We start from the raw sequence: 71,889 nt of genomic DNA, 5'->3' as shown, positions 1-71,889 counted from the left end.
TGATTTGGTTTTGCACATGTGACCATTTTGGGTCACAGGACTATAGACGGGAAGAACACTATAAAAGGAGGCAATTGCGGCTGAGGAGTATAGGTTCTTCACACTTTGTTCTAAGTACTTTTCCTCGTTCTTGCTGTCGCTTTGCCCCATGTGATTCTTTCACACCCATGGTGGGCCTTAATGCCTTGCATTCTGGAGGAGATATCTGAGTTCACTCAGTAGTTCCTGGGGGCTTTGGTGTTGAGGTCTGTTAGGTGTTGCGTGGCGGATTCCTTGTTTGCTTCTCGTTTTGTTGCCTGCTGGCTATCTCATGATGCTGGCACTTTGAGCTATTTATCACAGTCACTTATGAGCCCCTTTCGGTAAAATATCTTGTGCTTCCTGTCTATCGCCTACTCGCAGGTTTCACGTTCGATTGGGGGGATTGAACATTGTATTTGGGGGGATCACCCATGTCGTTCTCTTAGCCAGCTCATGTTTCTTGTTGGGTTTTGACGGAGTCCTTAGTTCTTACAATACAAAACGCCCTTGGGTTAGACTGATGACCTTCCCAAGTTTCAACTCATTGTACTGGCCGCATCATTCCTCAGGCGGCAGTGCAGTGCCCACCCTGCCCCTCCTCGTTACGTTTTTGTTTCTATGGTCGGAATCCTACAATGTTGTTTATCACTATTCCCTTGGAGCTTTCTGTCCTTGTGGCATTTAGAGTGATTTAGTCAGGTATCTACTCCTCGCCTCCGTGGGGATGGCTTTGACCCTGAAAAAACCTACCCCCTGGTTTGGTTTTTCATTGCTGCCTGGGGTTGTGTAGGATGCTTGGCTGCCAGACACTCGGGTTGTCTGTACGTTTGGGTAGTTCAGTTGTGGATCATAGTTGGCGGCTTCACCCGTTGCAAGTGGGGCTTACCTTCTATGTGTCTGCTTCTGTTTGTTTTCCCACCCCCTCAATGTCGCGTCAGTTGGGGGCGCCTCTTGCCCGTCATTTGGTCTGAGCTTCCGGACCTGTGGGGCTGGCTTAAGCTGGCTCTGCTTAACTCTTTCCTGACTTGGTTGTACTTTGGTTCGGCTGGGTTGGATGGTGTGGCTGGTGCCGGTGCCTTTGGGTACTAGTGCCGCATGCTTTGTAGCTCTCGGCTATGGCTGGTAGGCCTCCCTCGGCTATATAAGGCTGGGGGATGGGGCTCTATTGGGTGGCCAAGACTAGGGGCTGCTTGATGGGGCTAGATATCAGCTGTCCGATGACTATCAGATGGTTGATCTGTCTGAGGGACTGGGGGGCTGGACGGGCTCTGTAGCGCCTGGTCTGTGGGGCTTGGAGGGGGCTGATTGAGAGGGGAGAGGCACTTGTGAGCACCTGTTTGGCCTGCGCCAGGTTGGGTGAGGTCCAATTAAGTGTTTCCAGTCCGGCTATGGCTATTGGGCGAAGCTGCTGAGTGCTGTAAAGCTCCCTGATAAACCTGTTGGCTGATGGCTACCTGTGCAGATAGTGGGTTGCGACCACCTAGTTGGACTTGTTTGGGTCTTGCATGCTGGATTTTGTGGGGTTTGTTTGGTTTCTTTGGTTTGGTTTTGGGTAGAGCAGGAGGAGACAAGGTACCACAGGTGGGAGATAGGCACTACGGGTGGGAGATAGGCCCCACTGACCTTTACGGTCTGTCACCACCTCTATGTATTTCCTTTATTTATTGTGTTTTTTATTTGTGGGACAGGCAGCAAGTACAGGTCCTCCTCACTGGTACGCTCCTTGGAGGTAACTGGCAAAGTGGATGCATTGGGTCGACGGCCTAGCATGTGGGTACGAGAGGTGGACATGTTGGTTACCTCCTCCCTGCTATTGTGTCACTAGTTGATTTAGTTTGTGTAGTTTTGTTTTGTTTTCTACTGTGGTGGAGGTATTACGGGACGGTGTTTAGACCAGGTGGTAGAGATCTTTTGATTGTTGGATGAGAAACCTGGTCGGGTTGGTCTTTTGCTCGGCTTCGGCTATGCTTAGTGCTGGTTGGCTTCATACCAAAGGGGCTACGGACTTGGACCCGGGTGGGCACTGGGTTGTTTGATGGTCTTGAAATTAGTTCTTATGTGGGCATGACTCGGGGATGGCAGGTGCGGGGCCGTAGACTTAATTAGCTTAGGATTAGTAGTATACTGGTTAGCAGTATCCCTGTGCCGGTGGGGGCTCATCATATGCCAGTGTTGGCGGTACAAATTTAAATAAAATTAGATTGAATTCTAAGTACTTTTCCTCTTCATTGCCGTCGCTTCGCCTCGCATGATTCTTTCATATGCATGATGGGCCTTGATGCCTTGGATTCTGGGAGAGTTATCTGACTTCGCTCAGTAGTTCCTGTGGTCTTTAGTGTTGAGGTCTATTGGCGTTGCATAGTGGATTACTTGTTTGCCTCTCTTTTCGTTGCTTGCTGGTTATCTTACGATGCAGGCGCTTCGAGCACTTCATCACAGTCGCTTATGAGACTCTTTCAGTAAAATGTCTTCGGCTTCCTGTCTATCGTCTACTTGCATGTTTCACGTTCAATTAGGGAGGATGGAACCTTGTGTTTGGGGTGATTACCTGTGTCATTCTTTGGGCAAGCTTATGTTCTTGTTAGGTTTTAACGGAGTCCTTAGTTCTCATGATATGAAATGCCCATGGGTTCCCTGGATGACCATCCCATGTCTTCAACTCATCGTACCGGCTGCATCACTTCTCTGATGGCAGGACTGTACCTGCCCTGCCCCTCCTCATTATGTTAAGTTTCTATAGTCAGAATTCTACGTTGTTGTTTATCCCTGTTCCCTTGGAGCTTTTGTCCTTGCGGCATTTATGGTGGTTCAGTCAGGTATCTCCTCTCTGTCTTGGTGGGGATGGCTTTGACCCTGAAAACTCTTACCTCCTGGTGTGGTTATTGTTGCTGCCTAGAGTGGTGTGGGACGATTGGCTGCCAAACACTTGAGTTGTCTGTATACTTGGGTGGTTCGGTTACAGATTGTGGTTGGCAGCTTCACCCATTGCAAGTGGGGCCTACCTTCTGTTTATCTGCTCCTGTTCTTATGCCCTCTCCCTTCATGTTGTGTCAGTTGAGGGTGCCTGATACCCATTATTCGGTCTGTACCTGTCTCTGGACCTGTGGGACTGGCTTTAGCTTGCTCTGCTTACTCTTTCCCAGCTCGGTTGGACTTTGGTTTGACTAGGTTAGATGGTGTGGCTGGTGCCAATGCCTTCAGGTGTTGGTGCTGCCTGCTTTCATGCAGCCTTCTTTGTGGCTCCTGGCTGTGGCTCGTGGGTCCCCCTCGGCTGTAAGGGGCTGGGGGTTGGGACTTTGTTGGTGTGGCCAAGACAAGTGGCTGCCTGATAGGACTAGGTATGGGCTGTCCTGTGGCTGTCAGATGGTTGATCTGTCTGAGGGGCTAGGGGGCTGGATGGGCTTGGTAGTGTCTAGTATATGGTGCTTGAGAGGGGATGATTGGGGGGGGAAAGGCACCTGTGAGCACTGGTTGGGCCTGCACCAGGCTGGGCAAGGTCTAATTAAGTGTTTCCAGTCTGGCCTAGGCTGTTGGGTGAAGCTGCTGAGTGCTGTAAAGCTCCCTGATGGACCGGCTGGCTGATGGCCACCTGTGCGGATAGTGGGTTGCGATCGCCTGATTGGACTTGTTTTGGTCTTGTGCGTTGGGCTTTGTGGGCTTTGTTTGGTTTCTTTGGTTTGGCTATGGGTTTGGCGGGAGGAGGCATGGCACTACGGGTGGGAGATAGGCCCCACTAACCTTTACGGTCTGTCACCGCCTCTATGTATTTCCTTTATTTATGGTATTTTTATTTGGGGGACAGGCAGCGGGTACAGGTCCTCATCAGAACAAAAAGCATACGATGCCATCTGGACACATCTGATATCAGCACCAATACTGATACCCTTCGACCCAAACCGAAGAACAATGATTGAAATGGATGTCTCGAAATATGTATATTCAGGCATACTATCGCAACAATGCGAAGACGGAAAATGGAGGCCAGTGTCTTACCGATCCAAGACAATGACCCCCGCAGAGTGCAACTACGATGTTGCAAACAAAGAACTAATAACAATTGTTCAAGCATGAAAAGAATGGAGGAGATACATTCTGAACAATGACCATCCGGTCCGTGTTCTAACCAACCACAAGAATCTGGTCCTGTTCATGACTACGGAGGAATTAAACGACTGCTAGATAAGGTGGATGGAACACCTCAGCAAATACAACTACATAATCGAATACCAACCAGGCAAAGAGAGTGGAAAGCCAGATGCTCTCATAAGGATTGTAAGCGACAAACCACAAACAAAAGAAGATGAAAGAATCAAATAAAAAATACGAACACTATTACCAAAAACCTACTGTAACGCAAGGGAGGTTATCCAATTCACATTAATGGAAGAAAGGGAAATCGAGAAGGCAAACGAAAAAGACAAAACAATTCAGGCAATAAGAGAAGCATTAGAGAAAGGAAAAAAGGAGATGAAAGGAATTGCTCTGGGTTTATGTGAATGGGAGGATGGAAATATGTAGTACGATGGAAAATAATGGATTCCTGAAGAAGAAAAGATAAGAACAGACATCATATGACAACACCACCATATCCGAAAAGCAGGACATGGAGGAACCGCTAAAACCACAGAATTCGTCATGAGATTATTCTATTGGCCAGGACTGCGCGAAGATGTCAAAAGATATATCATGAATTGTGACATATGCTAAAGGATGAAAATGGCTAAACACACACTATACGGATTACTGAAATCGAACAAAGTTTCCAAACAACTATAGGAAACAATTACTATGGATTTCATCATGGACCTACCGTTATCGGAAAACTGCGATAGTATCCTTGTCATGGTGGATTGTCTCACTAAAATGAGTCATTTCATTCTGGTCAGAAAAGATATGGACATGAGAGATTTTATACAAACATTCTTCTGACAAGTCTTCCAACTTCACAGCCTGAGAAAGAATATGATTACCAACCGAGGAATATTATGCACATCAGAACTGTGGAAACATGTAACAAGAGAAATAGCAATACAAAACAGGCTGAGCACAGCATTTCACCCACAAATGGATGGACAAACGGCGTGGGTAAATGCAATTCTCAAAAAATATTTACGGGCCTACATCAATTTTCCAACAAGATGATTGGTACAAACTGCTATTAATGGCCAAATTCAGATACAACAATAGTAAACAAGAGACAATTGGCATGACACCCTTCTTCGCGAATTACGGATAACATCTACAAAGTTGGGCAACATTTCATATAATTAATGGTATGATACCGGATATAACAGACATGGGAAAACTACACGAGACATTACAATACAAAATGTGTCAAGTACAGCAATGGCAAAAAGAACAATACAATAAGCACCAAAGACCAGATCCAGACATACAACCGCGAGATATGGTATGGCTAATATCACGCAATATCTATACGACGCGACCATCAAAGAAATTTGACTACAAGAAAATTGGACTATTTCAAATACTGGAAAGAGTGGACAACTGAGCTTATAAACTCGACCTTCCACCCTCAATGCGAATACACAACACATTCCACATCTGACTCCTCGAATTACACAAGGACAACAAGTCTCCCTTGCAAACAATTATTCCCCCTCCACCAATCGAACGTGACAGAAAACCAGAATACGAACTAGATGAAAGAGTTAATTCCCGCTTCTTCTACGGAAATCTACAATACTGAGCCAAGTGGACCGATTACTTACCAGAATACTATAAAACTTGGTACTCCGTACACAACTTTGAGCATGTACAAGATGCCCTCTCAACCTTCCACCAGCAATACCCAGACAAGCTCGGCCAAGGTAACAATCACGTTCAAGCAAAACAAAAATGAGGAAAAGCCTCCCGCACCATTGCAACCACACGAGGGCTGGGGCAATAGCCCTGGACAAACCACACCAACCAGCTCTGAATACTCTTTCATAGGGCCAATAGACGAAGAACTCAAGGAAAGGGAAAAACAAGCATAGCATAACGCCGTGTCATGGATGGTATGCTATGATGATGGATGTCCCACATATTATGGAGATAAGGAAGGTTCGGGGTGGTTCCCGAGAGAATACAAAAAGTATGGTCTGCACCCAGACCATGCCCTAAAGCACTGGAAACAGTGCTTCAACAACAGGTGTAAAATGCACTGGATGAAGAAAATCACTGCGGGATACTACCCGCAGAAGGATGGAATAAAGGAAGAGTTGGACAGAAAGGATACCACAATATAAGAGAGGGCTAGGGCCTCGAGGATGAGGCCTAGGGAGGGGGGAGCCCAAAATTCATCTATGGAAATAGAACCGGATACCAGAAGTCTATACAGATAAATCAGAGGACTCCGGGAACAACTTGGCCAGGCCAAGACCACAATCTCGGCAAACAAAAAAACCATCGCAGAGCGAAGACAACTAAACGACAGTCAATGACACATGATCAAGATGGTGAACCTCATCTTGGAAATGGTGAGAATAAGATGGCAGTAAGCAGATGACAAGTTCAATAGGCTTTGGAGGTTCATGCGTTCGGCAGGATGGGAACTATTAAAACTTGGGGATAAAGCCTGATGGGACTCAGGCTTAGGGGGACAGGAGCTAATATCACGAATGTAGCTTGGTACAGAAAAAGGTTTTCATATGACTCATGATTATGAGTCATAGTTATGTTATTGTTTCATGCATATGACTCATTTGGGTCATATGACTTTTTATGTTATGATTTGTTATGTTTCACATATGACTTGATTAGGAGTCATGACATGTGCACCTTGCGAGTATACCTTGTGAGTGTGCCTTGCGGGTATGCCTTGTGCATATGATTTATGTTGCGCACATGACCTCATTATGAGGTCATGGGTTTCATACATGTGACCACTTGGGGTCATATGACTTGTTTATTGCGTTATGATTGGTTTATGAGTTTTCGCACATGATCTCACTATGAGGTCATGGGTTTTGGACATGTGACCACTTTGGTCACATGATTAGTTTGTTAGGATTTACTTTCGTGCATGTGACTACTTTAGGTAACATGACTTAGAGCAGGAAGAGTACTATATAAGGAGGCCAGTACAGCCGAGGAGGATAGGCTCTTCACGCTTTGTTCTAAGTACTTTTCCTACTTCTTGCACTCCATGTTGGAAGTGAGCATAACCAATCCTTTACCTTATCTCACTCGCGATAAATACTTCATCTGCTGTTACTTGTTTGTGTAACGTGTTCGCAAGGTGCTAATCACGTTATCGATAAATAGATGCGATAGCTGGCAGGTGGCCTGCTCTTCCAGAGAGGAGGCGAGAGCTGAGAGCTAAAGGAGGCTTCGAGGACGTACTGAGGAACAAAGAAGTAACCGTTCAACCAAGTATATTGAAATACTGTCTGTCGAAGTCTGCCTTTTCTATCGTAGAAACAGGCGGTGTTTAAATACACAAATCTGTTCATGTCTAGCATGAACAAAACTAATCAAGGGTATCAATTGATACTCTTTGGTAAAACTCTTTAAGTATCAAAGCGATACTTAAAACAAAATATAAAACAAAACCAAGTATCAAACGATACTTAAAACAAACCAAGTATCAAAGCGATACTTAAAACAAAACATAAAACAAAACCAAGTATCAAACGATACTTAAAACAAACCAAGTATCAAAGCGATACTTAAAACAAAACAGAAAACAAAAGCAAGAACCAAGTACCCGTACCGGTTACATTCCCCAAAACAAAACAACTGTTTAAACAAACAAAACCTAATAATCATCAAAGGCGGATTCCGAGAAACTCATGGCTTCAGTTTCCGCCAAAAACTCTTCATCATAGGTATCACACCAAGGACAAACGGAAACTCTAAGGAAACACTTAGACTCAAAGAAATCTAAATCACAGTAGTCCCGAATACCAGATTCGTGCTGTACATCAACCCAAGCATGATCGCAATCAGGACAGTAGTCAATCCAGAGGATTTCGAAGTAGTCCTCAAGTTAGATAACATCGCAGTTCAACAACAGTCCAACAACCTGTTGTCGCTGCCTCACATTGAGCTCCACATAGTTTGACATCGTTATGGTATTCGGATGGTGATTGGTGACTAGATAAAGTTGTCGAGAGCCTGCTCCATAGCTTGATTCTCCTCATCGCTACTTTCGAACTCTGACTTAAAGTGTGGTGCCCAAAATCCATCTCTAGTTTCGAGTTCTGCGTGCCATTGCTCAGTTTCTGGCATTGTAGGTGTCCAGCACATGGTGATATAATTGATTGTTGGGGGGAGGGATTCGTTTGGCATGTTGTCTTTCCACCATCCGTTCACCATATCCATAGCGTGCTCAAGTCCTTCCAGTGGTTCCCAACTGTTTTCGCTCGTCGGATATCCTTTCCATTTGACTAGGAATTGATCATTTCCATGCCAAAGGCGGTGGTCTCTGATTTCTTCAACTTCCTATTCATCCTTCTTCTCGATGATGATAGGTGCAGGCCGAGAGTGGGTCCTTCCAGGAAACTTGGAGTCGTCATTGGGATGGAATCGTTTGACAGCTGAGGCGTGGAAGACTGCAGTATTGCGGTGGTACATGCGTCCATCCATCTGGACAGTGTAATTCTCTGTATGCTCGTCAAAGGATATGACTTTGAAGGGTCCTCGCCATCGGGGTTGTAGTTTCTTGCTGCGTCCGACATTGGTAATAAACATGTTACCGTGTACCATGAGCATGTCTCCTGGTGAGATGGGAACATGTTTGCGACGTCGTTTCTGGGCAGTAGTGGTGCTTCGGAATCGGGCAGCCTTAACAGCTTGGAAGGCATCGTTCCGAATTGCTTGGTGGCGGTTTAGATGGTCATCGGAGGCAGGGACTGAGGAGTTCTTGAATAGGGTTGTAGGTAAGAGAGGGTATTGGCGGCCAAAGACTGCCTTATATGGTGACATTCCCAGGGTATCTGAAAATCCGGCATTGATATATGCGGCCAGTTCAACTAGGGCTGGTTCCCAGTTGGTTTGTCGTTCATTGATCCTGTTCCTAATCCCGGTCTTGACCTCGCGGATTTTTCGTTCTGCCTGGTCATTAGTCTCATGGTGTCCTGGGGCAGCCATAATGTGGTTTATTCCGAGAGAGGTTAAGGTTTGCTTCCAGAATCTGGCGGTAAAGCGGGGATCAGAATCACTGACAATAGATAAGGGGAACCCGTGGGGGGTAAATAAGTGTCGTTGTAGGTTATTCTAGGTGTCTTTGGAGGAGTCGGTAACCTTCATTGGTATTAACCAGGTGTATCCAGAGAATCGATCCACAGCTACCAATATGGTGTCATATCTGGCGGACTTGTTGAATGGTCCTGCGAAATCGAGGGCATAGGATTCAAATATTTCACATGGTAGTTGGAGGGTCTGAGCCTTTCCTTCAGGAAGTTGTGTTCGCTCCATATTTGCCTGGCAGAGTTCGCATGGCCTGACAAAATCGCGGAAGTCCTTTCGCATTTCAGGCCAGTAGACATATTCTGAGGCATATTGGAGGTTGCGATCTGCACTATGGTGTCCTTTGTTGTGAATCTCGGATATGACATATTCTCTAATCGTCATTCCGTTGAACATATGGCCTTTTGGTACGTTTAGGCAATGTTCTCCATAACGGATGCTGGTAAAGACCATTCCATTGGATATGTTGTAGGGGGCGAGGTCTCCATGGCTGGAGGCATCCATGGCTTTGAAGTAAATCGGGTCATGGCGGTATCCTGTTATTATTTGGCTTCGGAAAGAGGAGGTTAATTCTTCTGTGGTTGATCTAACATCTCGTTCATCCTCGATTAGGGATCCTCTTGTTGGTTCGGTAGGAGCTTCCTCTTCCTCAAAGGTTTCGTAGAGTTGACGCCGATGCTCGGGAATAGTAGGGGGTATGACCGAGACAATGGTTTCATTGTTGTATACTCGTAAGGGTCCACCATATAGTGGTCGTGAATCGATTATGGAAGGAGAGGATGGCGGGGCTGACTGTGGGGGGTGTAAATAGGATATTGCATCCATGTAGGCTGCTGCTTGTTCGAGTTGTTCAAGACCTTGGTATCGTGTTGGAACAGGATTAAGGGTATAAGAAGGTTGTGTTGATTCATCTTCATTGATCACTTCTTCTGCTCCTTCAACGGTGTCGAAACTGGTGTTTTTGGAATCATCAGCAGGCATATAGTACGGTCGTTGGTATCGGTTGCCGAACGTGATCTCAGTTTGGTGAAAAGGGCTGGTGTCGTGATAGCAATGGGACCAGTGGAGTCTACTTTGTTCAAGTTCGTGAGGAGGTGTGCTGCGGAGCGTGCAATTGTCTTTCCATTCTTCATCAACGTCCTTTCCTCGTTCTGTTCCGGCAGCACTGTACATGGTGTAAGAGAAAGGATTAGAGGGAGTAGTAAAGCTGTCCGCAGCCATCGATGTTTCTTGTTCATAGGAGGTGTCGTCAGGGCTGTCCTCGCTTTGTCTTGTGTGGTCGTGCACAAGAGGAGGGTTTGCGAGGTCTTGATTCTCATATAGGTGGGAAAGAGCATCAGCTAAATAGTTCGTTCTTCAAGGGGTGTAGATAATTTTTGCATCGTATTTGCTGATTTCGCCTATCCATCTTGTTCTTCTTCTTCCTGGTATCCTTTCTGTTTTAAGATTAGTGAGAGGTTGGTGGTCAGTAACAATGGTGAAGGTATTGCCCATCAAGATGTGGTAAAAGCGGCGAGAGCATCAATCACAGCAAGGGCTTCCTTGTCCGTTGTTCCATAGTTCATCTGTGAATTAGTGAACTTCCTGCTATGTAATGCCGCCGGCCTTGCCGTTTCATGGAAGGCCCCTTGCCCAACCCATGCTCCAACTCCAACATCCGATACGTCAGTAATCAACCATATCGGTTCTGGTTTACTATAGTCGATAGGTTGGATAACATTGGCGCTTTTAATCAATTCCTTGATGTTGGTAAAGGCTTGGTCATGAGTGTGGGTCCAGACAAATTCTGCATTACCGGTAAGGTCCGTGAGCGGCGCTGTTACAGTGGCATGGTGTGGAAGGAACTGGGAAATATAGTTGACTAGTCCTAGGAATCGCATGAGTTCCTTTTGATTCCGGGGTGTTGACCATTCCGTTAAACAGGCTATTTTTCCTGGGGCTGCATGTATTCCTTCATCATCTATAACATGTCCTAGAATATCGAGTTTGTCGGCAAACAGGATTGATTTGTTTCTGCTAGCGTAGAATTTAGCTTCCCTAAGTTTGGTACAAACCAAACCTATATGGTAGGCGTGTTCTGTTGCGGTGTTCGAGAAGATGAGAATATCATCAATGTAGACCCAAACAAAATGGTGGAGGTATTCACTTAGGAGGTTTTCCATAATTCGCATAAAGGTGGCGGGCGCATTCATATCACCTTGTAACATAACTCGGCTAAAGAAACTTCCGAAGGGTGTTTTGAAACTGTTGTAGTGTTCGCTTTCTGGGTCTAACCTAGTTTGGAAGTAGGCATCGCTTAGGTCAATCTTACTTCGGAATCTAGCCCGTCCAACTGCATTTAGGATCTGTGTTTGGTTTGGGATAGCGGAGCTGTCCATAACTGTGTTTTCATTCCGTAGTTTGAGATCAACCAAGGGACGGATCCTCTTGCCATCTGCTTTGGGTTGAACAAACATAGGAGCGGCACCTGGGGCTTCTGCCCGGTAGATGATTCCTCTTCTTGGTTGTTGGTTGATCCAATCGCAAAGTGGGCTTTTGTATGCGTCAGGAATAGAGTAGGTCGGTTGGTTCTTGAGATTGGAGGGGTCTCGGAGGCGGATCTGGTGGTTCACCTCTCTCATAGGTGGCAGTTCTTCAGGTATTTGATCAGGGAAAACATCAGAGTATTCATCCAATAGTTTTTGGGTAGTTGCTTCACAGACTGCAGCTCGGTACTCTCCGCTTGTTGGCTTGCATGAGACTCTGACCTTCTGATCTGGGAAATCGATGGTTGATTCCCCACACCTGATTGTAGCTTTGTGGCGGTTCAGGAATGGCATGCCTATTAGGGCATCGTATTTGGCTAAGTTTCCAATCAGCATTTCCTGGGGGGGTAGGACTGCTAAACCAAGTCGAATGGTTGCACTACAGGTTTTATGGCTTGTGGATCGTGATCCTTTTACAGCCATATTGACTGGTATGGGTTGGTTAAGGTCTCGAGTGGGGAGTCCATGGACAGAGACAAAGGCATTACTGATCATATCTCTTCCGATTGCGCCAGTGTCGAATAGGACTCGAGCCTTTTTACCATTGATTAGGATTGTTCCTTCCAGAGCGGTGTGTGCCTTGAATGTAGCCGGAGGTCGAACACTGTTGCATTCCACATCGATATATCCGATATGGATTTCTTCATATTCACTAGATTGGTCGTTATCGCTTTCAACATTGTTGGCCGATGCCTCTTGCTTAATTGCCTTTCCTTTTCCTCTCTTCGAAGGGCAGTTCTTTGCCATGTGTCCTGTTTTTCCACATTCAAAACATTCTCCTTTTTCCCGTCTCGATTCTTTGGAGGATTTTGTTTTCTTCTTGAAAACCCGTGGGGTGTCATCTCCAGAGTTGGTGGAGGCTTTGTGTCTTGGCTGGCTGTTTCTACTGGAGGAAGTCTGTGTTTTGTAGGCCTTGGTCTCATGGAGAATGGCGTCCTTTCGTTCTGCTCTTGTAATAATTACTGCAATATCATCGCCATCTTCCTCGAGTGGTTCAACTTCTCGCCGGAGGGTAGGGTGCATGGTGTCTTAGAATCGTCGCTTCAGGATGTATTTGGAGATGCTTCCTCTCTCCATTCGGTCCTTATACATTATCAAGTCCGTAGCCACATCGGTGATTCGCTTGACATGCGTTCCGTTAACTTGCTGGAGCTGGTTGAATTTGTTGTATAGGAGGTCGTTGGTTATAGAGGATTGGAATCGTCCTTTCAGGTAATCGAGAACTGTAGATCCTCTTAATCTTACATTCCCGCCGAAGTCCATATAGCATTGGTGGTATGCGTCGGTTGCCTTTCCTTCACAGAATGATCCAATGATAAGTCCGGTTGTAGGGTCTTCCACATCTTTTCCTTGTAAGAGTAGGAAGTGTGAGAGTTCTGTGGCCCATCGTTCAAAGGCTTCAGGTTTGAGGTCTTTCCCTTCGCCTGTGAACTTCGCTGGGAGGTGAAGTTTAAACTTAGGGGGTTCAAATGCTGCGGGTACCTCCTCTTCTTCAGGCCTTGCCCGAGATTTCCCTCCTCCAGAAGGCCCTCCTCCTATGCTAGCCATATCTGATTCGCTACTAGATTCTGGGTCGTTTGGAGGTTCAAAGGAAGGCTTCTTTGCTGGAGTAGAAGGGAATTCTCCTGGGGGTTGTGTGTCTTCCATGTTTGCAGGATTGCCCGGCTCTTTGGCAGAGCTCCGGGGTTGTTTCTTTCTTGTAAGATCTTGCCGTGGGATTTGCTTCCCACTCCTGGTCGTCAAAGACTCTATTTTGGGTTTGAGATGAAGCCGAATGTGCTGTGATTCTGCCGCTTCTCTCCGCTAGCGTTCTGGGGTGGATATCGATAGGTTGATCAGGCCTAAATCCGGGGACAGGCTCTTAACCACTTGCTGAGGTTAAAAAAATGTAACGTGTTCGCAAGGTGCTAATCACGTTATCGATAAATAGATACGCATAGTTGGCAGGTGGCCTACTCTTCCAGAGAGGAGGCGAGAGCTGAGAACTAAAGGAGGCTTCGAGGGCGTACTGAGGAACAAAGAAGTAACCGTTCAACCAAGTATATTGAAATACTTTCTGTCGAAGTCTGCCTTTTCTATCGTAAAAACAGGCGGTCTTTAAATACACAAATCTGTTCATGTCTAGCATGAACGAAACTAATCAAGGGTATCAATTGATACTCTTTGGTAAAACTCTTTAAGTATCAAAGCGATACTTAAAACAAAACATAAAACAAAACCAAGTATCAAACGATACTTAAAACAAACCAAGTATCAAAGCGATACTTAAAACAAAACATAAAACAAAACCAATAACCAAGTACCCGTACCGGTTACAGTTTGTGTTTTTCGTTTTGGGTGGTCGGTTAGAAGTAGTTCTCGCTTAGAACATACTTCAGTGTAAGATATCCGTGGCCTGGTCCCGGTAATCACTGAGTATAGTTTGGGCGAGGATGGTGTCTTCGACAGCCTCCTCATCTACGGATTCTACCCCCCCTTCGAGCATGTCATCCCCCGTTCGGTTCGACTCCAACTCCTCTTCCTCGCTTGAGACAGCCCGTGCGGCCTTGTCTCTTGTGCCCGCTACTGAGGCTGAACGTTGCCTCATTCCTACAACTACACGGTCATATGTCACACTCAAAGGGAACTTTGGTTTCCTACAGTTTCACCACTGCTACTGGTGTCAGAACACGGTAAACCCGCAGTTTGATGATTTAGTTTGACAAACGGTCACTGATGCGACCATTCCCACGATGAAAGAAGTGGAGGTTTTAGTGAGAGGTTTCCTAATCAGGAGAGGCTGTTCAGCCACATGGGGCTTGAACACAGACACTACCTCAAGACTCTTCGTTCGGTTCAATTCGGACCATGGCTCGTAATACTCTCCAGCCTCCACACCTTCCCCCCCTAACGATTTTCAGGCTATAGTCTCTGAATCCTCCGTCCCTACCCCTAAGGACAACTCCACTGCCACTACGGTTGAGGCCAGCTCCTGGTCCGCTACTACTCCCCTCGCTAGGGCTGTCCAAAGCAAGATGCCCAGCTTCTTCTGCCAGGCCCACAATACTGGAAACAGCTCTTCGACTCCGTCTTTCCTGGCGGGAATCTCTTCATGCGAAAGGGCTCTTAATGAAACCCCAAGGTTCAAGCTGGACGACCCTGATGACGAGGATTATAACCCTCCTGCCTCTGGAATACGCCGTGGGACATGGTCAGCATCTCCCGCTAAGCAATCTGCTGCTCCTCTCCTTGGGCCCCAATTTTTGAGGGCTATCAACGTTGATGAGGGACGGAAAAAACAGATTGTTTCCGCTCTTTCTGGCCTACCCCAAGGCATTCACCAGGGGTGCCTGGCCATCCCTCCACCTGTAGTACTCGCATCGACAATTGAAGCCACACCCCCTTCCCCATCCCCGCTTATGACTGAGGATGTCCTACCCACCTCTGAGGTGCTGGCCAGGGACACCCCTATGGAGCTGAATGATGGACGCAACTCGGAAGCGACTGGTTTGGGTGACAGCATACATGCCCCTTCACCAGCTATGGGTTCATCACCTCCGCCTATTATTGGACGATGGGTGTCACCTCTCGGATGCCAACTAGAGGGTCTCTCAGAAGCCCCCAGTGGTGATTCAACCCCATTGGAAGTTCAGCTCCCTGAGACCCAACCGGAGGAAGCCGATGCTGTGGTAGCCCAGGCGGACTCAATCATTGCAGGTGTCTGTGAGATACTGGATGCTGGTAGGACCCCCTCTCCTGGACCCCGCTCGGGTAGTGTAATTGGGTCAATGTTGGAAGAGCTAGAGGATATCTGGTCTGGCAATACTCAGCCTCTCCTCTCCTCGGAGTCCGGGTCGATTGAGGACGACACAGTACAGGATGTACGAACCTGGATGAACAGTAGCCCCACCTTTGATGATGAAGGTCCGAGAAACAGGATGAACTACTGGAGTCGAGTCCATGTCTTGGAACGGGCTCTCAAAGCACTGACTGACATTGTTGGCAGACAAGGGGAGGAAATTGAAGTCCTTCAGGTAAAGCTATCCCCCCGCCACTGCCCCTCCTATGCTGTATCTCACAGCACCTCCGCTGTCTCTTCAGAGCCAACCCTACCATCCTCTACCCCTAAGAGAAAGGAGGCCTCTACGGAGGCTCCTACTGCTAAAGCCTCTTTTACAGAGGTAGTAAAATGAATGGCATACGTGCCCAAACCCCCTACTGGCCCACAGGAACCAGTACGTCCTACCCGGCCCACATCAGTGACCTCATCCCACCAGTCCAGCAGCAGCGGCAGCTCCTCCAGTGAAGGAGGGGCAGTCTTAAGAGTGGCCCGTGGACGTGAAGGCAAGTCTGTTCACTGGGAGGAGGGGGAGGGGGAGGAAGAAAACGAAAAGAAAGAACGAAGAAAACGTGGCAAACGCCTGAGTAGTGCTGCTAGAAGAAGAAGAAAGGCTGCCAGAGGATCTGGTGATGAAAGGGAGGTGGTGATCCCGGCCAAGACTCAGGGGAAGGCTGATAAACAGGGACTGGCTCCAAAGGATGCGACACCTATTACTACGGTGGCTCAATCCGGGCCAGCAGCCTTGGCCAGTGTCAAAGTAGCCGCGGCCCAGACGAGACAGGAATACTGTCGGGTACCAATGGGGCCTCCAGATCCATTAAACTCAGTACCGCTACCGCCGCAATCGTCACCAACCCCGAATGCTAGAGGAAGGCACATCACTATGCGCTTCACTACTCAGAAGAAGGTTGCGCTGCTAGAAAGCGTCGATATTGAAGCAATCCGAAATCCGATTAATACAAGGTTTTCCAATCAGGGAAATATTCTGGGAAATGCTCTTTATATTTGTGCAGGACATGTCCAGCCGGAGATTGGATGCATCTTCCTGATTTTAGCCGCACAATCTGTGACAGAGTTAGGCAACTGGCTTGATAAAGCCAGGCTCGACCTACTTAGGGAATTGTCACTCCCAGAGTTTGAGTTCCAGAGGAACCTGGAAAAGGTGAAGAATTTTGTTTCTGGTGTCCCACTTGCTGACACAGGACGGGGATCGATTTGGAGGGTGGAAGGATGGACTGGAAGCGCGGCTTTTGACGGCCTTTGCACTGATCTGGAGCAATCCAATATTGGTGTAGTCACTGTTTCCCGGCCCAATATTATGGAATCTATACACGCCATGAGGCAGGCCAATGCTACGAGTTGTGGCATCCGCCTCGTGGTGGAAAATAATGAGGCTATTAAGGAAAGACTGGCAGAGGGAAAAACTTGGTTGTGAGGAGGTGCCCGCAACGTCCAGATTTTTGAAGAGCAACGCCTCCTTAAGGTATGTGGTAAGTGCCTGGAAACCGGCCACTTTGAGGGGAGATGTGGCCGCCCCCCTCGGTGCCGATTTTGCTTTGGAAAGCACTTCTCTTGGAAGCACATGTGCAGCAAGCTGGCTTGTCCTGGAGGCGAAGGCCAGGCGTGTGGACATGCCAGGAGACAGTGTTAGTTGTGTGACCGGATGGACTACTTCACAGGATATGAGCGATACCCAGATATCAAATCGTCATCCCCAACTCCCACTTCCTCAGCTGCTGGACAAGAAACGGCCACACTGACAAGACCCACCTAGGAACCTGTCAGAAAACCGGAACAGCAGGGTAGAAGGACAGAAGAAAATAGAAGGAAAGGAAACTGCAGCCGCAGAAGGTCCCTGACACCTAGGCTGATCGAGATCAGCAGTGATGAGGCAGATGAGGCTTCCCACCATAAGTTGGAAAAGGCCAAAGGTAAGGAACCGGAATGGCCTTCCCCTTCCCCATCCTTGGCACGTGGAATTTTAAAAACTAAGGCCAGCACCACCACTAAACCTCACGATGAGGAAACAAGCTGGGTTACCCGGGATCTGGATACCGGCTCTGCCTATGCCTCTGGCCCCTGCGGCCCGAGTGGATCAGTTGAGGCCCCCTTTTAATACTTATTACAACATTGGCATTAAACGTGGGGAGGAGTAGTCGGAATCAGGTGCTGGCATTTGATTTGTTTTCTTTTGTTGATTTGTTGTTCATTATTGAACCTCCTGTAGATTGGGAGGGACAACATGTACCAGTAGATATTGATGGATGGGATTTGTTTTGCTTTGTTGGAGGGTCAGAGGTTGAGGTGTTTGTTCAATCCCACATTTGTGGACTGTTTGAAGTGGTAGGGCATGGAGAAGGCAGTGCTCAGATTGGGTATTGGGAAAAAGAGGCAAAGAGGGTACCCGCTGGAGTTTACTTTCGACCCGGCTATACCAAAGACCAGTTTGTCCGACGATTGGATGAGCTTGGGGAACCTGACATCGCATTTGGGGATTTCAATGCCAGACATCAAGACTGGGACCCCAACGCAGACTGTAACAATACAGGCAGATGGTGGCTAAAATGGTGGTTCACGGCCCCGGTTCGTGATATGAATATGGTACCTCCGATTGTGCCAACCTTTAGAGATATTTCCAGAATTGACCTATGCCTACACCGGGCGCCCTATGTCAGGCATCGATACATGAACGCTGCTGGCTGCGAGCACAGTGCTTAAGTCCTCAAGCTGAAGGTGGACCTCTCGGATAATGTTATGCGTCGGAGGCCGGCTTGGAAAAAAGCAGTCTGGGAAAAGGTTGGGAAGCAGTTAGACACTCTTAAAGAGGTGGGAGATGAGAGGTTGTGGGAAGGGGTGAAGCGTGTGGTGGACGCACTCCCACGGGCCTCCGTTGGCAGAGGTTGGTACAAGTGGTGGACGCCGGAGTGAGAAATGAGGAGGCTGGACATGGCTCGGCTACGACAATACTCCAAGCGTAAGGCAGAGTGGACGGAGAACTACAAGCTGGTCAGGAGTGTTTACCAGGCTTGCCTATTGAGGGCCAGGTTCGAACACATCAGGACCAAGATAGCTGAGAGTCAGGACCCAGATATTTTTCGGCTGGCACGAAAATTGGAAGCCAAATGAACACTTCCCTCCATGGCCCGCCCGGATGGGTCCTATGCTACGACGCATTCAGACATCAGCGACCTGATTGCACAGCAGCTATCCCCTGGCAACCCTGCCCCTTGGAAGGACTCCATGATTGATATGGAGAGTGCTCAGGAAATGGAGGTTGCCATTGCTAGGTCCTCTACGAACATGGGTCCAGGCGAGGATGATATCGGTTATCCTTTCATACGGTTCTGGAAACGGAGGGATGCGATGACTTTGGGACGTCTAGTCGACTACAGGCTGTATCACCATGTTCCAGACTGGCATCGAGCAGCGGTAGTGCTCATACCGAAGATTGACAAACCTAGATACGATGTCGTCAAGTCATAAAGAATGATACACCTCCTCCCGACACCTGCAAAGGTTGCAGAACGCGTGGTCCTGCCTAGACTGGCCACATGTCTTGACCTGGGAGAGACACAGTTTGGTTCTCGCTGGAAGAGGGGGGTTCACGACGCCATGGCAGGGGTATTTGAATTCCTACGGCATAATGAGGGCTATAAACGGCTGATTTTGTCCATAGACGTTGAAGGAGGATTCAATAATATAGATATTGACCTCTTGTCGGACTTCCGGGTTGCCCGGGGGTGTCCATCAAACCTGTGTCAATGGGTGCGAAGATGGACTTCCTGTCAGTCGATTCGTTTCCGTTTTAATGGATGCGTCTCCAAGACCTACTATGTCAGCAAAGGGGTACCTCAGGGCTCGCCTCTCTCTCCTTTTCTCTTTGGAGCCTACATAGCAGATATATTCACACCATGAATGCGATACTCCCCTGGGGTGCGACAATTGGTGGTCTCATATGTTGATGATGGGGTTATCATGGTGGCAGCAGATTCTCACAATGCTGCCCGATACCATGCAGGGGAAATTTTTACAGATTGTGATTGTAACCGGTACGGGTACTCAGTTATTGGTTTTGTTTTACGTTTTATTTTAAGTATCATTTGATACTTGGTTTGTTTTAAGTATCATTTGATACTTGGTTTTGTTTTATGTTTTGTTTTAAGTATCGTTTGATACTTGGTTTGTTTTAAGTATCATTTGATACTTGGTTTTGTTTTATGTTTTGTTTTAAGTATCGTTTGATACTTGGTTTGTTTTAAGTATCATTTGATACTTGGTTTTGTTTTATGTTTTGTTTTAAGTATCGTTTGATACTTGGTTTGTTTTAAGTATCATTTGATACTTGGTTTTATTTTATGTTTTGTTTTAAGTATCATTTGATACTTGGTTTGTTTTAAGTATCGTTTGATACTTAGTTTTGTTTTATGTTTTGTTTTAAGTATCACTTTGATACTTAATTAGTTTCACCAAAGTGTATCGATTGATACTTTTGATTAGTTTCATTCATGCTAGACATGAACAGATTTGTGTATTTAAAGACTGCCTGTTTCTACGATAGAAAAGGCAGACTTCGACAGACAGTATTTCAATATACTTTGTTGAACGGTTACTTCTTTGTTCCTCAATACATCCTCGAAGCCTCCTTTAGCTCTCAGCTCTCGCCTCCTCTCTGGAAGAGCAGGCCACCTTCCAACTATCATATCTATTACCGATAACATGATTAGCACCTTGCGAACACGTTACATTTTTTTAACCTCAGCAAGTGGTTAAGAACCTGTCCCCGGATTTAGGCCTGATCAACCTATCGATATCTACCAGAACACTAGCAGAGAGAAGCGGCAGAATTACCGCACATTCAGCTTCGTCTCAAACACCAAGATAGAGTCTTTGACGACCAGAAGTGGGAAGCAAATCCCACGACAAGACCCTACAAGAAAGAAACAACCCCGGTACTCTGCTAGACAGCTGGGTGACCCTGCAAACATGGAAGACACACAACCTCCATGAGAGTTCCCTTCTACTCCAGCAAAGAAGACTTCCTTTGAACCTCCAATCGACCCCGAATCCAGTAGCGAATCAGATATGGCTAGCACAGGAGGAGGGCCCTCTGGAGGAGGAAAGTCCCAGGCTAGGCCTAAAGAAGAGGAAGTACCCGCAGCTTTTGAACCTCCTAAGTTTAAACTACACCTCCCAGCGAGGTTTTCAGGAGAAGGAAAGGACCTCAAACCTGAAGCCTTTGACCGATGGGCGACGGAAATCACACACTATCTTCTCCTGCAAGGGAAAGATGTGCAAGACCCTACAACCGGACTATACATTGGATCATTCTGCGAAGGAAAGGCAACCGACGCATACCACCAATGCTATAAGGAATACGGCGGGAATGTAAGATTAAGAGGATCTACTGTTCTCGATTACCAGAAAGGACAATTCCAATCCTCTATAACCAACGACCTCCTATATAACAAATTCAACCAGCTCCAGCAAGTTAACGGAACGCATGTCAAGAGAATCACTGATGTGGCTACGGACCTGATGATGTATAAGGACTGAATGGAAAAAGGTAGGATCTCCAAATACATCCCGAAGCGACGATTCTACGACACTATACACCCTACCCTCCGGAGAGAAGTAGAACCACTTGAGGAAGACGGCGACGATATTGCAGTAATAATTGCAAGAGCAGAAAGAAAAGGACGCCATCCTCCATGAGACCAAGGCCTACAAAACACAGAGATCCTCTAGTAGGAATAGCCAGCCACGGCACAAAGCCTCCAGAAACTCTGAAGACGATACCCCACAGGTTTTCAAGAAGAAAACAAAATCCTCCAAAGAATCGAGATGGCAGAAAGGAGAATGTTTTGAATGTGGAAAAACAGGACACATGGCAAGGAACTGCCCTACAAAGAAAAGGAAAGGAAAGGCAATTAAGTAAGAGGCATCGGTCAACAATGTTGAAAGCAATAATACCCAATCCAGCAAATATGAAGAGATCCATATCGGATATATCGATGTGGAATGTAACAGTGTTCGACCTTCGGCTATATTCAAAGCACACACCACCCTGGAAGGTACTATACTGATCAATAACAAAAAGGCTCGAGTGATATTTGACACTGTCGCAATCGGAAGAGGTATAATCAGTAAGGCCTTTGTCTCTGCTCATGGACTCCCAACTCGAGACCTAAACCAACCGATACCAGTTAATATAGCAGTGAAGAGATCACGATCCACAAGCCATAAAACCTGTACTGCGACTATTCGACTTGGTTCTGCTATACTACCCCCCCAGGAAATGCTGGTTGGGAATCTTGCCAAATACGATACCCTAATAGGTATGCCATTCCTGAACCGCCACAAAGCTATAATCAGGTATGGGGAATCAACCATTGATTTCCCAGATCAGAAGGTCAGAGTTTCATGCAAGCCAACAAGTGGAGAGTACCGAGCCGCAGTCTGCGAAGCAACTGCCCAATAACTATTGGATGAATACTCTGATGTTTTCCCTGATCAAATACCCGAAGTCAACTAACACATCTAGTCGATCGAGAGGTGAATCACCACATTCGCCTCCGAGACCCCTCTAATCTCAAGAACCAACCCACCTACTCTATTTGTGACGCATACAAAAGCCCACTTTGTGATTGGATCAACTAACAATAAAGAAGAGGAGTCATCTACCGGGCAGAAGCCCCAGGTACCGCTCCTATGTTTGTTCAACCCAAAGCAGATGGCAAAAGAATCCGCCCCTTGGTTGACCCCAAGCTACGGAATGAAAACACGGTTATGGACAGCTCCGCCATCCCAAACCAAACCCAGATCCTAAATGCAGTTGGACGGGCTAGATTCCGAAGTAAGATTGACCTAAGCGATACCTACTTCCGAACAAAGTTAGATCCAGAAAGCGAACGCTACAACAGTTTCAAAACACCCTTCGGAAGTTTCTTTAGCCGAGTTATGTTACAAGGTGATATGAATGCACCCGCCACCTTTATGCGAATTATGGAAAACCTCCTAAGCGAATACCTCCACCATTTTGTTTGGGTCTACATTGATGATATTCTCATCTTCTCGAACACCAAAATAGAACATGCCTACCATATAGGTTTGGTTTGTACCAAACTTAGGGAAGCTAAATTCTACGCTAGCAGAAACAAATCAATCCTGTTTGCCGATAAACTCGATATCCTAGGACATGTGATAGATGATGAAGGAATACATGCAGCCCCTGGAAAAATATCCTGTTTAACGGAATGGACGACATCCCAGAATCAAAAAGAACTCATGCAATTCCTAGGACTAGTCAACTATATTTCTCAGTTTCTACCACACTACGCCACTGTAACAGCACTGCTCACAGACCTTACCGGCAATGCAGAATTTGTCTGAACCCACACTCATGACCAAGCCTTTACCAACATCAAGGAGTTAATTAAAAGCGCCAATGTTATTCAACCTATCGACTATAGTAAATCTGAACTGATATGGCTAATTACTGATGCATAAGATGTTGGAGTTGGAGCATGGGTTGGATAAGGGGCCTCCCATGAAACGGCGAGACCAGTGGCATTATACAGCAGGAAGTTCACTAACTCACAGATGAACTATGGAACAACAGACAAGGAAGCCCTTGCTGTGATTGATGCTCTCGCTGCTTTCAACCACATCCTGATAGGCAATACCTTCACTATTGTTACCGACCACCAACCTCTCACTAATCTTAAAACAGAAAGAATACCTGGAAGGAGAAGAACAAGATGGATAGGCGAAATCTGCAAATACGATGCAAAAATCATCTATACTCCTGGAAGAATGAACTATTTAGCTGATGCTCTCTCCCGCCTATATGAGAATCAAGACCTCGCAGATCCTCCTCTTGTTCATCACCACACAAGACATAGTGAAGAAAGCCCTGACGACACCTCCTATGAACAAGAACCATCGATGGCTATCGCCAGCTCTGCGCTCCCTCCAATCCTTTCTCTTACACCATGTACAGCGCTGCCGGAACAGAACGAGGAAAGGACATTGATGAAGAATGGAAAGACAATTGCACGCTCCGCAGCACACCTCCTCACGAACTTGAACAAAGCAGACTCCACTGGTCCCACTGTTATCACGACACCTGCCCTTTTCATCAGACTGAGATTAAGTTTGGCAACAAATACCAGCGACCGTACTATATGCCTGCTGACGATTCCAAAAACACCAGCTTCAATACCGCAGAAGGAGCAGAAGAGATGATCGATGAAGATAAATCAACCCAATCTCCTCATACCCTTAATCCTGTTCCAACATGATACCAAGGTCTTGAAGAACTCGAACAAGCAGCAGCCTATGTGGATGCAATATCCTATTTACGCCCCCTACAGTCAGTCCCGCCATTCTTTCCTTCCAGAACCGATTCATGACCAATATATGGTGGACCCTTACGAGTATACAACAATGAAACCATTGTCTCGGTCATACCCCCTACTATTCCTGAGCATGGTCGACAACTCTATGAAACCTTGGAGGAAGAGGAAGCCTCAATCGAACTAACAAGAGGATTTTCACGAACGTGGCTTAGCGAGGAAAGGGTTTTCACGTGACACATGGTTATGAGTCACAGGTATGTTATTGTTTCACGCATATAACCTATTAGGGTTATATGATTAGTTATGTGTGGGATTTGTGATGCTTTCGCACATGGCTCAAGTATGAGTCATGGGACATGCGCCTGACGAGTATGCCTTACGAGTGTGCCTTACGGACAAGCCTTGCGCATATGATTTATGTTTCGCACATGACCTCATTATGATGTCATGGGTTTCGAGCATATGACTCAGTCAAGTCATATGACTTGTTTATTGTGTTATAATTAGTTTATGAGTTTCGCACATGACCTTGTTATAAGGTCATGGGTTTTGAGCATGTGATCACTTTGGTCACATGACTAGTTTGTTTTGATTTGGTTTTACACATGTGACCACTTTAGGTCACATGATTAAAGGCGGGAAGAACACTATATAAGGAGGCTGATGCAGCCGAGGAAGATAGGTTCTTCACGCTTTGTTCTAAGTACTTTTCCTACATATTACTTTAACAAATATAAAACACCTTTATGATCTTTATCCTTATCGCAACATTATCATTACGCCAAGAAGCACTCATTACGAAGACGAGTTAGAGAAAGCTTACGATAGGTGTTTCCGATAGAAGACAAAGGTCTTGTACTATCAGTAACATAGGCAGAGGCCTAGGGCTATCGTAAAACAAGGAAAGAAAGGGAAAGAAAAGATAAGTATCATTCCCTATCGCCAAGAACTAACTATCTGAAAGGGGATCGTTACAATATTCCTGATTAGTGAGAACTTCAGCAACACAAATCAGTATAAAATCAAAAAGAGAGCTGATCAAAAGCATTTATGACAATGGTATACTGTGAAGAATGCAGTGGTGATGAGTTTTATTGGCTTGATAATTTATATCGGTATTTAACGGTCAAGCTCTGTGCTGGATTACTGGATAAAGGACGAACTTGTACCCTCCCTAAGTATTTATCCTTATACTTTTTGTACTTTATTAAATCATTTTGGTTTTTTTGCAAATTGTTTATAAATAGCTAAAATATAATATAGAATTTTACAATACATAACCCGGTTCCATTTCATACAGCTAAAGCAATTTTTTCATATGTTAACGTATTTTTATTAAAACCTACACATGGACACTCAAGATCAAATATTATTATTTTTTACATGCTAAGCTTCATAGACATCTAGAGTATATATTTCTACGCTCAGAAAATGTTTATAAGCCTTATACAATATGAATTGTATCTTCTAAATCAAAAATTGTAACGTGTTCACTAGGTGCTAATCATGTTATCGGTAATGAATACGATAGTTGGCACGTAGCCTGCTCTTCCGGAGAGGAGGCGAGAGCTGAGAACTAAAGGAGGCTTCGAGGGTGTACTGAGGAACAAAGAAGTAACCGTTCAACCAAGTATATTGAAATACTGTCTGTCGAAGTCTGCTTTTTCTATCATAGAAATAGGCGGTCTTTAAAAACACAAATCTGTTCATGTCTAGCATGAACGAAACTAATCAAAGGTATCAATCGATACACTTTGGTGAAACTACTTAAGTATCAAAATGATACTTAAAACAAAACATAAAACAAAACCAAGTATCAAAGCGATACTTAAAACAAAACATAAAACAAAACCAATAACCGAGTACCCATACCGGTTACAAAAATAGTAAAAAATATGAAAATACATTTTTTTACACAAAAAATATCTTGTACTTCTTGAGCATCTATAGTACAAGATCCCGTCTCAATTGAACAACTCCTTCTTGTAATATTTTGAATTAAAGTTATTACTTTTTTTATTGTAAAAATTAGTTACCCAAACAACATCATAAAACAGAACTAAGAATGAAAACCCTTAAGCCTAAATATTACAAAATTATTATAGCAATATATTGTCTAAAGAAATCACAATGCTTCATAGATGTAGTACAATGTTCTTAAATAAGTCTTAGGGCATCATTGCTATACTCAAATATTGGTACCAGTTAAGTTTTAATAATAAATAAATTCTTTTTTCTCCTTAAACATGAAGGTAAGACTCTAGACTCAGAATGTATAATACTTAAAATAAGTAAGCTTTGCTGTAGGATATAAGAAATACTAAAAGTATACAGTTACAAAATAGAACCTCCATCAAGGCAAGTAAATAATGAGAATACAAGGCCAGCTAATGACTGGAATGAGCAGGGAAGTCCACAAGGGGAATCTAGTACAAGTACTATCAGTCAACTATGAAATCATGGTCAACCACCTGGTTCTAAAAATAAAAAGCCTAAAAATATCCCATAGAGTTGTATTTACAGTTTTATTCTTATATCACAATATTTGCTATTTCTTTCTGATATTTTCTATGTAATTAAAATATTTTTAAATATTTCTTTTATGATGAAGTAGTATGTCAAACTTGGAGAAAAACTAAAACGTAATTTATCAGAAATTGTTTTTTCTGTTTGCCAGACTTTAAATGTATTTTTCTCATCTCAGCAAAAAATTCCCATCTGTAGGTTCTAACAAAAACGTGTTTATATCATGACCAGAATCAAATCTCCCACGACACTGCTGGTTTCAAAAGCTGGAGCCACTATCCTCTACTCTACAATGCCTCTTTCAGCAATATTGTACTCCTGCTGCAGAGGTAGCAATAGATGACATAATGGTATGGTTTGTAGCTCATTCAATACATAATGTACAAATGCCCAATAAACCTATTTCCTAAGGCTTTAAGATTCTAGCTTTATGTGAGCACGGCTATACATATTCGTTTATGTATACATCACGAGTAGACCAAATTTCTGGTCAGGATTTACTATATTTAAGAGATAATGGCCTGCAATTAAGCCCTACATCATGAGTACTCTTCAATCTTGCTACACTGTTACCTTATAACCAATACTATTTTCTTCTTTTTTGTGATAATTATTTTTCAAATATTCACTTATTTCAAGCTCTTTGAAATTACAAGATTGCTGCTTGTAAGAATGTGAGGCCAAACTTAGCAGAATATCCCAGGATATTAAAGGTTATTAAGAGAAATGCTCTCTTACCTTGGGGTACAGTATCTGGACTTATTCCAGATAATCATGAGGTTTTAGCAATTAATTGGCAAGATAAAACTCTTGTACGATTACTTACAACAGTATATGATTAGCGACCAAATCCTCGAAACTACACTACTTGTACATGCTACCATCCATGCTGACCAGGGAATCAAAATGCATACCATAATATGATAGATAAAGTATGGGGGGAATTACCAGTTCAAGAACTTTTGCTTCCTACAGCAACCATAGATTACAACATGCACATAGGAGGATTTGATATTGCCGACCAGAGACGTAGTTACTATTCTACACAACTTTGAGTTCTCCAAACCTGGATGCCATGTTTTTTTTTGGCTTCTTGATACAACAATTATCAACTTATTTCTTATTGCATGTCAACAAATCCAAACATAAGATCATACCCACTCCTCCTACTGGCAGTCACATACAAGATTTAGAAACTAGCTTGCTTGGGATCCTATTGAAGAGGGCTTTTGTCTGCTTAATCCTACTTGTGTTCAAGAATTACAGGGCCTCAAAATACCTCCTCTTCCACCTCCAAATGGTACTAACTGCCCAGGTGCTATCCTACGAGAAAACAATTTTCTAAGTCGTACAAAGGGTTATGTTACCAAATCTACAAACTTGCCCCTAATGCAGAAGGATCCTGTTACTCACAAGCTGGTCCGAAACTGAAATAGAAACATACCACAGTACTGTATTATATACTACTTTCTTTCCATGTTTCCCCTTAGATCCCCAACTACGAAGCTTTTATCTCAACTCAAGGTGGTCTAGAAGGAAGAATATGACGTACCCTTCTTATATGTAGCTATTTTGAGCTTTCCGGATTTCCTGTCTCACTTTGTAAGGACTTTTGCTTTCCTTATTTTCACTCAATTGATTAAGCTCAGCAGAAAGTACTGTTTTCATCTTTCCTTATTTTTTATTTTTTTCCTCTAGCTAAGCGATGCATTTGAGAGTGTGGGCCGTTATGGGGCAGGATCTTGGGAGGGGGTCACAGGAATGGCGACCTTTTCAGAGTTCATAATTTGGAGACCACGTTGACCATTGCTCATTTCCTTATACAACTTCCTGGTATGTAGAACCTGAACATGAAAATTAAAAGTCTGTATAGTTGATTGTTTATACAGGTTTAATTGTTCATACTAAATTCAGACTCAAATGTTCAGGTTCTTTATGCCAGTAATCTGTACCTATTTGTTTTTAGCAGGAACGTTAGTGGGAACGTCAATGGGAAGGAGGAAGAGGAAGGCTTGGGTTTTTATTTTTTATTTCCTTTCTCACTTACGTTTCCTGCGCTTAAACATCCAGATCCAACTTTTCTTGTTGTGCATTAGCAATTGCCGATCCTCCTGTTAGTACCACGCTAAAAGTGAGTGAAATTCGGGAACAGACGAAGGGATCCAGTTGTCATATTGGCGATACACCACTAAACAGCATGCCTCAGGGGTGTGGAACTGGTTACTAAGTTCCGGGTGTGGAGGGTTAAACTGTTATAAAGTGACCAAATCCTGTTATTGTGAGTACAATAGTAACAGGAACATGGCAGACCACCAACGTCAGACCACCACAAAAAGTCCAACATCCAGACAGAGCTATCACCCCCTCATCCAAACAAATCTCAACGACATAGACCATGATAGGGTATGTGCAAAACTACCGTAGCCCGGAGAAAGCAAACGTATCGAACGAGTGATGGCCACCAACCAATCACACACCAGAGGCATTTAACCTGTTACACGCTGAGTAAGAGATCCCAGCATTCCTAAAAACGAGCATGAGAGATGATACTCACGAGTCGCTTGCCCAGTTGTGGAGCGCATGGAGTTGATCAAGCGGCCGGGTAAGGTGTGCATGTCACGGATGCCTTGCATGCAAAACTAGAGCGGAGGTAATAAGAACCTTTATGAAGGGCGATTATAGTGGGTAATAACGACTCACAGGCTACAAGAAAGGTTAACAGTTATCCAATACCTACAGGACTAGGATTGGTGAAACCAGATTACTTACTTCCTACGTGGAACGGATGGTTGTGGGGTGCGCTATGTCAGGGAGAGAAGCAGGAAGAGGGGAGAAGAGATTTACCGACAAGCCGGAAAGGAACACCAACGCAACATCAGCTACAACTCACATGCGGGAGGGGTAGGGATTTGCGTACAATCTGAGACGGGAAAGTAGGAACCGGTTAGCTTCCAGAAAGGCACAGCACAAGGAGATTGGCAACTCATACCTTCTGTAGATGCGGGTGGGGGTGAAGTTAGTCCGTAATCACCCACATTGATGAGAACAAAATAGGAATGGATTATGAACAATCTGGAAAGGTGGGACAGATGTATGAGTTCAGCGGAAATTACAAGCGATGGACCGGATGAAAGCTAGTCCACCGGCTGCAGGTGTCGAGAGGCTGGGTATCAGGAATTGCCTCGTCGCAGACAGGTGGTGGATGGTGTTCACTTACATTCTGCACTCAACAATCCAGAGGTTAACAGTTGTTTCATCCCAGAACCGTGATTGATTATTTTCACTTTCAAACTACGACACTCAACAATTGGTGAGTAAGCATAGCCTGGTCATAGATCTGTGGCTTTTCATGTGCACTTACTTGCTACAACATTCAACGATCCAGAGGTAAGCGATGGCCTCGCCCCGAAGCCGCGGTTGATCATGTCCACTTACCGCCTACAATACTCAGTGATTAGGAGGTCAGTAATGGCCTGACCCCAGAGCAGTGGTTGATCAGGTTCACTTACCAGCTACAGCACTCAGTGATCCTGAGGTCAGCAATGGCCCCGTCCCGGAGCCACGGTTGGTCATGTTCACTTACATCCTACAACACCCAGCGATCCAGTGGTCACCAACGCGCGAAACTTTAGGAAAGTGGGCAAGTTCGCTCATTTTCATTCAACCCTCTCTCTTCACACTACCGCTCTCAACTAACCAAACCCTACACGGTAAAGGTAGGAGCATATAAATCACAACAAAGTCATCCTCCTATCCTTCTGTCGACCACACATATCCGTTGGCTTCTATATATATATCTCCCCCCCCCCTTCTTCTACGTGCCCCCGTGCTAACAAAAGAAAGATAGGTTGCATGAACTCCCGTTTGCACGCTCCGAACAAGCATCGCTCCGTCTCTTTGACGCTTCCGTACTACTCCTGCGAGGAGCACTATTTTCTTCTGGCGGATATATGTCTTCTTTCCACGGATGGGTTAACCCAAAGCTCATCTCCGAGGCCTTTATCCTAACAACGAAAACAACGTCCTGGGCATCCAAGCATGTCGAGCAGCATCCTCTATTTCCAACACCTATCCGCTGCGGCAGGCTAGTGAAATATTGTATAAATTATGTCGGCCTTGTGTAGGGAGTATTGGAGCTTTTCGCAGCCCCTTCCAGAGTGTTGGCCTAGTATCACACTCATGAGTATGTCAATTCCCCAGGTGTGGGAGACTTCCCTGGTAAGGGGTCGAGTTGCCTTCTTTGTTAATAAGAGCTATGTGGAAAGAAGGGCTTAATATAATCTACATGCTCAATCAACATATATTGTCCTTGTCGTATGGATAGTCCAACTCATTTTTTTCGTAAGCTATTAAGTGGTCGATCACATGCCCGACATAGGTATGGCGGAACTTCCATCATATAACTTTAGGCCTGGGGGCCAGAAAATGGCTGCAGAACCCGCGACGCCGTTTGTACGATATCATCACTTGGTTCAATTCCCTTGGGGGCCTCCCAGGCATATTCTCCCTACCGTAGCTCCAAGCTACCGGGCGTATCTGACGTTCCTCCATACCCCACAAACTGCTATTCCCGGGAAGGCGATGCTACTACTACTGGCTTGGCAAGAGACCCCTACGGATTGTGTTGTCTTTACGTAAGCAGGGGTTACAAAACCCTATGGGTTTTGCGGGGGTGTTGAGAATATCATAGGTCGTCTAGTAGGCCACGACTTAGTGAAAAGATAGATTACCCCATAGTCTATCAGCTCCAAAAATCACAGGGAACCAGACAACTTTTACAGAGCGTTGGTATCGTCCCAAGTGCACACGGAGCGTCCGATCGAGGGGAAAAATTCCCAAACCACCGCTCTGAAACAACCTGAAGCATCATTCCTAGTGTTTTTTGGCGTACTGTACAGTACATCTCGTCCCCGTTCCAGAGGAGCGGTATTCATCCCCGTAGTCTAAAAAGTGTTTTCCCAGTTGCCAAATTTTGAATGGGCTCGCCACTGAGTCGCCAGGCTTGTATGCAAGGAAGACGCTACACACCGAAACAGCATACGCCAGCAGCGGTGTACTGTACCTTCAAGTAACAACCTCACAATCATATGCAATCACTCGATATATCCAAATCGCCGTTTGTTGAAAATGGCAGTTAAGTACCCCCGTAGCTGGAAACTACGGTGGTGTGCGTACCTCTCATATGAGGACGCGTAAGCAGTGAAAAGTTTTCTCCTCTCTATTTCCCTTCCTTCTTTTCTTTTCTTTCTTTCTCAAGAAGTCAACCAACTCCACTCCACACCTCTTGTATGAAACTCTCCTCACTCCTCTTTCTCTATTGTTCACACACGCAATACAAAGTTCCCTCATCGCCATCAGAGCAAACTCTATCCACTGCGTAAAACCCGCCTTTCAGTCATTACCGTTGCAACTACTACCGGTTTTATCCTGTCCGTCTTCCTCAATTCCAACACCGTTGTCCATCCGATCAGTTCCTTCACCCGCTCGCCCATTACTACTGTGAACGGCAGTCCCAATCTGCCACTTGGCACCTTAATATCCAACAGTCAGGCCCTGCGCGGACCGCGGTAGTAGATATATAGAGCATCCAAAGCCCACGCCTCTACCATGTCGTCTCCCCTTTGCTGGAAAAGGCAATAGCTAAATCTGATCTCCCCGGATACCATCAGACCCACCGTACCTCCGGTGATAATAACAACGGCCCATCCCTCTCTCTCGACCCCGGATGAGTAGAAAAAATAATCAAGTCAAAACCTGAAAAAGAAGAGGTGTTGATAGAAAAAGAGATTTCAGAATGAACCCTTCATTGCCCTGTTACTTCCTGTTCATTTGTTGTGTCTTCTGTCCATCCCCTTCTCTCACGTCATGCGCCCGAGCCCCCCAACTAATTAAATCACAATTCCTTAATAATGTTATCATGGAATTCATGAATTGGCACCACATGACTGCGAATATATCCACGTTTGACGTTATGAGTCCTCCCCCCGACAGTATCTCAAAAATCTCCTCTCGTCTTTCCCAGAGTTCTCTCTAACGTTGACCGATATTGAAGATGGGGGGAAAAAATCCCCGGGGCTGTAGGAATTTCAAAAATACGGTAGATTTGGGAAAAGGAAATTATAATGTTCTTCTGCAAGCCCCCACGTGCTCTCCATGTTAATATCCTCAAGAGCTTCCTACCCCCTTTCCGTTGACTTTCCGATCGTGCGACAATCTGTCAATGAATATAATATATCATATGACCAATTTTACATCCCGCAACGCATCCAAAATTACTCTTTGCTGATGAACCAAAGCTTGGCCGCCTCTCCTGACAGGATCACCAGATTTGCACAGTTATTATTGTAGAGCCGTAGGGTGATGAAGCGGTAAATACAAAGAATGACCCAGTCATTACAGATCTATTGAAAACATGAAAGAATCCACATCGAGCGGGCCCTACCAGCCACTGAACAGACACCCGAACCCAGTGGTCTATAGGAGCGTTGCATATCCACCATTACTCTAGAGTAGAATCTTCAATATTCGCTTCATGCCTATAACTACATGTTTCCCCCCTGCCGGCCAGCATCATCCTCCATCTCACTCGCCCATACCAATCCGCACTCCCTTACCCAGTAGTGCTTTCCTTCTCTCTCCTCACTTCCTCAATTCGCAAACTCTTCCCTTATCACCTAGCCTTGGGGGTAACTGTGAAGGGTATCCAGTACCAGCTACGGGTGGGGTTTCCGGCGCGCCCATGCGACCCGTGCTTGTGCACAGTGGCGATGGATTCTACTCGCATGGGCAGTCAGCTACCGGTGAGTCGCCGCCGGACATGTCAGGCAGGTTGACTATATGCTGATTGTCAGGAACCTGCGCGTCGTTGGGCATGTGAATGTTGTCGCGCGCCTGTAGAGCGTCGGGAATTTGTATATGTTCGGGCAGGTTTGTATTATGAAGCACATCCGAGTTTTCGGACACTTCTGGGAGGTCGGGCATCCGTAGGATGCAGGCAGGCGGTACGTCTGGCTGTGTTATGACTTCCGGAGATCGTGGTTCCATTCCGATGAAGCAAGATAGCCACTTTCTCTTCAGTCTCGAAAAGGCCGATCGCTCCCTTTCCCCACTCGCCGACCCCCCAGACCCGATATCTGGAGTGTGAGTGCGTGGTGGACTGTACGCTGATGATTGAGAACTCATCTCGAGATAGTATGATGATTTAGGTGTGGGATATTGGGCTTTTTATGGTTAAAGTCTGGCTTCGGTGAAACGACAAGAATATGTTGAATGAAAGCTATAGGATTTCAGGGCGTGGCTGTAGCGGGTATCCCAGGAGGGAAGAACGTGTCCTATATTATATCCCGATGGCGAGGATTCTGTTCTCGCTACTGCACGAGTGCTCGTGCAGTAAGGCGAGCCACCCTATCCGGGAAGCCCAAAGGAAGCCCATAGGAAGTCCTTGCTGCCGATCCGGAACTCACAATACTACTCCACGCTTTGGTGGAAGGTTAACCGAGTGATGTCACCATCAACCAAGTACATCAGTCCGTGAAAAGTGAAAATATACTCGAGTACACCGCATGAATGCCAAAATGCAACCTGATGCGCAAGATCGAGAATTAATTCAAACTATGGGAGAACCACTAGGATTCCTCCGCGCTCCTCTATATCTAATATTTGCTTTCTCATGTTAATCAAGTTGAGTCGGAATTTCACTTGTTTTGGTGCACCACAAAAGTGAAATAATTAGAGCTCACGATAAATAAGGCATCCATAGTTCGCACACTCCCTTTGGATTGTGGGGGGGAAACAACTCGGAAAACCGATCCCCAGCCCTCCGCCGAGACGAACAACAGAGAAATGCCACACATCTTGCCAGGAAAGGCAGCTCGTCGAGGAAGCAGCGCAAGGACTAATTTTTAGTATCATATTGTGCGGATGAAAAGTTTGGTAGATACCACCGCAAAAATCCCCATCGCAATCGCTTTTCCCAGGAAGGCTTACTCGTAACTCCCTGACGGTTGTGAACACAGCTACTATTTCACATGAGCAAAAAATTGCCCGGAGCCCCAAGATTTTGGTAGTATGCAATAGCAGTCGCGTTCGCAACGTCGAGTAAATTACACATCACGAGTTGGTCGCAAAAGCCCCGACGGAAAAAAAGTGGTCCCCAATCCGATTGGTCTGAGCGCACACACGCCTGCGAAAAGCCGGGTAAGCGATGGAAATCTTACCTATGAGCGGGTTCCCAAAGCCCTCTTCCATGATCACCATCGACCCAAGACAACACGACATGCAGATCATTATAAACCATGACCTCCTATCAAAGAGCTCTGATTTGTACCGCACCGATTCCCGACATTGTCCAAGTGGCTTGAGTAGGAGGGAATGGCATGTGACACTGAAACAGTTAAGAGCCTGGACCCGCGATGCTTTCTCGCTTGGCGAAATAAGGGGACCTTATCAGCTTCCAGATACTCGTAGTCCGGCCATACCATCATACCCGAAATCGGGCTGAGTGGTAGGAAATCACGCGCAGCGAGGGCTAGGGGGTGGCTAAATTAAGTATGTCACCAAAGATCAGCAAGTGATAACTTATGATGCTGCAGGGTCATGGGCATATCATGCAACGCAAACACACAGCAATGGGGTCAAATCAGAAGATAGACCACATTCGCACCCCAGTACGAGTACGAGTACAATGGACGGCAAACATTAGGAATTTTTTGTTCGTAACGGCGCGTATCTCCGAACAGGGAGCGGGTTGGTGGAGGAAGGATGATGGAATATCAAATTAACTTGCCCCAGTAGAGTACGGAGCAGCGCCAACTACGAGTACAGTACAGTACATCAGTCCGGAAAGGTTTAGCAAAAATTCCTTCGATCCCAACGCGATATGACGTACGGGCACCCATTAGCAGTGCCAAGCCTTCCCGGACATCTAAGAGCTCGGAGAGACCAAGTCCAAAAGGGAAAAGGGAAAAGGGAAAAGGGCAAAACTGATGTTAAACCTATGAACCCTGATTTAGTTGAGAGTTACCGTATTCATTATGGCAGATTAAATTTGTATGGGGGCCGGGATTAAACATCTGGAAAATCAATTCGAATCTGTCAGCCAGCATTGCCCCTTGATGTGGGTGGCTTTGTTTGAGGCATTCAAACCCCGAGTTATTCCTTTCCGTTCTTGATAGCAGTTTTTTTTTTTTTCATTCCTTTCATCAGTACAAGTATGGGGGGGGGGGGCGTGACTGTAGGACGTTGTAATTGCTTCTTGTGGTAAGGCGCGGGGTTTTTTTCTTTTTTCTCCTCTCAGCTGAGGATAGAGTTTGCGGTGGTTTGCCTACGATACCCGCATCCGCATCCCACGGGGGCGGGATTTCAACGGCACAGCACAGCACATTTCTCTTGTATTTCTTGTATACTTACGCTAGTCTAAACAACGGCTATCATCGGCTACCGGTATTCGAACGTCCTAGATTATCGTGAAGTGCTCAGCAATGCCTTGGTAATCGTTTTATCTACAACCCCACCCCCCCTTCCCCCTTATCTCCACTCCGTTTGGCTCTCGTTATACAACTTTCCGATTGAGCCCATCCATTTAACCCATCCTCCCCCCCACCAATAAGAAAACCAGAAGCAAACATGCCTTTCACTGCATTCAAGACACCCGATCCTTACAAGTACCTTAACGGCTTCAATTCTTATCACGAGTAGGCTCCCCCCACCCAGGAACTGAGTCCAAATGGCTAAACTTGGCAGGACCGAGGCCATACCTGGCGCCCTTCCGATTGCACAAAATTCTCCACAAAAACCTCCCTACGGGCTCTACACGGAGAAACTCTCAGGTACGGCATTTACGGCTCCGCGTGCAACTAACAAGCAAACATGGCTGTACCGAATCCTCCCCGCCGCTTCACATACCCCCTTCATCCCCGTCTCAGCGGCTTATGGGGGCTGCCCGGCCCCCTCGATGTACCAGTTCCACCAGATTCCTAACCAACTCCGATGGGATCCTTTCGACCTTGACGAGTCGGCGGATTTCATCCAGGGGCTACATATGATTGCTGGTGCCGGGAATGCGTCCATTAGAAATGGCCTTGGGATCTATGCTTTCGCTGCTGGGAAGGATATGGATAGGAGGGGTGCGTTTTACAACGCGGATGGTGACTGGTTGATTGTGTTGCAGGATGGAGAAATGGACGTCCAGACGGAGCTTGGACGGTGAGTGGTGATGAAAATCCACGGGGTACCGAATGCTTACGTGCTTAGATTATATATCCGCCCGAATGAGATACTGATTCTCCCCCGAGGTATCCGTTTCCGGGTATCCCTTCCCGCCGGACCTATCCGGGGCTATGTTCTCGAGATCTCCACAACTGGTCACTTTGAGCTCCCCGAGCTCGGTCCGATCGGTAGCAATTGTCTCGCTAACCCGCGAGACTTTCAGGTTCCAATCGCAACCTTCATCAGTACCCCACCAGACCCCCCAAACTCTTATACCATCACCTGTAAATTCAATGGGGGGCTTTTTACAGCGACTCAACCTCACACTCCTTTCGACGTAGTAGCCTGGCATGGTACCTACTATCCTATGAAGTACGACCTGGGAAGGTTTAATACCATCGGCTCCATCTCATACGATCACCCCGATCCTTCGGTTTTCACAGTGCTGACAGCGCATTCCTCAACTCCGGGGACTGCAATCGTCGACTTTGCCATTTTCCCGCCCAGGTGGTCGGTTGCGGAAGACACCTTCCGCCCGCCATGGTTCCACAGAAACAACATGAGCGAGTTTATGGGGTTGCTATCCGGCCTTTACGATGGTAAGACATCCGGCGGATTTAAACCCGGCGGTGCAAGTCTTCATAACATTGCAGCCGGCCACGGTCCCGATGCCGGGACCCACGAGAAGGCTTCTGAGGATCCACTGAAACCGACAAAGGTGGGAGAGGGTGCAATGGCGTTCATGTTTGAGAGTTGTTTCATGGTGGGTGTGACGGAGTGGGGGTTGAGGACTTGTAGGAAGATCCAGGAGGATTATAACACGGAGAGCTGGGGTAGGCTGAAGAGGAATTTTTCGCCTCCAGAGGGGAAGTGGGGGGAAGATGAGAGTGGGGATAGACTCGTCGTTACGGTATAGTGTCGCTGTCTCCTTGGTTGGACGCGGTGATGAGTAATGCGCATTGAGGCTGCTCGCTTGCGAGCTTCGGTAGTTTGTGCTTTAATGTTGCTGGTACGCTTGTACGGTAGTTTATCAATACTCATTGGTTCAGCTAGCTATGATACTTGTAAACTCACACTGTCACATGGAGCTGAGATTCCAGCCTACCGGTACGCACGCGATACAGAGGTTCGACCTGAAGCGGTTATTGTGGTACGCGCGCCCGGAGTGCCGGTATTGTGGAGCGAAAGGAATGGGGCCCGTGGGAATCATCATTCTGATACCGCTAAACAAGTTACGGTATCGTGCTCGAGTACTACAATTGACTGCGGGGTTCAGTCAGTACTGGTATGCGGAATTGGCAAACGTGGCAGCTACAGTAAAACGTCTCAGTCGGGAGCTTGAATGCTGAGTCATTAGCGAGGCTCCGTAAGCCGGAGTCTTGGACTTTAAGCGCCAAGTTAGTGATGCCCATTAAAAAGTGTTACTGGGTTCATGGGCCTGATTTTGGAACAGACTTGGAGGCAATGTCGGCAGAATCTCTCTGACCATGGGTGGATATTACGAGATCGTGTACGAGTATGGTATGGCAATTGTACCGGTACAGGTATTTAAGTTACTGTAAGGCCAGGCCCACAGATTGTGTGACACCAAGATCTTGGGCCCTTGGCGCCCAAAAGCGGGTTACAGCAGGTCCAAGCGCGAAAACCTTCGGGAACCTTTGGACTCGCGAACCCGAAATATAAGAATGCATACTGCGTAGGTCATCGAGCTCCAACGCCCCCCCTTTCCCGCGAGGCTAGAAGAGATCCAACACCATGAAAGCTTCATCACAGCTCCACCTCCTCATACCGCACCATGAGAAAGCCGCCATGTCACTACTCCACCTCCCAAACGAGCTCGTCCTTCAGATCTCCCAAAATCTGGACCCAGTAGACTTATACACCTTCCTCCGAGCCAACCGCGCACTATTCCACCTCCTTTACGACTCTCTCCTCAGCACGGCGTGCGACAAGAGTCAGGGCTGTTGCGGCGAGTACGAGAACCGCTCCCGCAACCTCCTCTACTCGGCCGCGCAAAGAGGCGACAAGGAGCTTGTGAAGTTAGTCGTTTCCAAGGGAATCCTGAAGGTGGCGGACCCCGCAAAACTCCTGATACGCTTTCTGAGGCGACGGAAGTGCAACGACGCGCTGCGAATACTCCTCGAATGCGGGGTAGACCCGACGGTGTATCCGATGAAAGAGCAGGCGAGCGTGGGGGAGTTGCCGCTGAGATACGCGGTGACGCACGGGAAGGCGAAGGCTCTGGAGATCATGTTGGACACCAGCGACGTGGACGTTAACAGGTGTCTCTACGAGGGCGTCACGCTCCTGTACTTGGCCGTCGAGTATCGCCAAATGGCGTCGATTCAAGTCCTGCTCGCGCGGAAGGAGATCGACGTCAACAAGTCCGGTCTCGCGGACGACTGCACACCGCTATACCGCGCCGTGCGCAGTGTCGACCGTTCGGAGGACATAACGAGAGTCCTACTGGCGGACCCGAGGGTCGACGTGAACTGCTCGGACGCCGACATCCAAACACCGCTCCACGCAGCTGCAGATTTCGGTGGCGAGCAACTACTCAGAATGCTGCTGGCACATCCAAAAATCGACCTTAACGTCCGCGACAACTTGGGCCAGACACCCCTGTACCTCGCGGTGATGCTCGGCGACTGTAGACTCATTAGGTTCTTCCTGGAAGACGAGCGATTGGCCCCCACGCAGCACCAGGGTGCCTGTGGAAACCCGCTCCACGCCGCGGTCGGGAGCGGTCAGTTCCCGGCGTTACGCTTGCTCCTCGAAGATGGGAGGTTCGACGTCAACTCCACCGACGAGAGCGGGGACACGCCCTTGCACATCGCCATCCAGAAGGGCGACAGGGAGGACCTCGTGCTCTTGTTGCTCTCCAGGGAGAACGTGGATGTTGAGATGAAGAATAACGCGGGGATCTCGTCGAGGGGTTTGGTGGCGGCGCAGAATAGGTTGGTGCTGAAGAGGGCGATGGAGAAGTATTCGCGTGGGAAACGTGAGCACCTTGATAAAATCCAAATCCTGTGTACTCTAGATTATGCTAATGGGTTTGGTGCGTGCAGGGCAGGTAATTGAAGTACGCGGGCACCGGCGGAAGCGCGCGAAGTCTCGCGGGTAGAGGTGTCCTTTCTTCGCATGGGGGCGGTGGTTTGGTTGGCTATGGATCTTGTCATCACTGGTGGACTACTGTGCTCTCTGGGCGGCGTTATGTTATATTATCATGTCATACCTACGGCGCCTCGACCTTATTTTTATCATAATATTATTTAGCGTAGTTTGGTTCCCTCCTTCCCACCCTCTTTCCTACTTGTATCCTCCATTTACTCCATTTGTGCCGGGCACTCGCACTATAATATAATAAAACAGATTAACTACCGAACAAAGAAGCTGGAACCCCAAAGTATCATACTTGAGTAGAGTGACGAAAAACCCAAGCCATTGGCTGTGTATAAGGACCGACAGCTCATTCCCGTCCGGGAAGAAGTATAAACATCCCAAGAGGAATCATTTTCTTTGGTGTAGGAAGCATTAAGCACTAGAATTGACAAATTGTTCCGCTCCACACTGCTCAACGTGACTCATAATTTTCCATGTATGAAAACATAGCAGTCATCATCCGACGGCACGGTCGATGACTTCCGACCTCTGAAATTCTATTCCCGGTATCATACATAACCCAATTGCTCTCTATCTCGTAGCAAACCGTCCGGGACCGTACAGTACGATACACTTCGCGCTCGGAGAGGGGGAAGGGGGGGGATTCCAAACCCTCCCCGCTGTCAAGAAGGGCAGTGCAAACATCTCTCGCTTCCGGAGCATTAATCATATCATGGAAAGCCCACCTGCCGGAGCCCTTCCTCCTAGCAGCTACTCTTACAATGGAGGCAGGAATGCAGGGAGGAGGGGGGGTGTATCGTACGGGGAAGCGTTCGGCCGGTTAGAACTTGCGAGAATTATCTATCAATGTGCTCCGTCGAGCCGTTTATTTCACTGGAACTCACTCTTCCTATGATAATTTAGACTGCTCTGCGCAAGCGCTCGCTCGATCAGGCGCGGGTCGGTCGGTCCGAGAAAACGACATGACGTTCCGCCGCTCGAGCCCGAGCCGGTCACCGATTCGGATTCTTCCCGAAGACGGGCTTTATCAAAGGGAGGTTGTTGATTTCGCGGGCGGGTCGGTGACTAACTGATGGAAAGTTGATCCCCGCACGAAGTACCGTACTGTACTGTACGCGTGGGGACGGAAAGGCTTTAGGGTCTTATTAGTCTATAATCAAATATGATATAAGTTACCACCTTGGCTTGGTGAGCCATCAGCAAAAAAAGTACCCGTATTTGAAATGTGATCGGATTTATCTCGTCGGTGGGATAAGTTACCGGTATATTTGAAGCTAGCGATAAATTGCACGGAAAAAACCTTGTGAGAATTCCTCACTTGCCAAAAACCCCGGGAAGGCTTTTCCTCTTTCTCCCTTCAACCCCCAAAGAATAACGCAGCCAGCTTCTCAAAACCTGATCGATCGGTTTGGGGGGGGGGGAACGTCGTTTGCGGGAAAAAGAACATGGCGCCAGGTTAGTGATATGTGAATAAGAGCCGCAAGCCCTTTGATCGCGATCGGTACAAGTACAGTACCCCCGGTATGATACCCGTTCTTGCCCCCCCCCCCTTCGCGGGGCTTCTTCACAGCAGACCCGTTCGCGGGACCAACAGTTGGTCGCCTAGATACCGGTAGAGGTTATCTATAATTTGGGTGATGCGCCTTCTTTGTGTTGTCTTTCGGCGTCGGGCGGCGGATAGCTCGGAACCGTGCGGTATGTAGCTTGCGGGAGTCAATCATGGTACGGTACCATGACGAGTACGATAGCTATTTATTAAATTGCACTTTGGAACAAGCTGGCTTTGGTTTGCTTCACTGTTAGCAAAACCCATCCTAGCCAGAACCATGTATACGTGTAAATTTATGTGCCAAATTCGCAGATTTCATTGCCATTGCGATAGTCTTCTGGCTCAGGGGGCTACTGGTACTGCACCGCGCCCGCAGGGGGTAAGGTTGTTTATTCAATTTTTTATCTATGATACCAGCTTCTCACGAGATGATAGAGCAAATGATTGATCTCCCATTCTTGCCTCGTGCTGTTTTGGTGAGGATTTCAATTTTCTAGTTCGCTGTTCCTGCTGCGTGCCATTTTTCCACCAGTTCCCCGATAGCCTGTTCCGTCAAATCCTTTCCTTCCTTCTTCAACTCTTTCTTCGCTTTCTTTCTAAGATTCGACTTTTTCAAAGAGAGTGCTCTTTTTTCCGTATTCTTCTCCACCCATTTCTTTTTACTTTCCTTCTGCCGCTCCTTTCTCTCGCTCTCTGGCAACATCCCGAGTCAGATTAGAGAAGCTTTCCCTCGGGGATGCATTACCGCCGGTACTTGCCTGTGAGCCTCGAGCTTGCCAATTCTGCTTTCATTTGTTCGTGCATTTTGGCATGTGCTTGTCTGAAAGGGGAGGAGGGTAACCCCTCCGCGCACGTGGGGTTTAGGTAGTGGGCCAAATGCTGCCAGATGGCTTGCCTAGGATTGAGGCTATCAATGGGATTAGAATTTCCGTTCGGAAAAGAAAAAAAGGGGGGGAATACATACCGGTGTCTGAAATTGCGTTGACACTCCCGAACGGGACAGAAGCCTTCCCTACCGGAAAGGGGACGCCTGCGGGGTTGTCCTAGATTGGTATAACCGAAAGGGGCCTCAGAGGAATCGGCCGGTTGAGGGGTAGTCATGCCGAGTACCGGTATTTCTGGTGGGATGGAGAATAGAAGGGTGGGAAGATGGGTGGAGGAGGAGAGGGACTCGGGGCTCAACGCGCGACAGTATTTAAGCGATATTTCTGTTCGCGCATGGACTTTCTGCTTGTATTCGTTTCTCTGCGCCAAGCCCTTGCTTGTGATAGCTGCACGTGTGTTATTATGGCATGGTGGTCGAGCATCAGTACTTGTATGGTACATTTTTGGTTCCCTACGAGTATGATACTTGTACAGTACAGTACTGTAGAATGTTTCGAGATTGGTAATGGTCCAAGTGTGGCAATGGTGTAAAATATTGTCCACCGTACCGGTCACTTAGCAGTAAATTACTGTAAGAGCTCCTCGGACATACCACCGGTACTCGAGTACATCTGGAAAGGATCTTGACTTAACCTAGGGCCATTAACCGCGTTAAATAGCGAAATCCGCGCACAGCTTAAGCCAGTGGAGGGGCAAAACGGATACCAATTCTTGGCTCGGTGACACGACAGGACGATCACAGCGGGCGGGTGCATAGACTAATGGTGCCGGCGCTCGAGTATGACAAAATTATATATCGGCCTCGTATAGAGAAAGATACCGGTACTGGTAGAGAAGTGGGAAGAAAGGCAAGAATCAATTGTTGGCGACTACCGGTACTCGGGTAGCGCTTGTCTTGTGTCGCTTCCTCCTCCCTAGATACTCCCGGTATCTCCACCCAGAATGTCACAGAATCAGTGATGGATAATCAACGCGATAGGACGATGAAGGTCTACGTGGGTCACCATCAGTCACGCCCAGGCCTCTGACAGGTACAGTACTCGTGTCATGGGTTACTTGGTAGACTACCGCAATTATCCCGCTCCTTCAAGCTCTAACGCGCGAGCCCAAAACCAAGCAAGCTGCCAGGTTCCGTCTCTCCTCAATCAACAGGGTCCCGGGGTAAAAGGACGGGCGGCGGGTTGCTAAGAATTGGATTACTGGTAGATGACCCGAAAGGGAGAAAAGTCATCGAGCCGCATCAGGGGTTTGTGCAGACTGACCTAGGCGGGAACTACGAGTATCAGTAGTTGTCGCCGGAAGTTGACCTCCAAACTCCGGCAAGTGCCGAACTTCTTGAACTTGGACCTCTCAAAAGGTCATACGAGAGTAGCCAATTATCTAGTATCACACAGGAACGGTATCATATCGTGAAACTACTCGAGTACTCGAGTAGTCTACTTCTTTTGGGATTGTGCTTGAGGGGAACGTTTGCAGGTCAAATGGTACCCTTACAAGGTCGCCAAGCCTTGTCATTAGCTCATGTTAATACCATCTAAGTTCCTCTGCACAAACCCTCAAATGATGGGCTGCGTGTGGGATGATAGGCGGGTACATACTGTGCTCGCGATTGGGGTGAAGTTTGTGAGCGCGACTGCTATTGCATAGCACACGGATCCAAGGAGAGGAAGCCGAAACTTGGAGGCGGCCTATGCAACGGCAGTCGTGTTCGCAAACGTCACCCCATTGCAAGTGTCGTACTGGGTACTACGTACCTGTATCGCATATAAGCTTCATTTCCCCGCTTGAGCTCTCCACCGTTATCAACGTTACTATCATCTCTCAATAATTGGGGTCAGACCGAAGTTGGGATTAGCAATCATGGGCCTGGTTAACGTTTTGATGGTTTGCTTTAATCTTTGCTTGACTGATGGTGATGAGGGCTAAGAGCTAATGATTGAGCAAACAGGTTGGAACTGGAGAGTACACTACCGGCTGGGTTGGCACCGGGGGGTCTACATCCGACAAGAAGGTGCCATGATATCATCACCTGTCATCTCACACATCTCCAACTCTGACATTTCTTGCAGGTAGGCGTAGTGGGTCTCACCCTCTTTGACCTCCGCCGTCGCGGAAAAGTCGGGGAGCTTAGCATGGTTGGCGTGAACGGGAAAAAATACCCCGATATCCGTACTCTACCCCTTCAATTCCTCTCTCCTACCCCACAGAAATTGACACTCGGTAGGCAATCACTTGGAAAAAAACATCAAAAGCGTCTACAACAATCTCGACGTCTCGTTCAACTCCTTCCCCGCCGATGACGCCGTGGACCCGGACAGTTACAAAACCGCAATCGACGCCCTCTCTCCCGGTGACGCAATTACCATCTTTACCCCGGACACAACGCACTTCCCCATCGCGCTCTACGCAATCCGGAAAGGGATACACGTCCTCATCACCAAGCCGGCGACGAAAACGCTGGAGGACCACCTCGCCCTCATCGAGGAGGCCGAGAAGGCAAAGGTGTTCGTTTACGTGGAGCACCACAAACGCTTCGATCCTGTGTACTCCGATGCGAGGGCTAAAGCCAAGAATCTCGGTGACTTTAATTACTTTTACAGTTACATGTCGCAGCCCAAGTCGCAGCTGGAGACCTTCAGGGCGTGGGCTGGGAAGGAGAGCGATATCTCGTACTATCTGAATTCGCATCATATCGATATCAATGAGAGCATGGTTCCGGGATACCGGCCTTTTAAAGTCACTGCCTCGGGGAGCACTGGTTGCGCAACGGGGTTGGGGTGTGTCGGAGGAACCGAAGACACAATCACACTCTTGACAGATTGGGTGAAGAAGGATGACCCATCGAAGACTGCCACAGGAGTATACATCGCATGTTGGACTGCCCCTCAAAAGGCTGGCGTTCATTCAAACCAATACTTCCACTGTAACCCCCCCCCAGTTGCCCCCCTACAGCAGAACTTTGAAAAAAGCTAACTTGTAAAAGACATGGCCTCCAAAGGCGAAATCCGCGCCAACCAATCTAAGCGTAGCTATGATGTGACAGACGACCAGGACGGCCTGACCTGGTATAACCCATTCTACATGCGCTACGCGCCCGACGAGGAAGGGAACTTTGGCGGGCAGACCGGCTATGGCTATATTTCATTCGAGAAGTTTGTGGACGCGTGTGCAGCGCTGAACGAGGGTCGCATCACACTTGCGGAGCTGGACAGGCGTGGCCTGTCCACGCTTAGGAATACTGTTGTTACGGGGGCGATATTGCACGCGGGGAGGATAAGTCTAGATGAGAAGAGGAGCGTCGGGATCGAGGAGGTTGAGGGGACATTGAGACTTGTTTAGATGAGGTGTGGGTTTGCAATTGTCACTCACTCTAGTCTTGTCGTAAATTATTCTATTTTTTAACTATCGTACTATTTGTAGATAGTCAACTTCTCCATTCACACCGTACGATACGGCATTCGCCCCAACCCATCCCACCGCTGACTTACCCGCCATCTTACCTTTGACTAGCATTTCCCAACCTCACCTCTCCCCAGACAGCTAAGATTTAATTTAACTTCCTTGTCGTATTCCTTGACCAACCTAACCTCCGAAAACAAGTTTATCCGTCCCCTTTCCACAGCACGAGCTACGGTTCGGATCCGGAACCAGCTGTCCGTCGGAGCCGTTCGTCGCGGCTTGCGTGCGCTGTCTTGTTGTACCTTACTCGAGCAGTGGTGGTTTTAAGATAGCTGCGATATGCTTATTATACGTTCGGGTGGTCGGGAACCTACGGACCTATATTTCATTACACACTATTGATGGACCCGGGAGGCTGCTGCTACGGATCGCTGGAAATTGGGTTTAAGCCCCTAGAGTGTGTATGGAAGCTCCTGTAAAACGCATCCCCAAAATTTCTGGTTTCGAGAGTTCACACAGCCTCCGAAACTGCGACTATTCTCATATATTGACATGCTTGTCACGATAGCTGAATCTTTCGCTGGGCGGAGGATAGATGTGATTGCACCTGTGTTCCGGTATCAGGTCTAAAACCGGAGCAAGGCAGTCCAGGATTATCAGGAGGGGGGGTTCCCCCAGCACCTGGTTATTTCTTTTGCGAATTGTAATCGAGGTTTAGAAACGGAAACTGCCAACCCGGAGAGGGGCTTTTCTTGCAATGGTTTGGTTTCGGTCTTTGGGTTCCGGATCGTGAAAGGCATGAAACAACGCATAAGGCTACTTGTTCTCAACGTGAGTTATATCTGATAAATATTGTCACTGGTAGTGTTGGAAGTCCCATTCTCGGTACCCGAACCCTTCCTATCGACTGACTTGAGCCAAATATGCCGTCCATACTTCCGAGCGGGATTCCCTTCGTCCCGAGCACAAGGGAGAGCATGGAAAAGGAGAAAGTTTCATGGATAAGATATGTTCTGTACCCGCCCTTGCCGACAGAGGCACTCATGCTCGGTGTGACTACCGCCATATCAAGGTTAAAGAAGCAGCCATTGGGTGGCGGCCGCGAGGGAAACGCTGGTTTCTCGGAGACGAGCTCTGGGGATTTTAGATATGTGTGAATCTAGCAACGATGGTATTCCAGCCGGATCGGAAGAAGCCGGTAAAGGGGAAGGTTGGCTCCTTTCGCCGGGGGGAATTTATATTAGAGTCGAAACAACTTTTGGTCACCTATTATCACTCGTTGGGTTTTCTAGCCGGCTGTTGGAGATCTCCGCAGGCGTGGGGATAGGGTGACAGGGGACATCGTTGATGGCCACTTTTACGCCGAAAATGCGAATTTCTTTTTTCCACAGCATCAGAACTCAACCACCGATTGTGGAAGCAAGTCAATTCTCCACACAATAGTGATTTTGGCTATTTTAAGCCCGGTATTTAATTTTTCGAAGTGTACAGTTCGATATTGCCTGAACTGTGGCAATGTGAAATCGGCGATTCTCAAAACAGGTATCATACTTACTCTCAAGCCTTTCGGGAGGAACCACAGTCTTCATTATTAGACCCCTCGCAGAGCTCCAGCTGCTCAAGCCACTCTCTCTTTGGGCTTTTATCACCGTCTGGTGCCTTCGTAATGTGGTGTCCGCTTTCTAGAACCATGGACCGGGTGTTTTGGACTTTTACTCCTAGGTCCTTGATATCGGCTCGGAGGGCCGCTTCGACATTGCTCAGCTGGGTCTTGACATCATCGCTTTTTGTCTCGACATTGTTGATTTTTGTCTCGACATTGTTGGTTTTTGCCTCGACATTGTCGATTTTTGTCTCGACATTGTTGATTTTTGTCTCGACATTGTTGGTTTTTGCCTCGACACTGTCGATTTTTGTCTCGACATTGTTGATTTTTGTCTCGACATTGTTGATTTTTGTCTTGACATTGTCGATTTTTGTCTCGACATTGTTAAATCTTGTGTTGATGATGTTGATTGTCTCTTGACGTCCTACATGGTTGTCCAAAAGGACAACACCAGCCGCAGCCAGGGTAAACCCCCCGGTGATGAGGTGGCCGACATGGTGACAAGCTAGGATCCGAACTGATAGGTATACCATCCAGTTAGCAGTGATCTCAGAATGGACAAGGGAGGCATGCTGGTATTCATGGCGGTTGTGATAGATGCCGCGGGGTTGGTCAGAGAGTTTGTGAAATGGAGCCCCTGAGGCACAAGCGAAGTCAGCAAGTTATAGTCTTTAGTACTCAAGCGGGGCGGGTGGTGGGGTGTTGGGAAAGCTCACCGGGTTGTTTTAGAGAATGAGCGCAGAGTATGATACTATGATGCTTCTGGTTCAAATCTGGGGGTTGCTCCCTACTTATAAGTCTACGAAGCTGTGGCCTCCAGCCACACATTGTTTTAAGCACTCGCCACATCTCTGCTATTCTTCCGCCATATAGTACTATGATATAAATATTGATATGGGCGCCTCTGGTGCGAATGAAAGAGGGGGCCAAGCCCTCCACCAACGGGATGGGTAGGTATGATACCTGTCAGGAATCAGGCAGAGTGAATGCTGCCGCAGGAGTGGGGTACGCCATATGAATGGCTAGCATTCACCGTAACCAACTTGAGCTTAAAAACATCTTGGAAGGAAGAAGTAAGATTCTATCCTGGAGCTAATTTACCAGTGTCTCCTGCATATCGTTGAGAGTTGAAGAAGTCTCTTCAACCCCCGCCATTTGAGCAGCGATTTAACTGTCCGAGCACACGAAAACCAATGGCAACGTGAGCCCGCTTAATGTTACATTATCTCTCTGGCTGGCTAGGTTATGGAAGACTGACTTGATAAATTCACTCAAACTAAAAAGTAGCCGACAAAAATGTTTGGGCTGTTCGTCCGGCGAGCTATCAAGGCTGTCCGCAGGCGGTTGCGTCTCTCTGCATCATGCTGAACCCCCCCCCCCCCTTCGTTTGTACTAACGGAACTACTATTAAGACCCCCTTCTAGCTAAAAGGACAATGCTACCTCCTATCCGAGCAAACACCCCTAGATCCTCGGGGTTGGAAACTTCTCCTAGCAGGGTAATCAGGAGAAAACCCTAGCTATACGCCTTCGACCGAGTATCCCTCTAGCCTTTGAGCTAAAATTCCATAAATTTTAGCATACGGACGAAGGGATATAGCATTCGAGCTCCATATTCCAGACACCAGGGTTGCTATATGAGCGCTCGACACTTTTCTTCCATGCGGTTTGGTTCAGATGGCTATTTTAGCTGCAAGTACCAGCAGGGCGCTATAGAGCGCAGCGAACCTATGGGCATCCGTGACATCAGCGGGGATCTAAACAAAGACGATGCGTTGATCTCAGGTGATAAAGCGCGAGATCCTGGAAACTAACAATAATTGCGGAGGAGTTGGGTGTCCGGTGCTCTTGGGGGCTACGGCGGCTTATTCCATAGAAGTTGCCAAAGTCTGTACTAGTTATATCTACGAATCGAAGGGTATAGTGATAGTCCCGTTTATTGTCAGTGAGGAAGGCAAGATAAATTGGTTTTTTTTCCTGGACGGGGGTGTCCCGTTGACGTGTCTTCCGGCCATGGTAAGTGCTAGTATGATGTGGGAGGGAGGGAGCCCCGGCCCTTCTAACTAGTCCAGAAGAGCAAACCTCTTGATATCACGGAAGGACATACGGTACAGCTTTCGTCATGATCGGTAGGCACCCCCCAAGAAAAAAGAAAAAAGAGCCAGTACGTCCTTGCGGAACTCTCGCTTGAACGTTATCGCTCTTGTTGGCATCGAACTTTGTAGTATTCGCACAAGGTTTGCCAGATTCATGGCTATGTGAATATCGGAGTAAGATTGGTGTTCCGTGGAGAGTAGGGCCTTGTAAGAAAGTGGAAGTTGGAGCACAGGGTTGCGATAAGAGTGCCTAAGCAAGAGTGGAGGGGGGGAATATATTCTTTGCTTTGGCATTTTGTATCTTTAGCTTTACTGGGGAAAGTAGGGGCTTTTTAGTGGGAGAAATTACGTTATTTACGTATTATGATACTGTATGATATTATCAACTGGGAGGCCCCTGAAGCGGGCAGTGAGTCCTAAGGTATCCATGAGGTTTCACAAAAAAAACCCGCTTTTCTTCGCCACTATAAATTCCAGAAACTCACGGCAGCCGACTGTGTAGCTCCGACACCCATCGCCCGTAGCGTAGTTAGATAAAAGACTTAAATATGGGGCTTTCGTCGCATAAGCGGAGATCATGTGCGGAGGATGCTCCTGAGGAGGGGCTCAGTTTGATCTACGACCTCCTTATGCGCAATCCTGGGTTGGCTGTGTATCGAAAAATCTAGGTTGGTATTTCCTTTTCTCCTTTGCCCGCTGTGTGTAGGCCCTCTCCTAATTCTTTCGTCCCCGTTGAGATATAAAGCGTTTTTCTTTTTCTTTTTTCACACGGGAACAGCTAACGCCACCTGGAAAGTTTCCGGTAAGTCACCATACTGCACCGTATTGTATGATACCGTATATGCTATCTAAACCCACAGTTCAAACTGTTGGAAAACGGAAATGGTTAAAGTGGGGGTTGCACGGTGTTGCAAGAGAAAGGGTTCGGAGAACAAGAGAATGATTGTGCGAGGAGCGGAGAAATAGACAATGCCAAACAAGGTAAGATCAGACATCACTTCCCCAAGTATGATACCTTCCTTTCGGCAAGTAGCTCCAAGGAGGATAACTTATCCAACTTAGGTCAAGTGGCGGGGAGGACAACCCCAAAACATCTCAATCGCTCCAACCGTTTACTCTATTATAATAGAACTTCAATTTACACATTAAATCCCCGCTATATTGCCCTCTGTCCCAGATATTTAACCCCCCCGGGGTTGGCATTAATCCCGAGATTTATCTCCGCATCGCTGTCCCCCACCCTCCCAATATATCATACTAAAGCACAGGTGAATCGAAAAACATCATGGCATTGTCGACACCACAATCCACTCGCTTCACCAACCCTTTGCCATTAATACAACCTAGCATCAGGCTCAGACATTCAACTTTTCAACCCCCCACGCCACAATGCGCATATTCGAACTCCCAAGCGCATCCAATATCATCTTGAACCGCCTAGCTTCCGGGTAAGCCCTCATGCCCCTCACGACTGCACACTCGAACTCATACTCACGAGTGGTGTCGGGAGGAAAATACTTAACGTACTCCATCCAGCGAGGAAAGAACCCCGCGCCTTCCCAATCAATGATAGCAGCTATCTTGCCATGGCGAACAAGGATATTTCCTTGGTGTAGGTCAGCATGTGTAAGTACCGCAGGCAGGCTCTGCGGCATTATAGAGCGAAGCTTGACCAATGCCTTGTGCATTGTGCGCGACCGAATCTGACGGAGGTGGAGAGTTAGCTCCATCCAGAGGGATTGGTTATCGGAGAATGGGCCGTGAGCGGCATTCGTCTGGTGGAAGAGAAAGCCGTGCTCGTCGTGCAAAGGACCGCCCCCTGCCGACCGGATGCTAGAAGATGTGATCGTACGTAATTGACCCAGGTAATCCACCAACTGAACGACACATGCTTCCTTCTCGGATCTACTAAGCTTTGCCCAGGCTTTATACATTGGCTCTCCCTCTATCTTTTGCATAGTCATGTGATGGACATGCCCGCTACCTTCGTTACTCACCCACTCTCTGTAAATTGTCGGAATAGGGATGGTCGTGGAACTTTGGATGAGGGTGTGAACATCAGATTCGTACACTCCGCGCTTGTGAGGTCGGAATTTGTACAGCTTCCCGTTTCCCAGGTCCCATACTTGGCAGGAGTCGCGCTCGCGGTTGTAGATCAAGCGGGCCCCTGGGTAGCGCCTTAGGGGGTGTATGCGCGGAGGGACTCCGAAAGCAGGGTTTTTAGGGGGCATTATGAGGCAATAATTATAATGTTAGGTTTGACCCGAAGGTTTTGGAACTAGAGGAGTTGATATTTTGGCTTGCCGTGTGTGAGGGTCTGGATACCGATGGGGATAGCAATGATGCCGAGTTTACTGAGAGGAGTTCTTATACCGGAGGAGTTCTCGCATTATATGACCCTCACGGGATCTGGAAAAGGCCCAAGAATGTCTCCGCTCTTAATTCTAGAAAATCCACCTCTGCATTCTAAAACTCAAACTAATCCCCTCGTGCTGATCGGATTTGAAAGGTTCAGAGATCCAACACAAGTATACAATTGGCAAACGAACCACAACACTATGACTCTGGGCACATCAAGCCTTCTATCTCAAGACGAAATATGGACAACTGACAAGCTACCGGTAAATGCGATCTCAGGGTAGGTCATTTGGCAGGTAGAATTCTCAGTTTTCTATGTATAAACCACTTTCACTAAAGTAATCGCAACCTAGAATTAGAAAACCACCATCGCTGCCGGAATAGTCTGTCCCAGACGCGCAACCCAACACCGGATTCTCCAAAATCCTGGTGGGGTTCTCCGATAGTATTTGACAAGAAATCTAGCTCTAAATAGTCAAACATATCCAACACAACAATACAGCCACAAGACTGTTCCACCGCCAGCCGCCACAGCCAGGGGAAGTGGCGCAGGGCCAAAGATCAAAGCTCTAAGGAACGGTGTACCCAGATTCCCTCGAACCACAGAAAGAGTGATAGCTTATGACCTCAAATGGAAAAACCCGCCAAGAAACCATTCACTAATTTTAAGTTTCGGCCAAGCCGAAGGTGGCAGCAAGAACAAAGTATATTCCAATTTTTATCTATTAGAAAGTATAAATTCATTATACAGCACAATTACCGTTTCAGGGCATACTAAAGAGACCAATTCGAACAGTGCCCCAGTACTCTCAATTCCCACATGCCCCCCCAACATCCTTTCAATTCCCTCCCTCCCCAGTGAAAGGTCATGATAAAATGCCCCTCGCCCCCTCTCTCCATCCTCATACCCCCCCCCAAACAAGCCTCCATACGATTCACGCTCTTCTGCTCTATAGTATTCTACTTTACTCTGCGAGATACCCCAAGCCCGTCGAAAAATCACCCCTCACCCCAGTACAAAACCAAACCAAACTCCCAAAATGACAAGTGTTGGGAAAGACACCCCCGGTGCTTCCTCCATGCGCAGGGAGCTCGAAATAAAAACCCTCTTCCGAGATGCCATCCGCGAAGGAGTGAACGACCTGACGAGGATCCTCAACGATAATGAGCGCAGGGGGAAGTATAAGAGCCCGGAGGAGTTGAGGGAGAGCAAACTGTTTGTGGCGCTCGTGGAGGAGCGCGAGAGGTTGGGCAACCTCATAGACAGCATAGTGGAGCTACAGGAGAAGTTGAGCGAGGTTGAAGGTTCCGAGAAAGTCGAGGACGGAAGTTCAGGGGTGTTAGGTATCGGAGGGGTGTGGTAGACCGATGTGGGCTTTTCCGAATGGAGGGGAAAGGAGGGAGAGAATGTACTGGAGCCAGATGCAGGGGAGATGGAAGAGCGCTATCTTGACAATTTCTCTTCGTCGTAGTAGATCTATTACTTTACCTCCCCCATTTAACAATAAGAACTCACAAACATCTCCCACCCACATTACCTCCAGCTACCTTCCCACATACCACCGCACAATTCGTGAAAAGTGATACACCACACAAGAAACCAACAAGCGTCAGGCGGAAAGCCGAGACCATCACCAGAGGCCAGCATTCTGATATCACAGAATATCACTCGTGAAATCGCCAAATACCTGATTGTACCGTACCCGCCCGCACAAACGCCCAACCTGCTCGCGCACACACCACCGAGCAAAATTCACTATACTGCGACATCATGCCAGCAACTTTCCGAGATGTTTGCAAATCGGTGGGTGTCCTACAATGATCGCGGTGGGTAAGGAAGCAACAACGCAAACTAAACAAAGAAATCGTCGACTGTAAAACCTTACCACCACGCGGAATATGACGCCCTCCTGAGACTATTCCAAGAATTTTTTCGACATCCTCAAAGACACCGCTTAAATTTATGCTTTTTCAAATAATACAAGGAACGCCTAACAAAGCCACGAGAGGGCGAGAGAAATGTGCAGGGAACATTGCTTAGCTGCTAAACTATCCAAAAACACACCTTCAGCAACTCCCACTCCCACAGCAGCACCATACGGTACTCGGTCTCGCCATCAAATAGTTTAGCTCTAACAAAATACTATTATTATTTTTGGGCCTCTGACCCTACTATGGCAGCAAATGTCAAACCACCCACTCCCATTTCCCCAATCACTGTGATAACTCTAGTATCCAGTAGGGACTCCAGCATATTTCCGGATGAGATACAGAAATTCTAAATTCTAAATTTTAACGACCCCTCCCGGTAAACATTTGAGAAATTTAGAAATCCGGAGTCTTGATTCCAACCGGCCAACCGAGCCCGAAGGTCCCTACTGCCTGCCTGCACGTTAGGCCATCTTTACCAGTTCGCAAAATATGTAATTGACAAGCCCCTGTTTATTCCATCCTATAACATATCATGTCCCACATACAATTGCCAACATCCCGTGATCCCATTCGCCCAGCGACGGCATCCCATAAATTTCGATAAGCCTTCGCTCCTACGGGAATTTCTTACTTTCCAGACATCCTATACCCAACCCCGAATTTCTATAAGCAAATTATATTTTACGTTCTTGGAAGGATTAGACAGCCACAAATCCCCCTGAAATTGATTCCAGAATATGGTGAGGGACCTCATAAGTCGGGATAACCTGACGTTTATTCTGGCTCAGTGATTTCATGTTAACCCGCCCAGAATGGGCACAGTACCCACTCCACCCCGGGCAGATGCTCCATCATACCAAGGAAATTGATGGGTACCAACATATCCCGGAATTCCCATACAAGATATTTGACCAACTTTTAAACCCCAATGTACCCCAGAAAACTTAAGGCATCTATATACTCTCTGCGAATTGTATGGAGGATTATTCACTCTACCACCCAATCGAGCAATAATCCTCATCGGAGCAGTGGGTGAAAATTCCTTTGAGGTCGAGCAATATCTTTCCTGGCAAGCACAGTAGCTACTAATGTCGCCCACCCGAGACCTCACAATACGCACACAGCTAGAGCACAGGGAATACGACCTCCTTCAAATCTCAAATACCGACAAGCCCAGAGAAGCCCACCCCTAAAGTAGACGAGGTCGAGCGCACCTTCTTTCTCACAAAAAGCATTTGTCATGGCCCGTACCTTGCTTGTCATTCACAACGTCTCGTTTCCCACTAGACTTCGAGGGAGAAAAAAGACTCCAACTTTTCCCCAGAATCCTTATTCGGTAGGAGGCTTTTAATTTTTTTGACCTGGAAACGGTTTGGTTTTAGATGATCGAGGGAAGTGTAACTCTCAAAGCCGCAATTTTTATGTGTCTCCTACCCATCCCCTCTCCCACGGTTGTCTACCAAACATGTTGAAATGACCCCCGACAATCCTTCGTTCCAAATCCCATTCTTCATTCCTAACCCTTCACTCGGTCATACATTCATTTGTCCTATGCTACCACACATGGTTCTCTGTTCTGCTCACACTCTTAGTTACACACATGTGATTGTAGGCTTGTCGCGCTAGTTTGACAATCAAGGAGACGATTCTTTTCAAAACACTAGATCTAGAGAGTATGTGATCTCTAGTGACTAACGAAACATCTGACCAAACCATTCACTATTTCCAAGCTCTCGAAGAGGCAGACCACAACAAGAGCAAAGTGTTCCCTACCCTCAACACTCGAAAGCATAAATCCATTGTGCAATCACATCTACCACCCTATTCACTAGATTGCCAACCTGAACAAAGAACACCCCCCAATTCGATTTGTCAAAAATGGATGTAAATAGTCCTTCTCGTCCCTCCCGAAAGAACCCACAACAGTATAAGCACTCATCCACAATTCCATTCCTGCCCTACCACTCCCAAATATAAACAACCATCCCTTTCCAAACCCTCCAAGCCATCAAAAAAAACCACTCCTCGTTTCAACAAACAAGATGTCAAAAACCGCAGAAACCATTGAAAAGGTCCGCAAGAAACTGGCAGAGAAGAACTTCATCCGACGGGACCTTCTGAAGGACGAGGACCACCATACCAGACTGTCCCACGCCCATAAAAGCTGCGGGCCGTACAAGAGCCGCGAGAAGTCGCATAAGGGTAAGCAGTGGTTGGACCTCACAGCGTTGCGTGAGAGGCTGTATGAGAGGACGATTGAGATTGCGAAGTTGCGGAAGTTGAACAAGAAGTTTGAGGCTGCTCGTGGAAATTGAGGAGGAGGGGGTAGAAGTCGCTGGGGATTAGTAGCATAGACGGGAATGGGGGAAGTTTTGCCCTGATATCTTCTCTTAGATAGGGCGGATCTACCCCCTTTTGCCGATTTAATAAAAAACTTGCTTTTATCCCCCATTCAGTCATTACCATCCTATACCTCTCCCACACTCCATTGTGCAACTTCTAGTGAAAAAAAAGTGAAAAAACGTGACGCGAACCCAGTAAAAGAATCAGACTGAGGACTGAGAGACTGTAGAAACTCACGATTATTCATAATCACCGAAGATCACTCGTGTAATGGCCAATCCCCACTCGTTGTATATGCACCCGCCTGCGCAAAGGACTGCTCATACAACACCCCACAGAACAAAACCCACTATAGTACCACACCCAGACAGCATCTTGGCATCCTCCCGGGATGTGGAAAAATTCGTATGATACAACTAACGCAACAAGCACAACAACCAAGCCCAATGACCCAAACAAAGAAAACCATACCAAAGAAACCGCTTTCATGGATCGTACCTCACTAGTTCCCCACTAGAGCCCCGGACCTTCAAGGGGGGAAAGACTCTCCTATTGACCCGGAAAGGGTTTGGTTTAGATGATGGAGCGAGATGTAGCTAGATCCAAATGCTGCAATTTTGATTTGTCTCCTACTCATCGCCGCCTCCTCGGCGCTTGGCCTACTAAACACTAGATCTACAGATAGTGACCTCTGGTGACTCGAACGAAACGCCCTACTAAACCACCTACTATCTCCAAGTCCTCGACAAAGCTGATCGCGACAAGATCAAAGCATTCCCCGCTTTGAACACTTGAAAGCATGAATTCATTGCGCAATCACATCCACAACCCTAGACACTACATTCCCAACCGGAACAAAAAACACTCCAACATTTCAATTTGAAAAATGGACCTTTCATGTCCTCCCAAGCGACCAACTCGCCCAGCGCTAATAGAAAGGGATATAAATACCCCCTCTCGCCCCTCCCAAAAGAACTCACAATAGTATCCGTACCCATCTACACAATTCCATTCCCGCCCCGCTGCTCCCAAGTATAAATAACCGCCACTTTCTGCCCCCCCCCGAAAAAAAACATCAACAAACCACTCCTAGCCTCAGCAAACAGCACTCTCAAGATGCCAGAAACCATAGAAAAAACACGAGATAAAATTGCAGAGAAGTCCCTCTTCCGATGGGACCTTCTCGAGGACGTGGACGACCAGACCAGGTTGTTCCAAGCTTTCAAAAGTAGCGGGCTGTACAAGAACCGCGAGGAGTCGCATAAGAGTCCAGAGTGGCTGGCCCTCGTAGCGGCGCGCAAGAGGCTGGACGAGAACACGATTGAGATTGCGAAGTTGCGGAAGAAGTTGAACAAGAAGCTTGGGGCTGCCGGCGGAGCTTGAGGGGATGGGAGGGCGCTGGGCCGGTGTATTTTTTTTTTAGGGGTTGACTGAGGAGAGGGGGATAGGAGAAGATGTTGGGGAGTAGTAGCGCAGGTGGGAATGGGGGAAGTTTTCTCCTGATATTTTCTCTTCGATAAGGTGAACCTATTTTCTTTTACCGATTTAATAATGAAAAACTTGCTTGTATCCCAAATTCAATCATTACCTTTGTGCAAACTTGTAAAGGAAAGAAAAAACGAAAGAAGGAAAAAGTGACTCACGAACCCAGTAAAAGAATCAGACTGAGGACTGAGAGACTATAGAAACTCACAATCATTTAAAATCACCGAAGATCACTCGCGCAATAGCCAATCCCCTCTAATTGCACGCACCATCCGCGCAAAGGCCAGCTCATACAGTGCCCCTACAGAAAAAAACCCACTACACTATGATATCACACCAAGACAGCATTTTGGCATCCTCCCGGGGTGTGACAAAATTCGTATGATAGATACAATTAACGCCACAGGCACAACAACCAAGCCCCAATGACCCAAACAAAGAAAATCATACCAAATAAACCGTTTTCATGGCTCGTACCTTGCTACTCACAAGGTCTAGTTTCCCACTAGAACCCCGAGCCTTCAAGGGGGGAAAGGCTCTCCGGCTTTCCCCAGAATCCTTATTCGGAGACCTTCGGTTTTTTGACCCGGAAAGGGTTTGGTTCAGATAATAGAGAGAGATGTAGCTAGATCCAAATGCTGCAATTTTGATTTGTCTCCTACTCATCGCCGCCTCCTCGGCGCTTGGCCTACTAAACACTAGATCTACAGATAGTGACCTCTGGTGACTCGAACGAAACGCCCCACCAAACCACCTACTATCTCCAAGTCCCCGACAAAGCAGATCGCGACAAGATCAAAGCATTCTCCGCTTTGAACACTTGAAAGCATGAATTTATTGCGCAATTACATACACCGCCCGACACTACATTCCCAAACCTGAACAAAGAACATTCCAACATCTCAACTTGAAAAAGAGAACCTTTCAAATCCATTCAAGCGACCCACTCACTCAACACCATTAAAAAGGAATGCAAGAACTCCTTCTGGTCCCTCCCGGAAAAAATTATCATAGTATCCGCATTCATCCACTCAATTCTATTCCTGCTCCACTACTCCCAAATATAACTAACCACTCCTCCGAACCCCCCCCCAAACCACCAACAAATCATACCTCGCCTCAAAAAACAACACTTTCAAAATGCCAAAAACCGCAGAACTTGTAGAATCCATTAGCCAGGAACTGGCAGAGAAGACCCGCATTCGAAACTACCTTCTCGAGGACGTGAACGACCAGACCATGTTGTTCCACGCTCACAAAAAAGGAGGCTCGTACAAGAACCGCGAGGAGTCGCGCAAGAGTAAAGAGTGGTTGGACCTCGTATCTCTGCGAGAGAAGCTGGACGAGATCACAATTGAAGTTATGGAGTTGCGGGAGAAGTTGAAGAAGTTGGAGACTGCTGGTGGAAATGGAGGAGGGGTGGGGGGCGCTGGGCGGGTGTCCGTGTGTCCCCCCCAGGGACCGAAGGAGGAGGAGGAAGAGGAGAAGCCGCCGGGCACTAGTAGCACTGGCGGGAATGGGGGGGAAGTTTTGTCCTGATATCATCTTCTCTTAGACGGGGTGAATATATTTATCTCCTCTTGCCGATTTAATAGTAGAAAACTTGCTTATATCTCCCACAATCATTATCACCCCATACCTCCCACATCCCATTGCGCAACTTGTGAAGAAAAAAAGGAAAAAAACGTGACACACGAACCCAGTAAAAGAATCAGACTTAGGACCGAGGGACTCCTTAGAAACACCATTATCTATAATCACAAAAGATCACTAGTGAAATCGCCATACTCCTTCGTCCTATCATACAGTACGCACCCATCCGCAGCAAAAGCTTGCACATGCTCACATCACGGAACAAACCCCACTAATTCGTACTAGATAGAATCAACAGGGACAACGACCAAGCCCTAATAAACCAAACAAAGAAATCCGAAGGTAAAAAAAAGGTTATGATACTATTGAGAGCAAGGCCACTTGCTTCAGGCTAAAAGGTTCTTTTCTCTTAACGTCTCGGTAAAATGCACGTGAAACCTTGATCTTAACAATCGGACCTGATGGAACGATCACTAGGTGAGGATTATGATACTGTAGAAGTCTGCAAACTGTATGATATCAAGTAGATATCCAAAACCTTGCTTTTGAAAAAATAGAAAGGGGGGAGAGAAGGAGAGGCCAAAGAACAAATTTGGATGCTGCCTCTTGTTGAGCCAGTATCTGGCTGGGATATCATAACTCAAGCGGACGGATGGGTATCATAGTAGAGACGCAACCGCAGCGCAACCCGAGGATAACCTACCAATACTATAACTAGTCCATCCCATCGCGGACAGAAGAGGTCTATCCCGTTCACAAAGGAAATTTAGTATGATACTCGGATATATTTTTCCCCCTCCCCCCTCCCCCACAAATGGTCCACTCCGCCCAACCCGGATTCTATACGTCTACAATATCCAAGCAACCCAGCTATGCCCAAACTATAAAACCAAGGAAGTGTTAGGAGAGGTGTCTAAAGCCCCGAGACACAAAACGTCGTAAGCTCTTGAACATGGTAAGGATTTGCCAATGCGCATCTTAAAACCCCTGCTTCCCCCCCCATTATCCATTCCCACTCCTCGGAAAAGACTTGTGCATAAATAAAACACAACCAACGCATCCCTCCCCCCTCCTCCATAGATCGCCACACCTATCTCTATATCTTCGCGCAAGCCTCTATAACTTCGTATACTCCCGTGGCAAGCAACAAAGGAAAGACGTGCACGGAGAGCCTCCTCCGTAAATCCCCAAAGCCTTTGAATAATCCAACAGACTTCCGCAACTTCCAGAATTAACTCCGATCATCCAACACCCCATCCAGAACCCACAACAGAAACGGGACACGAACGCCTGGCTTCTGCACTTACCCTATCCCACTCCTTCAAGGGCTCAGTCTCCATATAAACATCACCGGACAACAAAACCCCACCAACTCTTTCAAAAAATCTCAGCAATCAGCCTGCACAATCAGCAAAACCTACACTAGATCTAATAGTAAGCTTACAGATAACCCAGCTCTATAACAATCTACAACTTCCCCTTTCCCCCCCGCCCTATTGTAGGCATTTAGGAAATGCCAGCAGGGGAAGGGCCGCGAGATCAGGGACTTCAATCCATTCACGCGCTCTCGAAGGTTAGAGCTCATCAGCTTCTCTTAACGCGCCTTCCTTTTCACCCCCTGGAGAATCGAACTCCCTTCTGTTGAGAATTACTCCTCTGGGTTGATGTGTCGTGAGGGAAGTGCCTAGGCTTCCTACTCACTATTGCGTATGCTGGGTTGTACTGGGTAGTACGTGGAAGTTTGTATTCCGTATCATTAGTCATGTGACTGCGTTTGGGCATGACTATATACCGTTCTTGTTTCGCTCAGCTAGCTGTAAGACTTAATCAACAATCTTCCGCTGCACAACAAAACCGTCCAATTCGTAACACCTTCCCCCAACCGAGCCAAAATACCAAACGAGTGATAACTAATGATCACAAACAAATCTTTGCTATCATAGTTCTAGCTATAATAGTATAGTATGACGGTGCTCCTGCGAACAAGCGAGCCCGTGATGGGCTGTCCGGAGTGTAAGCCATCCTCGAGCTGCTAGAACTTACCCAGCCTAACTAACCAACCCCAGCACGGAACCCCCCAACTCACCGCCCACCAGCACAACAAAATCTCAGCATAACACAATCCGGAGTTCTCGAGCACTCGGCCCAGCCCAGTTTCAAAATAATAATAAAAACACCCTATATCGTTTCCCGGCCTATCCCAAAACTTTTTTAAACTGTCACCGCATCCACTCGTTGTGCGTTGATATGTATCGTACCATCGACGTTGCCGGTAAACACAATCTCTCTTCCCAGCCGCTGATGGAGCGCGCCCGACACCTTCGGAAGCTTTCAATTTTCAGAGGCGTGGTCTAAATGCCACTATCATACCGCTTGCACTATTTTCTCTGTCAACATGCAGTAATGCTTTCTCGATCTGAATGTGAGTGTGACCTGGGTAAGCGAGTGATGATCAATGATCTCACGCCAGCATGTTCAGCACAGCATCAACGCTACGGAGTACTAACCAGACCCCGGACCAAGTTCCTAAAAACAATTGCCGTGATTCTTAATGTCACAAATTATTCAACCTCGCGCTAGTACATATCAAACTCATCTTTGAGAACCCCGCACTGCATTCCTTGTCTATTTTCACTGCCTAAATTACCCAACCATACGGTGTTTGCCGTGACATCCAATATTGCCCCACCCGGCCAGTAAGTATATATTGATTCGATCGACACTCAGTACTCGAGTACAGTACCGTACAGTACCAATCTACCCGCCAGTCTCATGTTCATATTCCACGCGCTAAAAAACAGAAAAGAAAAAACGTGAAAGCCCAAATACCCATCCTCCACTCCCACCTCGCGAAATCGTAGCACAAGAGCAAAGCAACACAAAACAAATCAGAGAAGAGAAAAGAGAGAAAAGAGAGAAAGGGGGAGGAATAAATATAATACACCATCTAACTTAATCCCGAGCCGAAATTACTATTACCTCCATTCATACCCAACGAAAGTTACCAAAATTACCGAGGTCACTAAAACGAGGGACAAGAAAAGGCCTCTTGAGAACAAAGGAAAGCTAACGAATCGATAAAAACACAAAAAGACATCCACGAGGGATGATGTTCAACTTTTATCTAATTATCCCCCTTTCCCATTTCCCACTTTTCCATTCCCATTGACCGACCATTCACAACATTCCTCCCTTGATCCAAATCAAATCCGCCTTCCTCCCGGGCCCCCCACCCTCCCCTACGGATCAAACTGTCCACCCCAGGTATGCGCTTTCCGTGGCGGCGACAACGGGCGGACCTCAGGTAGAGAAAACACTCTCTCCCCGTTTACGGGTATGGGGCTTCCTGGAAGAGCGGTAAGACTAGGGCTTCCAGCGGGGTCCTCGCTGCTAAGCCTGATCGGAGGCGGCGAGGGCGAAGCTTGTCTTTGACGTTGAAATTGCTCAAAGTGGGCTTGGCGGTACTTTGTGAATTCCTCCTGAGTGCGCGGAACGGTTTCGTTGTCGGGGGACCGTTCCGACGGTTGGTATTGAACGTTGGTCTCATCAGGAATTTGTAGGGGCCAGAGAGGAGGCGGTGGTGAGAGCCTAGAGTTGGGAGGTTGCTCGGAGTTATCGGCTGGATGCATTGGTGGAAATGGCGGGAAGCCTTGAGACGCTGGGAGGTAACTCTGGCGCTGTTGCTGGAGATGGAGCTGTTGTTCAAACTGCTGCCTAAGCAGTTCCTGTCGCTGTAGGTATTCCAGGTACAAATCTTGAGCGTTTGCAGGTACCGGCTGACCGGCCCAGATCTGATCTTGCGGACTTTGCGGAACCTGATTGTTCGGATTATAGTACTGGATAGAATTCCGTTCAGCACCGACGACCCCATCAATCCCAGAGTAAGCTCCGTGGAAAGGCGGTGTAGCAACCCCCGGCGACATATCCGGCGATCCAGTATCCGCATCCACACTACCACCCATCAAGCTCTGCTGAAATGCCAAAAACTCAGTATCCTCTCCACCCTCCAATTCAACCCCTTCCAAATCTTCAACAGCCGGTCCAGACACCATTCTCCACTGCTCAGCGACTGTCCAGCAATGACTCTTCCTGTAGACATACTCAATCTCATCATCACCAGCATCGACACTATCTTGCCCACCTCCTGCAGCCGAGAGCAATCCGCCGGGCCCAGGAACCCAAATACCGCTCAATCTACTAGCTCGGCGGTTGCCGGCCTTCTGCCATGGCAGTGTTCCCTTGAGATTCTTGCACAGGAAATACTCCACACGATCACTATACCTAACACCAGGAGCATCCACCACTACCAATGGCAGCGACTGACAGACACAATAGATAAACAACCACCTTCCCCTTCTAGCGTCAATAAGATCCTCAACCGTCTTTCCATTTCCAAATTCCTGCTCCAGCTGCTTGAACATCTCCGCAAATTCATTCGGCGGTTGGCGGCGGAAGGAATCCTGGTTGTACGAGTTGCGCAGGACAGAGCCCAACTCATTCCCCTTCAACTTCTTGCTGGACTTCGATTTCGACTTCTTCGCCGGCTTGGAATTAGCTGTTGGCGGAGGGGTAGCCGGAATGTACGGTAGTCGGGGAAGATCAAACGGCATGCTCGGCTGCACCGGCATGCCAGACTGATCATACGTTTGCTGAATCTTCCGTATCGTCGTCCTAGCAGATTCCTCCTTCTCCCTAGCCCCCGCATCATCCCCGTCGGAACTGTATAGAGTTTCAAAGTGAATACGCTCGCCGTGGATCCATTCGCGATCCACAACAAGATCGTACAGCGCAGAAAAGTCATTGTAAACCCTTTGCAGCACAACTCTGTTCAGCCCGCCAGTTTCACTGTATCCACCACCCTTCCCTCGCTTCCCCGCCCTTGGGGGCCATGATCCGTAAACATGCTTGTAATAGCTGAGAGTGTGTTTCCTCATGGCATCGAAAGCCAATCTCCACGGCTTATACTCGGGGTATTTTCCATCTCCAGTGAATATCGATGGGTAGTCAAAGTTGCTCAGCCGGCCGGAAACGCTCGCGATGCGGACATTATGCATGTCGATCGATGCCCGATCAAGACGCTTCTTAGTCCGCTCCGATACCTGGGCGAACCCGGGATGGTCTTTGATCTCCTCCCACCTACCACAAGCGTGGACGAACCCCTCATGATACAACACCGAACATCTCCACCTCTCAGCCAGGATCAGCGCCTCCACAATAGCATCATCGTCATTCCTCAGGTCATCTATCGTTAGCGCCCCAACATAATGCAGGAAATTACTCTCGGCCATAGCAGTTGTACCCAGCCCGTTGGCATCCAACTGGTCCTCATGGCGAAGTGTAGGTGATGTCGGTCCCTGAAGCATCTCAAAGACCTTTTGCAATATGTGAAACGGCATTTCCCGGTCGACAGTGCCGACCAGGAAATTACAATTCAGGAACGCGAACAGATTGCGCGCATCAATCAACCGCTGGATCGTCTCATCGGCGACAGAGTTGCTATGCTTGTGCTTCCTCCCCTTGCCATCCTTTGGCGGACTGGAAGGTCGAGGATCAAACTCTAAAGCAGGATAGTAAACCCTGTAAGAAAGGGTCGCATCGGGCATGGCTTGATCGAGAGACCGAGCATCTCGTGATAATTCGGGGGGGGGCGGAGAGCCCCCGTTCGGAACGCCCTGACCCCCGCCGACAGTTATCGGATCCTCGGTGGCAGGTATTCCTGGCTTCGAGAAATTCCGGCTGGAGGACCGCTGAGGGACTCCAGTAGGGACATCCAGAAACAAACTGTCAGGTTCCAGTCTTGTGCCCCCAGGGCTTGTTGATCCGTCCTGAGATCCGTATTGTGTGTCTTCAACGTATTGACCGAGCGCCGAGAGTAGTAATGGAGTGGAAGATATGCGGAAAGAGGGAGCCGTAAATTTAGGGTTCGGCACGTTTCTAGGGGCGAGAAAAACTAAGGTATCTCCCCGGTCATCCCACATATCTGGCACCTTAAAGAAACAAGTCAGCCAACAAAATAAACAGGGGTATGTCTCTCTCGACCACAGCTGGAAAGGTCGAGGTTGAAAGAGAGGGGGTAATCATACCGGTTCACCTTTAGCTAACGGAGCATAATCGTATCCTTCCAAATTTTCGGTGCTTGCCCTCGTCAACCTCCAAGCAGTAGGACTGTCTACATCATCCTTCTTTCTCTTTCCAAACAAACCACCGCCACCGCCACTCCTTTGCTTTCTCCTAAGAGCGCCACGGGCAACCTCGCTCGGAGCAGGACTAGGGGCAATGGGGAAATTCATGTGTGAAGAATTAGGTCTTGATGAAGTGGTTGCGTAGGAAGCATAGGAAGCATAGGAAGCTCCTGAAAAGTTTCTGTTCCCGCCTCCGAGAGAAGCGATGGGAGAAATAGGGTGCGGGGATGCTGGCAGGGGTTGAATGTTAGGTGATAAACCCCCGTAGTTTTGATTCGATCCACTCATTGGTGGGGTCGGGGATTCACCAATATCGTTGACTGTTTTTGTGGAGGCTGGGGACGGGCAAGAGATGGAGAGTCTTGGAGCATTTTGTCGACCATTCACACCAACGGTAGCAGGTGATTCGGGTAATGTGAGGAAATTTTCCTTTGGCGGAAGCGGGGGAGTGGGAGGTACCTGAAGGCCCACTTGCACAGTTTGTTGTGGTAAATGAATTTGAGTCGTGGGTGTCGTCGCCGTCGCCGTCGCCAGGGCCGTTGGCTCCGCAGTCCCCCCGGTTATTGAAGCAGCGGTAGCAGTGGTCACCCCGATAGCGAGTGTTTGCTGCTTCTGCTGTTGCTTAACATCCTCTTCGGAAGAGGAGCTTCCAAAGAAGTTGGTGAGTCGCTTCATTGGATCAGTTGCCAGGAAGGAGCTTCTGCGCCTATCCACCTTAGCCACCGCTATTGTTCTCTTATTCGTTTTTCTATCCTTCTCTCGGGAAGAATTGAAAAAGCGACGCAAGAGTTGCATATATTGGGCGAAAAGCCTCTTAAGTATTTCCAAAGTGTGTGTGATCCTTCCGGAAAGGGGTGGGGACAGTACTTGTAAAATACTTTTTCGTGTCGTCAGTTATGTGGTTTTTCTTTTCTTGCTTCTTCTGCCCGACACACTTTACGTTCGGGGAAGGGTGGGGTGGGGGGAGAGGGGGAGTGCCCCAGCCCTGCTTCAGGTTTCTTAAAAAAGGAAAGAAAGCAACGTGGGGATATGGATGAGGACAATAAGAGAAGTGATAGAGACTTGTAGGGATAAGAGGCGTATGCACTCGTGGAGTGGAGGCTTGCTGCTGCTTGATTTTACAATACAGGGTTCTGTTAGGTAAGGCACAATTGTAAGGTTCGGACTACGGTTAAAAGAAGCAGTTGAAGGAATTACCACTGCTCACTAGAAAGAGAGAGAAAATCAGTGAGAGGCCCAACCAGTCTCTTCCTTCACCCAAGCTCTCAAAGAAGCTATCAACAGCCAAAGCACCCGCGTAGGGGTTGATGCGCGCGCGGGTGTGTATTTTTTTTTTGGGGGGGGGGCCTTATGTGAGGCCTAGATAATTGTGCGAACGAGTTGTGCGTGCACGGGAAAGGTATGCAAGAGTACTTGTACTGCTCGTGTCCAGTTGGCTGCTGTAAGGGTACCTGGAGCAAATTTTTGTTGGACGGCGTTCTCGTTGTTGAAGGCCAAGAAAGTCGTGCCCGACCGGCAAACACGACACACAGCTAAGTTGCAAGCAAAAAAGAAAAACCTCTCAAAGAGAAAGAAATCTCAAAAGCAAAGGTTCGAGTGGAGGAGTTTAAGTTTGATGACCTTGCTCGAGTATGATACCTTTACACGATACCGGAAGATGAGTATTGTATGGCACGCGGAGAACCCCCTTCCCTGGCTAATCGTCTGTCGTGCACGAGTCAGGCGGTTCAAAAAGACCCCTTCCTGTTCCTGGCGGTTGCAAAGCAATAAGCAATAAAATAAAAGAAAAAAAGAAAAAAAACAGGGGGATCAAACATCGGCACTGTACCAGTATGTACCTCGTACATGCACAGGATACTCGGGTCTACCAGTAATTCCCTATCCTACCACAGTGCTTGTGCTTCTAGGGTGAACAACCCAGCACATACACAAGTGCAGTAAAGTGCAGGTGGGTGCAGCGACAGGAGACTGAATGTTAGAAAAACTTGTTCAATACCGTACCGGTACCGTATCCTACAATAGATGCACCATCGGTCTCCCGGGTCATCAAAAATCACCAAAGATATAATAGTAATCCAGCAGAGCCTCAAACAGCAAGATAAGGTGTAGAACTGTGCGATACAAATGAAGCCCAAACGGCAGACAAAATGCTGACGACGATGAGAGGGAAAGGAAATGTGAGAGAGATGAGAGGAGAGAAGCGAGGGGGAAGAAGAAAAATAAAAGAATGGACTGGATTATTATTCAACTTCCGAGAGGGAGGAGACAAATGGGACATTTCACTCCCGATTCTCCCGCTGGGTCACGCACAATCACCCAACTTGCTTGCACTCATGGAAAGGGGACAGGAAAGACACATTTTAGGATATTCAAGGACGAGACACTTCCTAAGAAGGAAGGGGAAAAAAAAAAAAGACCCGTCGCCGCATTGGTAATCCAATTACCGGTACGATACCTGCGCACTCGTAATTTCCTGGTGTTTGTGAACACAACCACCACAGCATACAGTAAGTGCTACCAAAATTTTGAGGCTCCAGCCCATTTTGTGCCCCATATCCAACAGCAACTATGTTCACAAACTTCAGAAAATCGCAAGCAGAGAATGCTGGTACTGTACAGCACAAGTAGTAAAAAATCTATGACGCGGCCCCCGCCCGTCAATGGCATTATCAGGGTCCAAGATTGGTGAAATATTGGTTGAATTTAGTGAAACTTGGGGTTCTTCTGCGTAGGGTCAAGTCGTTGCACCTGGAAAGGACCAACACCGTGCGGTGCTTGCGCTGCGGGTTGTTTTCCCACCGGAATGCTTCCATCCAACCTTCCAGACCTTTTTACCCGCGTGCTTTGTGCCTCATCGCGCCGTGAGCCTTTCTTTCCCCCTCACTTCTGCGAAGCCTCAGCTTTTTGTTCCATTTGTTATCCCTCCCCTCCTCTCTAAGCCATGGTATGGTACAAGTACCAATGTACCATATGGGCCATACTGTACCCGCGAAGACATGGGAAGAGTGCGGCTGCCAACACCAAAATCGAATTAAACCGAGCCCGGTCCCTTGTTTCCTATGATTGGATCCATGGTTTCTCGCCCTCCTTTATGCCTGCCGCCCGCTCGATCCCTGACAAGGGACAGGAAAGAGGGGGAAGAAGATACGAGCACCAGTTCGAAACAGCCAGTCGAATGGAAACCGTACTTGTGCCCGAAACATGGATCAAAGAAATACTTGCTTACGATGAAAAATCTGAGCGCCAATACTCAGTATACTTGTGGAGTGTATCCCCTATTTTCGGGTACCGTATTTCTAGCCTAGGACAAGTACGAGTACACTAACCTCCCAGTAAGAACATATACTTGTATGTTTGACTAATTCAGTTTAATCCCCATCGGGCCTATCTCTCCCGCCAAGGGTGTATACTCGAGTATGAGTATGAGTACAGGCACCGATACCTTACTACCGGTACTCGTACAGTGCTTATATAAGTACCCGTACCGCAGTTGATTTGCGGGCTACGCCGGACCCGACATGACAGACAGACATACAAACAGCCACGCAGGGAAGGGGAGGAAAAAAGGAACAAGAAAAAGGAACAAGAAAAAGGAATGGGGGGGGGGGAATGAAAAAAAGGAATGAGAAAAGAGCGGATCCGTGGATCTTGGGAAGTTGAGATTGAAGAGGTTGTGAGGATGGTGACACGGTCCATGTACTGTACCGATCGATCCCAAGTCGGTACTGCTTGTCCAGTTCGGCCGAGGTCAAGTGTCCGCGCGTCTCGAGCACCAGTGGAGTAGGGGGTGGGTCTGAGGACGAGAACTGAACAGGAAATACCGGTTATAGCAGAACAAAGGGGAAGGGATTACTTGTACAGTACGGTGCGCTATACTAGTACTCGTACCAGCAGAGTAGGATATAAAAAAAGGGTTACAGTAACGATAATACCATTGTGGGCGATAACTTTAAGGGCCTTGATACGGTACCGGTATTCGAACAGGCTGATGTTGAAGTGAGCCTTTTCACCTTTAACCCTTCAAATAATCTGAGCAGGGTATCGCAGTGCGCTCGAGTACAGTAAGCTGTCATACAAACCACTTTCCGTCCGGCAATGACTTAGCGGTACTCGTTTGCTTACACCGTGCCAGAAGAAGAAGCAGACGAACAAGAGTACGGTACTCGTACAAGTACCGACAATGCAGCACTTGACAGGGTAAACCTCTTGGGTACGGGAGCGGCAGACGATCTCTCCATTTTGTCAAAGATTTGTGGCGTGCGACACTGCTGCTCGAGTACTCGAGTACACATCCAAGCCCACACCCGCCCCTTTGTTACCAATCCTATTGAGAACAGCCGTGCCGAGACAAACAGACAGCAGTACGAGCAGCGAGTACTGGGGTGTTAAAGCTCAGCCTAATTTTCAACAAAGCAGCATTTTCCACAGGGAGAAGTGATGATTGGATCCAGGCGTAGGCTTCCGCACTGCACTGTACGAGTACTCGTGTGGGGATGACGATGATGACGATGACGATAGTACTGTACAGGTGATAAATATGATGAACATCCGAGCAGTCAAGTTACCGGTACTCCCATTCCAAGTATCGCACCACCAGCAACTCAGCAGAGCAATCTTAAAACCGAAGCCACCGGCAACACGGCATCAGGCACACCGGCAGTCCGGACAAGTGCGCGAGCTGATGACCCCTTGGGTCTCCGGCCGTGGAGTACCGGTACCGTATTTTGCGAAGCCCCGTTTTTGATTGCCTGGGACAAGTATAGCAACCCCCATTTCCGAGAAATTGGATTACCTTAAACACACACAGGTGATGCACCCCAGCAACTGGCATGATACTGTAAACCCGTAACTCTCGCCTTCCAAAAGCAATCGGGAAATCTTGGCACTGTTTTTTGGGACAGCTAAACGCCAAGATTTTCGGGATACCTGATTACTTTTGGAAGAGAGAGGCAAGTACCGTGCCGGTACCGGTATTGTACGAGTACCACAGCCTGCTACGGTACTGGTACTCCATCATGCCGCAGCGGAGCAAGAGCACAGTGCAAGAATTACGATAGACTATGTGCCGGCAAACCCCCTGAGCTCTACACGAAGGGCAGGAACTATTTCTCGCATCGTGATTGGGTGCTGGTGATGGGTGATTTCCCGAATGCAGGTCGGAACAGCACCTTGGCGGCTCTCTTGTGGATCCCCCCTTTCAAAGGTGGACGAGCGCACAGACGTGCTGAAAAAAAAAAAAAAATTGCGGCTCAACAAAAAATTTGCTGGAGGATTCACTGTAAGTTCAGTTCCCTTAGCAGTGGCTCTTTTTAACTTCTTGGCGACTGACTAAATCAGATTACCCTTTTTTTTTATTTTTTTATCATAATAATAATATTATCATACAACCCACCGTATTTTTGTTGGGCAGCAGCATTGGTCTCGTGCTACTAAATTTTGCGTTGAGCAATATTTTTCGGTATAATACAGTAACACCCTGAGATAATACTCGGATAATATTACGATAAGTTCTGTCAATAAATGATTCCTACGCAGCGCAGCGAAAGGCTTTCCCGAAAGAAAGGATTCGTCCCGCTTTCAAGACAGATATACTTGGGTAAGGCGATGTTTTAATCCCGATTTAGTGAAGATCTCTGGATTTATTGTTGGTTCTTGGGTTTCTACGAAGAATTTGTTCCCTTCGGAACAAGCTTTGCCCCTTATGGGTGTGTGTGTGGGTGGTTGGGTGGCGTTTTTTCCTTTTATCCGGTTCATGAACTGCACTTGTCTCTAAGACATGATGACGGATTTTTTTTCAAAGTTGATATGGTTATTATACAATAATAATAATATTATTATGATACGGTAGTTGTGTGTGTGATATCGCAAATTGCCGTAAGCTCAATTCTTTCGCTCGACCTGTGGCGCAGCGGGCGTCAACCACGTGCGCCAGATATGCGGTAACTTATGCGTATCAAAAAGCGAACAGAGTTGATGCACTCGCTTCACCTCCATCCATAATTTACAGGCGCTGTAGCCACAACTGCCCGTGACAAATCCCAAACCGCATAATCATCCTCAACAAGGGTATTCGCCGCGCGCTCCTCCTCGGACTCCCATCGACTCATGCTGTGCCGGTGCGGGAATAGTACCAGTACTGTACAGTACAGTACAGCTGTCAACTAGTCCCTTCCTTCCTTCCTTCCGGCGTTAAATGGTCCCCGTACGAGCATCATCATCATCATCATCATCATCATAATCATGAGTATAAATACTCTACCCCGGACCCGGTTACCAAAACAAGCTTCACTCGCGAGGCTGAGTCGGGGTCATACTCACCGCACGCCCCGTATTTTTCAACCATGATACCTGGAGGTATCCATCCTCCCCCCGCCACGCCGCGTTGCTACCGTACAGAAGCTTTCCTCGTCCAGGTGGGGGTGAGTGGCGCAGGTTATCGATACCGGAAACTGCAAAGTTAAGCCTAACAAAAAACAGGCAACGCGATAATCGAGTACCGTAGCTGTACGAGTACTCGAGTACAGGTACGGGTGCTCTTTTTCGAGACTTCTCGGGGGAAAAATTCGCCCCCCCGGGTTGAGGATTAACTCAAGCGTCAAACCCTGAGAATGCCATTCCCCGATATCCTATCATCGAGTCGTACGGCTGAGCTGAAACACTCGTGTTACGGCGGACGACTCCGTGTCACT

At 47.4% G+C, this 71,889-nt stretch overlaps 4 protein-coding genes; 2 read left to right on the top strand and 2 right to left on the bottom strand.

Annotated features, from left to right (window-relative positions):
- Positions 1 to 36,068: 36,068 nt before the first annotated feature.
- On the top strand, positions 36,069 to 37,702 carry GSTUM_00006919001 (uncharacterized protein; the record flags this gene model as incomplete). XM_002839044.2 has 3 exons in its annotated part: positions 36,069 to 36,136; positions 36,186 to 36,647; positions 36,696 to 37,702. The coding sequence occupies 3 exons, from the start codon at positions 36,069 to 36,071 to the stop codon at positions 37,564 to 37,566; spliced, it is 1,401 nt and encodes a 466-aa protein (XP_002839090.1). The 3' UTR covers positions 37,567 to 37,702.
- Positions 37,703 to 41,697: 3,995 nt separating this feature from the next.
- Positions 41,698 to 42,816, bottom strand: GSTUM_00006917001 (uncharacterized protein). XM_002839043.2 has 3 exons: positions 42,287 to 42,816; positions 42,077 to 42,229; positions 41,698 to 42,011 (listed from the first exon to the last, which is right to left on the bottom strand). The coding sequence occupies exons 1-3, from the start codon at positions 42,646 to 42,648 to the stop codon at positions 41,816 to 41,818; spliced, it is 711 nt and encodes a 236-aa protein (XP_002839089.1). The 5' UTR covers positions 42,649 to 42,816; the 3' UTR covers positions 41,698 to 41,815.
- Positions 42,817 to 44,014: 1,198 nt separating this feature from the next.
- Positions 44,015 to 45,609, top strand: GSTUM_00006916001 (uncharacterized protein). XM_002839042.2 has 5 exons: positions 44,015 to 44,091; positions 44,156 to 44,218; positions 44,277 to 44,376; positions 44,432 to 45,130; positions 45,191 to 45,609. The coding sequence occupies exons 1-5, from the start codon at positions 44,068 to 44,070 to the stop codon at positions 45,544 to 45,546; spliced, it is 1,242 nt and encodes a 413-aa protein (XP_002839088.1). The 5' UTR covers positions 44,015 to 44,067; the 3' UTR covers positions 45,547 to 45,609.
- Positions 45,610 to 61,938: 16,329 nt separating this feature from the next.
- GSTUM_00006915001 (uncharacterized protein) lies at positions 61,939 to 65,995 on the bottom strand (the record flags this gene model as incomplete). XM_002839041.2 has 2 exons in its annotated part: positions 61,939 to 65,005; positions 65,102 to 65,995. The coding sequence occupies 2 exons, from the start codon at positions 65,993 to 65,995 to the stop codon at positions 62,258 to 62,260; spliced, it is 3,642 nt and encodes a 1,213-aa protein (XP_002839087.1). The 3' UTR covers positions 61,939 to 62,257.
- Positions 65,996 to 71,889: the final 5,894 nt, after the last annotated feature.

This window comes from Tuber melanosporum (assembly GCF_000151645.1).
Source record: "Tuber melanosporum whole genome shotgun sequence assembly, scaffold_3, strain Mel28".
Classification (NCBI taxonomy): Eukaryota; Fungi; Ascomycota; class Pezizomycetes; order Pezizales; family Tuberaceae; genus Tuber; species Tuber melanosporum.
The sequence above is the reverse complement of the archived record's forward strand: the minus strand, read 5'-3'. Positions and strand labels throughout refer to the sequence as shown.

Coding starts and splice junctions, on each gene's coding strand:
- GSTUM_00006916001 (XM_002839042.2), top strand. CDS start 44,068: ATGGGCCTGGTTAACGTTTTGATG. Junction 44,092..44,155: donor GCCTGGTTAACGTTTTGATG/GTTTGCTTTAAT, acceptor TTGAGCAAACAG/GTTGGAACTGGAGAGTACAC. Junction 44,219..44,276: donor GGTCTACATCCGACAAGAAG/GTGCCATGATAT, acceptor CATTTCTTGCAG/GTAGGCGTAGTGGGTCTCAC.
- GSTUM_00006917001 (XM_002839043.2), bottom strand. CDS start 42,648: ATGTACCATACAAGTACTGATGCTCGACCACCATGCCATAATAACACA. Junction 42,230..42,286: donor CAACGCAATTTCAGACACCG/GTATGTATTCCC, acceptor TCCCATTGATAG/CCTCAATCCTAGGCAAGCCA. Junction 42,012..42,076: donor AGCTCGAGGCTCACAGGCAA/GTACCGGCGGTA, acceptor GTTGCCAGAGAG/CGAGAGAAAGGAGCGGCAGA.